This window comes from Clupea harengus, chromosome 14 (assembly GCF_900700415.2).
Source record: "Clupea harengus chromosome 14, Ch_v2.0.2, whole genome shotgun sequence".
NCBI lineage: Eukaryota > Metazoa > Chordata > Actinopteri > Clupeiformes > Clupeidae > Clupea > Clupea harengus.
Window position 1 is genome coordinate 26618449 of NC_045165.1, and position 72089 is coordinate 26690537.

General features: G+C 42.5%; 3 protein-coding genes across 4 annotated transcripts; 2 read left to right on the top strand and 1 right to left on the bottom strand.

Moving 5' to 3' along the window:
* The first annotated feature begins 27458 nt into the window (after nucleotides 1–27458).
* Nucleotides 27459–35333, top strand: LOC116223611 (calpain-1 catalytic subunit-like). The gene is made up of 20 exons (XM_031580951.1): nucleotides 27459–27695; nucleotides 27845–27914; nucleotides 28113–28237; nucleotides 28387–28520; nucleotides 28620–28794; nucleotides 29044–29118; nucleotides 30696–30781; nucleotides 31726–31800; nucleotides 31930–32090; nucleotides 32185–32351; nucleotides 32447–32458; nucleotides 33015–33220; nucleotides 33391–33424; nucleotides 33555–33623; nucleotides 33723–33780; nucleotides 34070–34125; nucleotides 34332–34400; nucleotides 34506–34584; nucleotides 34659–34775; nucleotides 35236–35333. The coding sequence occupies exons 1-20, from the start codon at nucleotides 27459–27461 to the stop codon at nucleotides 35331–35333; spliced, it is 2103 nt and encodes a 700-aa protein (XP_031436811.1).
* Nucleotides 35334–36649: 1316 nt separating this feature from the next.
* Nucleotides 36650–46077, top strand: LOC105909413 (calpain-1 catalytic subunit-like). 2 transcript variants are annotated; one of them, XM_031580796.2, is made up of 22 exons: nucleotides 36653–36832; nucleotides 36964–37224; nucleotides 37621–37693; nucleotides 37857–37975; nucleotides 38135–38268; nucleotides 38361–38535; nucleotides 38742–38816; nucleotides 38969–39054; nucleotides 39361–39435; nucleotides 39557–39717; nucleotides 39804–39970; nucleotides 40079–40090; nucleotides 40564–40772; nucleotides 40892–40925; nucleotides 44437–44505; nucleotides 44602–44659; nucleotides 44937–44992; nucleotides 45141–45209; nucleotides 45302–45380; nucleotides 45463–45579; nucleotides 45860–45912; nucleotides 46023–46077. In XM_031580796.2, the coding sequence occupies exons 2-22, from the start codon at nucleotides 36988–36990 to the stop codon at nucleotides 46047–46049; spliced, it is 2085 nt and encodes a 694-aa protein (XP_031436656.1). In that variant the 5' UTR covers nucleotides 36653–36832; nucleotides 36964–36987; the 3' UTR covers nucleotides 46050–46077. The 2 variants fall into 2 exon arrangements, with proteins under 2 accessions (XP_031436655.1, XP_031436656.1); XM_031580795.2 differs by having other exon boundaries at nucleotides 36650–36832; nucleotides 45860–46077.
* Nucleotides 46078–48997: 2920 nt separating this feature from the next.
* tmem151bb (transmembrane protein 151Bb) lies at nucleotides 48998–53585 on the bottom strand. Its single transcript, XM_012838071.3, has 2 exons — nucleotides 52729–53585; nucleotides 48998–51862 (listed from the first exon to the last, which is right to left on the bottom strand). Exons 1-2 carry the CDS (start codon nucleotides 52813–52815, stop codon nucleotides 50450–50452), a joined length of 1500 nt encoding a protein of 499 aa, XP_012693525.1. The 5' UTR covers nucleotides 52816–53585; the 3' UTR covers nucleotides 48998–50449.
* Nucleotides 53586–72089: the final 18504 nt, after the last annotated feature.

Genomic DNA, 72089 nt, shown 5'->3' on the forward strand with positions numbered 1-72089 from the left:
ATAAAATGCAGTTTTCTGGATGTTTTTGTTGATATTCTATCTCTCACTGTTAAAATAGACCTACCATTACAATTATAGATCACACATGTGGCCAAACTTGCAAAATCAGCAGGGGGTCAAATACTTATTTTCCACAGTGTATATCAGGGGTTTTCAACCAGGGGTCCGCGACGACATTGCAGAAGGTCCGCGACATGATCCTATGTTGATTTTTTTTTATTTTTATAAATTCGCTTTGATATTTCAACACATTTCCAGATTACACTGACAAGTGCTACAGGCGGAGGGAGGGGGCATGGCGACAGCGGTTAGTGATCTACCCTGATAACTGCACATATTTAAGTGTTATAGGCAGAATATCTGTACAGGGGGAGGGGGCATGGCGGCAGCTAGCGATGTACCCTGATAATTTCACATATTTAAGTGTTCTAGGCAGAATATCTGTGCAGGGGGAGGGGGTGTGGCGGTGGCGGTTACAAACATGCACGCGCGTTTAGGCACATCAGTGGGCCGCAAATTACTTTCTAGTCAGAATGGTGGTCCCTGGGACAAAACCAGTTGAAAACCCCTGCTGTATATGATGGTGCGACTGTACCCATCCACACAGCCATGGAACACCATTCTCCACCTCACCAATTTATGGTTCCCCTCAATATGCCTGTATAAAAGAAAGTAGAGCCTTGTATTAGTATATTCCTTGTATGAATCATGTGCTTATGAAAGCAGGAACATGGCTTTTCTGTGTGTATGTGTGTAACTCAGATTACTAAGTGCCACTTAGTCTGCATATGTACAAGAGCATGTTTAGCCCAGAGGTGATAAGAAGGGTCGAACTGTGCTTCTTTCGACCTTATGCAAAACTTCCATCCTTGCCTCGGACGTCAGAGATCCACCACGTGGTTATCCCTACTGAAAGCTAAACTTCTGTCTATATAAACCTTGTGCGATGTGTTTATCATTGCTTCACTTTCAGCCTTGTGCTGGGAGTGACCCCGATTGCAATTGTTGTTGTTGTTTGTCTAATATATGTACTTATATGCAGCTCCGGAGTCCTGGGGTAAGTAGGCTGAAATTTCACCTATCAGCTGGCTTCCCCAACTGATAGCCAGGCAAGATCTCCATTGAGCAATAAAACAAATATTCACAATGCCCTACTTGTTTATCTTGTTAGCTATCATGTGGCCAATCTCCCGAGTGTGTGTGATAAACACGATCACTTTTATCAACATATTTACATCTATTTGAAAATATCCCTGAGACTTTTATTGTGAAAGCAGGAACAAGGAACGGTGCAAAATATGTTGATTAAAATGATCATGTTGATCACACACACTCAGAGATTGGCCTCATGATAGATAAAGTAAAGCATTTTGAATATTGATGATATTTGGTTGTTCACCATGAGTAGACCTACATTTTATTTATCTAGGGTATAGGATCGAAGAGTTTAAATCAAAATTGTACAGGAATAAACAATACAGGGATCATAAACAGTAACGTTAGGCAAGCTATAACTTGAAAGAATAGTAGTAGTAGTCCTTTATTGTTACAGCACAAGTACACAAGTACCAGCAACATAGCCTGTCGCATAGTAAACTAGCGAAAATGGCAATCCACCCGTCCATACATATACACATACAGGGGGTAGACAGAACGGGAAGACAAGTTTGAGGGAAGAATTGCAGCATAACATGAGGAAAGGGAGGAAAGAAAAAAAGGCGACCCCCATACTATGCTCCTAGAGGAGTACAGTGTAGGAACAGGAAAAAAACACCTCAGCACATACATTTTACAACATGACAGAACTCAAGACTTGCAACAGGGAGGGGGGATGGCGGTAAGCCAGCGCAAACAAGCAGCCATCCAGTCCTGCAGCCATGGTAGGCCCTAGACATAGACCCGCCTGTCACACTGGGGTGGGGATCATGGGTTGGATCTGTAATATGTACGTGTGTATGTATGCATGTAGAAAGTTTGTGTATGAGTAGGCCTGGATTGTCACCTTCCCCTAGGCCACAATCAGACAGATTCTCAGTTCGCAAGATTGTCGTTGCCATGGAGACAGCCTTGAAAAGGTCCTGGACAGAGACAACAATCCACAGGTGTCTGTGGAAAGGGGGAATGGAATGCAAGAGAGTCTCACTGCAGCGATCTTCAGGGGAGTTGTTGTTCCAGCAATGGCCTTGGCCAAGGCCCGTGCTGGTTGAGGGAGCCGAAAGCAGATAAGATTGGGATTGTTTGGTCTTGCAAGTAGCCGCATTCCAATTTGCACGTCCACTCTTTCGACATTTTCTCCAACAGGTCTCCACATCGATCCAATTTCCTTTGCAGAGCCATGAGCTTCTTGTTATACATCTGACGGCTTAAAGCCACAGTCTGAGTGCCAACAACTCTACCCAGCGCATCAATCATGTTGGGCAGCCTTAGGGGGCTTTTGACAGCTGTCACTAGGGATGGGCATTCGATTAAATTGTCTTAATCGATCGTCGGGAGAATTAACGATCGATTTTCGATTAATCATTAATATTTTTATATTAAAATTCACTATTTATAGGCTATATTAAAATGCAGTGAAAATAGAAAAAACACAGTGTGTTTCCTCATTGAGATCTTTATTATAAGACGGTCAACTCTTGTGGCAGTTAAACGGGATCTGTCCAATGGTTACACTTGAAAATATGCAATGCTGTACTCTTAAGCAGCGGAGCCGACAGCTAGAAGCCAGTGCTCATAAACACAACTGACCCTCGGTTTTTTTTTTCTCCAAAAGAAAATCTGATTATAAATTCAAAAAAAAGAATTAATTAATCTCACATTTTGAAATTCATTAATCTGGATTCATCGCGATTAAAAGTTTGTTTTTCTTCTAAAGACTAAATCTTATAAATTAACGAGTAATCACTTCAGACAGCGTGTATTTTTTTGTGCTCTCTCGCCGTCATACAAGGAATGTATGCGAGACACAATGGTGCCCCTCGATGGTAAATCGTAAGAATTGTCCCCTGAAGCAATTCGAATCACCTCAGTTAGCCCACCGTCTTCAACTATGTTGATGGGCCGACAGTCACCAGCAACCCAAACTGCTAAAGCTTTGGTAACCTTTTTAACTAGACCAGTCCGTAAAAAGGTTACCAAAGCTTTAGCAGTTTGGGTTGCCGGTGACTGTCGGACCATCAACATAGTTAAAGACGTTGTGCTGACTGAGGTGATTCGAATTGCTTCAGGGGACAACTCTTACGATTTACCGCCGAGGGGCACCATTGTGTCTCGCATACATTCCTTGTATGACGGCGAGAGAGCAAAAATTCAGCTCCTCGAGCAAGCTGCCACCGTCTCCCTTACAGTGGGTGTCCACGGCACAAATTACATGCGTTAAATCGCTAGGCGTAAAGTCACCTGGGGGGCGTGGTCAGGAAAATCCAGTTTGGCTGTAGCAAAGTTCAAGTAGCAAGTTCGGTTGCAGTGCTACGCTAATGTTGCACATTAGCTTGTGAACTCCCCAAAAAATAATGATAGCTGTTGCGGCAGTCAGTCATGGGCTGATTAATAAAATGTATAATTTGTTAATTTATTCTATCTGATTCATATACATCAGACAGTTTAATCACGATTCCCACATATCAGAGGCGAAATGCACCAAGGTGAGGCTATATATATGTGAGTATATTTGGCTATTTGGCGCCTGTTTTCGAGTGTTGTTTTGAAAACACAGGTGGTATATAAATATGGGTTCGCAAAAGCAAGATTTTCATTGCATTCAACATGGATCAAGACAATCGAGATACCTTGGCTCTTGTCCTTCGGAGAAGACGGCAGCAGCAGCAGCGGCAGCAGCGGCAGCAGCGGCAGCAGCGGCAGCGCATTCATTGGGTCCACCCCATTCATCGATTGCACCGGACCCATGGCGAGTTCCATCACTTGGTACAGGAGTTGGGCTTAGACAACTACCAGTTCCAGCGGTATTTCAGGCTCTCAGTTGAGCAGTTTGATGATTTGCTCTCACGAGTAGGTCCCGGGATCACCAGGCAAGACACCGTGATGCGTGAAGCTATCGGACTGGCAGAACGTCTCGCCATTTGCCTTCAGTAAGTAAAGTTTTGGAGATACTTTTTTCTGAGTAAAAGTTTTTCTGTTCATGCACGGCATTTTATGACATACAGCGGCATGGTATGCAAGCTTATTTAGCATAGCATTTTGTATTAGGCTTATGTATTATACAGGGCATTGCATGTAGGCTAAAGTATACATTTTCAATTAGCTTATAATTAGAAAACATATATGTCCTCGAACGGCTATTGTTGAATTATATTTTTTGTTTCTTTGTTTTTTACAGATACCTTGCCACTGGTGATTCCTTTAGAACCATCAGTTTCAGTTACCGTGTGGGGCACTGCACAGTAGCCAGAATCGTGGGCGAGGTGTGCAAGGTCATCTGGGACTGCTTGGTGAATGAGTTCATGGCTGTGCCAAAGAAGGACGACTGGCGTGCCATTGCTGATGGATTCCTCCAAGAGTGGAATTTTCCAAATTGTGTGGGATCCATTGACGGGAAGCACGTCGTTGTCCAGGCTCCCTCCAACTCCGGATCGCTGTACTACAACTACAAGCACACATTCTCCATCGTGTTGCTTGCGGTTGTAGACGCAAACCTCGTATTCCGGATGGTGGATGTGGGTGGTTATGGGCGGAACAGTGATGGCGGAACTCTGTCCAACTCCCCATTTGGTCAGTCCCTGAGGGATGGCACGTTGGACCTGCCAGAAGACCGCGTCATTCCTGGTGCAGAAGACAGGGGCCCGATGCCATATGTCTTGGTGGCGGATGAGGCCTTCCCACTGCGCTGCAACCTCATGCGACCCTTCCCGAACCTCGCCACAGGCAGGCGGGCATTTAATTAGGCTGGTTGTGGAGTGTGCCTTTGGGCTCCTCTCCAGTCAGTGGAGGATGTATAGGAGGGTAATTTCAGTCAAAGCAGCAAAAGCAGAGGACTGTGTCAAGGCCACCTGCATCCTCCACAACTACCTGAGGATGACAGGACCGAGGAGGACCACCATAGAGCCTAACACGTCTGGGCAGGTGGAGGGATCAGCAGGTCTCGTGGTTTGTAAATGTACTGTACATTTACTATTCAGACCAAAGTAGAACTGGGGGGGGGGGGGGGGGGGTGTAAGGACTGATTATATAGTATCATAACACATATATTTCATAGTATAATAACACCGTAATGTGAACTATAGACTTCTACAGCAATGGTATGTTATTCCTTCCTTAGAATTTGAATATAAATTCCTCTAAAGGGGTAAATCACACGTAAGACAATGTGTGCTATAGAACAGTTACTGGTATTTATAATATGTAAATGATAGAGCGACAATACTTTGATTTTCTTTAACTTGTACGTCTGTTTATTACATACAAAAATGGGTGCTTAGGGGTGCTGCATTGAGCTCTTGCTTGGCCTCATAAACCCTTCTATAAAAGTCAAATTTCAGCTCTTCTTGCTTGGGCTGAGGCAAGCTTTCCAGCATAGGAATGAGGCCTTTAAAGAAATATTCGCTCTCGCTGAAAGGGGTCCTTTTCTCCATGGCTGTCAGTACCCTCTCCTCAAACAAGGAGCTGTCCTGCGCCCTTCTGCCTCTCTTTCTTTGCTTTCTCGGTGGTCCAGTGGGGGAGCTGGAGGTCCCAGGGACTTTACTCGGGGGTCTGGGGGTCACCTGGGGCGACACTTGTGCTGGCACCTCTGCCTCATCCTCCTCCTCATCCTCAGTTGCAGCTTGGCTCATGGCCACATCCTGGCTTTCCTCTAGACCTGCTGCCGGGAAATTCCCAGAAGTGGCCCTTTGCTCCACGAAGGGAGCCAGAAAGCTCATCACGGCAAAGTATTTCCATGGCTTATGGGTTACCTGCCCTGCAGGCAATTACCTGGGTGTCACAGCTCATTTTATTGACAATGTATTTGGTAATTGAGATATTTTTCATTTGAAGTAAAAAAAAAAAAAAACAGACAAACACATTTTTAATTGCGATTAATCTAGATTAATGAATTTCAAAATGTGAGATTAATTAGTCATTTTTTTATCTGTTGACAACCCTGATATAAACATATAAAAGCAGCTGGACAACCGATCAGTGGCGTAGCGGGGGTTTTGGCCGCCCTGTGCGGTAGCCAAATTTGCCGATAGCTAGTTATCTAGCTGATGTTATAGTCTCCTCGATTTAACTTATAAAATTATAGGGCGTATTCACTCACGTGCCCCCTATCCATAACAACAAGCTTTGGCGGCCATCTTGGGGTCCATGTACGGCATTGTTTTGCTGTGTTTTGTGCCGCTCTGACCATCATATTCTGAAGGAGACACAATTTCAGTGCCTTGTAATTATGGTACTGTGCCTCATTGTTGGATGTGGGACTAGGACGGGTAAAGCGCACACACACCGCGAAAAGGTTAGGTTGTTTCGCGTCCCGCGTGTGATAACTAATGTGGAGGGACTAACATCTACTCGGCGCAGACAATGGATTTCTGCCATAAGTAGAGCGGATCTGACAGCGGAGAAGTTGGAGAATGAACGTGTGTGTGGTAGCTTCAAAAGTTCTTGCTGCTCCTGAGGAACAAGACAACGCTACTACTGGTACCAAAGAAACATGGACAACTTCAAATCATCCAGAAAACCAGACTCCATCCAGTTGTACGGAACTCACAGGTACAAGCACTTCTGACAAATCTTCCCAGACATCCGAATTTAACTATCTGTTCAAGGAAAGCAAGATGCAGTCTTTTACTGAGGAGTATTTTTCAAACTGTCATGACAGTGATGACAAGGTACGATTTTACACAGGCTTGCCAAGTTTTGATACATTGAATACAGTTTTCAATTTTGTTGAGGCCCATGTGTCAAGGAGGACCAAAACCTTAACACCATTTCAAGAGTTTGTGATGGTTCTCATGAAACTGAGGCTCAATGTGCCTCAGCAAGATCTGGCATATCGATTTGATGTCAGTCAGCCTACTGTATCAAGGATTTTCTGGTCATGGATGATAGTGATGGATGCACGACTCTCACCCCTTCTAAAATGGCCTGAACGAGAGGAGATCATTCGGACAATGCCAGCATGTTTTGAGTACTCATTTGGTAGTAAGGTGACTGTAATAATTGATTGTTTTGAAGTGTTCATCGAGAGGCCTTCTAACCTGCTCGCAAGAGGGCAGACCTTCTCCAACTACAAGCACCACAACACTGTTAAAGTACTAATCGCTATCACACCACAAGGATCCATCTGTTTTGTGTCTAGGGCATGGGGGGACGTACATCTGACAAGCACCTTACAGCAAACTGCGGTCTGTTGGAAAGACTGAAACCTGGTGACTTAGTCATGGCTGATCGTGGTTTCACAATTCAAGAGAGCCTTGCCCTACGCCAAGTGAAACTGGCCATTCCTACATTCACTCGTGGTGGCAAACAGCTTGACCCAGTTGACATCGAGCACACAAGAGGAATTGCCAATGTGAGGGTACATGTTGAACGTGTGATTGGACAGTTGAAACAGAAGGTCAAGATGTTACAGGAAACCTTGGAGATTGATTATGTCAGCCTTACTGGTGGTTCCACAGAACCGATGGTAGACAGAATTATCAGAGTATGTGCTGTGTTAACAAACATGCGCCCATCAGTTGTACCCTTAACTTGAATTGCAGATGTCTCAACCATTACATGATAAGGACACTGTTTTTTATTTGATATACTGTTTTGAATTCATATTCATACTGTACAGATAAGGATAGTAATACATATACTGTTTTGAATTCATATTCATACTGTACAGATAAGGATAGTAATAAATATACTGTTTTGATTTCATATTCATACTGTACATATAAGGATAGTAATAAATATACTGTTTTTTTATTTGATATACTGTTTTGAATTCATATTCATACTGTACAGAATAGCGCTAAATCAAGTTTTAGTGCAGATACTACCATACAAATTGTGACAGTGAGAATGTAGCAATGCATCTTGAATTTATTTCCATCTTTATCCAAATTACTTAGATCATTCATTGCCCCAAATAGTGATGGAATGGGGGTGAACGGGCACATGTTGACCCTTCATTTCTGTAGAGTTTTTTGTAGTGCTCAGTCTTCAGGAACAAAACCTCACAACTCCAAGGTATGTGGGGAGGGGGGCACCTGCAGCACTGTATGACTTTATTTAGCCTTGCACTGTAAACAGGGGGAAGGACAGTAAAGGTTACTATGGTAACAAGAATTACAAACAACGACATTATCTCCAGGTTAACCTCAAATGTAAAATACAAAAACTTTCCCAACCACGACGTATTTCCCATCAAACCGTTTTCCCTTGACGCTTTGTACAAAGCCTGAGACGACGTAGTTGTAAGCCTGCAGACTTTTGTACGCCTTGAAACTTTCCTGTGTGTAAAAAATTGTCTCCAGTACTAAGTACGACGCAAGATCCATTGCCTCCACTGGCGGCAGGCGATCTGCGTCTAACTGCTCATCTTGAATCAAAAAAAGGATAGATTCCAACCGCCGAAATCTTTCTTTGGTAACGCAGAAGGACATGAGGTTGCACCCCGCGCTACTCCACTGCAACCGATATCCTTTGCATCTAGGCCAATGTGTGATTTTGCACGCATAGTATATGCATGAAACTTGTGCATAACAAATACAGTAAAAAAAATTGTGCTCCTAAATTTCTTTGTGTGCTCCTAATTTTTTTTTCCATTTAGGAGCACATGTACTCCTTGGGGAAAACATTAGCGTAGAGCCCTGTAACGGTGTGTTTTTCGCCTGGAAGCTGAGCTGCCAACTCTCCCGGATTTTGCTACTCAAATGTTGGCAGGTATGCCTGGAAGTCTCTAGAAATCTGGCACCTTACGTGCCGTTCACAGACACCAGAATGAACGCGTTCACAGTATCGTTCATCAGGCAGTAATACAGTACGTGCAGTTCACGTTCACCAAACTTTCGTTCAATGAACGCGTTCAGACGCAACACTGAGTGTCTCAGTAGTGAGTGTGAGAGTGTCTCAATTGTTAAGTCCTAAACGGCCCCTCATAATAATGTGTTGACGTAATTCTTCATATATACACCTTAGATCAGAGGATGAATTTTTACTTTCATCTATAAGCTCTTGTAGCATCTCATTAGGTAGATCTGCTGTCAATGACTCTTTTGCAGTTTGAGCTTGAAACTTCCACTTCTCATCGCAAAGTATCACTTAAATAGCAATTAATAGGCTAATTCACTTGACTTTAACCTAGCAATGCAAACGAACTTTAAAATGTCTTGTATAGCAGTTGTGGCTAAGTGCATTATTAGACTTTAACTCAGCAATGCTAATAAACTTCGTTTATCATTTACTTCTTATGTTAAAGGTGCATACACGGTCTTATCTGATAGATGAAATGATGACTCAACTTGAAGGATGCTTGCTTGAAACCATGGAGAGGTGTCTTCTCCCAAACGAGATGAATGGCTGCTAGTTGGGCTAGTCCAGCTTCATGCTAAGTAGCTAGGTGAGTCATCAATCTTCCACTTGCAACGAGACAGTCGAAGTGTTCCTGGAGGTGATGTTGTCGTTTGGTCATCTACTTCAAAGACGAGGCTCGTTCTCTCCAGTAGCGACAAACAGGCTGAACTTCAAAAGCGAGGAGAAGGTGTCGTTCTCTTCTGGCACTGCTAACAGGCGAATCCTCACCATCTACCATGTTAGCACGGAGTCCCCCTCACTCACGCTTCTTCTCTGGTTCCGAAGATTCTCTCACGAGGAGTTTCCTTGCAACTTAACTCAATCCTTGCGATGAGTTCTCACTGTAGCTCCTCCCGGTTCAATGACGACTTGAGAATTATTTTTACTGACAATTTATTGTATGTACAACACACATTAAGTCTCGCTTTGCCGTGAGAACTAAAGAGACATAAAACATACGAATGTACACACTCCACAAAGAAACATATAGCTAAACTTAATATAAACTTAAATGACATATACACCTCATTGTCCGCACAACCAAAGGGAGGAGGTGAAACTTATTTCTTTTAACCTTAAACTTTAAGTTCTTAAACGATCAATGAGCACGAATGATGCTGATGCTGCATGAGCATGCTTCACAGGAGTGCCGTTGCTGCCATAGACATATACATAGACGCCCCATTGTCTGCTTCAGAACGTTGCTGCGACGTGCCAACTCGCCGCCATCTTGGGGAGGTGATGACTGGCCAGTAAACACATGCAAGTGAATAGGGGAGCTCCTGCTTTTCTGGATAAAAAGCACTATAGCGTTATAGAAAAACGCTATACAAAATTGAATTATTATTATTACATTTCTCAACCGATTTCATTGATTCGTTTATATATTGAATGGTTTATGATCTGAGAGGAATAAAAAAAAAAGTTTTGTCTCCATGTTACTTAGAATCTTGATAGTAAGGCTATAAATCGCCACAGGCATATGTACATACATCATATATACAGTGGTGTATAAAGTACCCAAAAGCCATACTTGAGTAAAAGTAAAGATACCTTCCTGGAAAATGACTCAAGTAAAAGTAAAAGTAACCTTTTAGAATACTACTTGAGTAAAAGTCTTAAAGTATCTGATCTTTACTGTACTTAAGTATCAAAAGTAATTTTCTGATATTAAATGTACTTAAGTATTGAAAGTAAAAGTACAAGTAAATGCTGTTGGTAAAAAAGCAAAGGGTCAGAATTTTGAGAATTATGAAGTTTATTCTAACTAGAATGAGCATACTTATAAACTGGGCCTTATTTGAACACAATTTTAACACAATAGGCAATACTAAAGCAGCACTGAAAGGAACAACCCAGTCATTACTTGAAACTGAATTTTTTTTGTTCATCTTCAAACAAAACGTCCCAAAAAGCCATTATGAATTTTTTAAATTTGAATCTTTGTAACATTTTGTGAATGGGCTCCTGAGTATCCCAAGGTATGCATAAGGCACAACCTGAGAGCAATAACCTGGCGATCTGATACAAAGCCATAGCATTACATCAGGATCATCAGTTTTACAAGCAAGTTATCTGTACAGTGACTGTGAAATACTTTCAGCAACATGCACACACATCCCTTGAACAATAACGTTACTAGCAGCTAATTTGCTCCACACTGCTACGTTACTGTAGTGTAGATTGACACCATCCTAGCTAACTAGCTAGATACTTCGCCAGAGATGGAATAAAGAATAAGAATAAATAATCTTTGTAGGTTAATAGCTAGCTTGAAATATTATATACAGATCTTACCCAGCGGTGAGAGAAGTTACAAGGTTGTGCTGGTGGCATTTAATTAATTTGATGTCGTGGGGTTTCTAATTTTTTGATTGAGACCTGTGTGCTTTTGCTTCGATTATTGTTGTGTCCCCTTCGTTGTTGATCTTAATGTTTTGGATATATCCTTCCACTGCATATTGCAGTCCATTTTGCCTTGATCTGGAGCAGTGGCGATTTTAGCCTGAAATTTCTGGTGGGGCAATTTTGTATGACTTCATGTCACCGTCAAAAAACTAGAGGTAGCTGATTATTATAAGCAGTAGACCAGTAAGATATGTTATGGGCTGCATTTTGAGTGCCAGCAGGGAGCAGAAATCCTATTTCAAATACATTGCACATGCTTCAGCGCTCAGCGCAACACAACGATGTTGCCTACAATACAGCATTAAAGTAAAATGATTGCAACAAAGTAAAAGTATTAGACAGACACATAGCTCAAATAACTTGACTAATGTATTAAGCTTGTGGCACACGTTTGGCATACAATATGAAGCGAAAGGCACAACCTAAACAAATAACAGCAACAAAACTAAATGAACAAAACTTTGTAAAAAGACGATGTCCTTGCAGATTGCATTGATACATCCATCAGCTCCAAAAAAAAAAAAAAGGTTTAACTCACCAATGCAGATCACTTAAATAGGAAGTTGGTGCGGTGGTTCTTTGCTTGAGCAAACCTCTCGATGACTTTGCTGTTAAAATCCACCAGTCCATGAACAAACGGGTTTTCAATGGAAAGCATGGAGAGGGAGTTCAGTCTCTGCTGTTCCATCGTGTTTCTTGTGAATGGCTTAATCCTTTTGTGTGGCCCTAAACGTTTAATTTCTAATTTATCTTCCAACGACAATGTACTAAAGTGCGCCCTCAACAACTAGTCTACATTATTCATTGTAGGCTGAATTAAAACACTTCCCAAATACTCGAAAACTAGCGATAGCTAACTAGCAGTAACGTTACTGGCATTGATCTGTCTGATTTTCATCTGACTGTATGTTTTTTTTCTCTTAGTCACGGGGTACAGGTCTCGCGGTTTTCGCATTATTCCAGTCTAGTTGCCAGGCAGATTTCGTGGGGTGGGGCACATCTGAAAGTGCCCCACTGCTCAATGTTAACTTTGGCCTGTGTGGTTCACGCTCATTGGTGTTTCCATGGTAACGGTCAATAACGCATTAACGTTCGCTAGGACCACTGATTCGCCAAACCTGCTTGCAGTCTGTGTTCTACCACAGTCCTCGACGTTGGTCTCGTCACTCTCATGATTTTGTTTTTTTTCTAAAGATGATTTGATTTTGTAACGAGTAATGAAGGTTTCAGGGGAAATGTATCGGAGTAAAAGTATCCGTTTTCTTTGCAAAATGTAGCGAAGTAAAAGTAAACAGAAATATAGGTATTAAAGTGAAGTACAGATATCCAAATAAACGACTTAAGTACAGTAGCGTAAAGATACCTATTACCGCCCCAGCTATTAAAAAAAGTGACAAACAGTTAAAAACATTTATAGATCGAAAAATATTTAATCAATCAATCTTACATATTTCAGTAGCGGTGGGTGTCTAGATTAGGACTGGTAACTTGTTTGGATTTCAACTGAAACGTGTTTTCAGTTTTTTCCGTTGTGTAGAACGACACGCAAATTTAGCTGATACAGGAGGTGGAACCTATAAACACCCTTTCTGTATATATGTCTATGGAAAGCTCTATGACCCTCACAAATTCTCGTCGCGAAATCAAATTCGTTCAGTTGGTTCCATGAGGGTTTGTACACACAGAAATAAATCGCTGTCTAGTACACTAAATAACGCTGTACAACTGCAATTTTTTGCACACATACAAGTTAAATACCCCTTTTGGGTAGGAACGTATGGTGTTTAAAATCCGTTATCCTGGTTGATACAGAAATCAATATTAAGTAACGTTTACCCGCGTGAGGGCGATTATAGGTCTCGGGCGGTAATACGGGTCGTTGCGATAACGAAGTATTTCTACTTCGTTACTATACAACACTGCATATATGTCTATGATAATCGCTGCTAGACGCTCACATTTCTTGTGCTCCCACAGCTCATTCACTTTGAAATACTGAAACGAAATCTAAATTATCGAAATAGTGCCTCTTTAACTACTAATATTGAATTTGACCATTGTTAAAAAGGCCACCAGTTGCACCCAGCTGGGGCACCCCGCTGTGCAAGCCACCACGGGACCTGGGGTCCAGGCAGAGGTCAGCCTATCAGTTGATCCCAGGAGTCCGTGGGGCTCGTGCACAGTGGAATTTCACTGACCAGATGGTTAACCCCATGCTGGGTTTCTCAGAGCTAGCCTGGACTTGTTCTCACTCCCCCCCTCTGGCCTATATAAGCTTGGGCCACCACTGGCCAGTTGTGGGTCAAGTAAGCAGAGTTGGAGAGGAGCTTCAAGCAGTTCATCAGGTCAATTCACGATCAGAGACATTCGCGATCATTTGCCGTGCGTCAATGAAAGAGTGAGTGTTTCGTTGTTGTATGTGTAATGTAGCTGGTCTGTTTCATATCAGTGTATATAATATATGTATGTTTATGTAGCGTGGTAATTATACTGTCTTGTCATGTTTCACTCTGTTACCGTTAAGCAAGAGTTACCGTTGTTAACGGAGGAGTGGAATGTTCACCGTAACGCTGTGAACGGGACAGATCCGTATTTATATCATAGCCATCATAATCATCGTTTGTATATACTGTTTCATCTTTATCATATTTCATTGTTAATATTTGTGTATATTTGTTATATATTATTTCCATAGAAACCACGGTTCAATCACGGTCATTCAAGGATTCATGTGTGTTAGAAGTCCTTTACACGGATAATTCTAGCATTCATTACACGGATTACTTTCACCATCGTTCATGTTCATCCTGCCATTCAAGGCTTGAGTGTGTGCAATAAATACTTCATTACATCTGTCATCATTGGGACATTGACATCATTCTAGTTCTAACCGGACAGACCTGTGGCGATTGTCACCTATTTCATTTACCAGTAATACAGTCCTTTTGGGTTTCATTCAATTCACATATCACCCTATTGTAGCGATCTCAGGCACTACTCAGAGGGGTTTCTGTAAATGATTACTTTATTGTTTACATCCATGGGAACTTTAATCACTGTGACGGCTCATCACTAAACCGCGAGCACGAAGAGGCTCAACAACAAGAAACACGTTATCTTATCCAGGTGTCCCCGCCCCCCGGCTACTCTGCCAGCCCCCCGCAGCGCATAGCAACCCGCACATGAGCTGCCGCGGCTGACAGAGAGCAAGGACACAGGCACACAGGCACACAGACATCACAATGAACATTAACATTAACACATCAACACATACAGGTCGCTACATTACCCCTCCACTACAAAGTTCCTCGTCCACGAGGGAACAAACAAAGTCTGCATAACGCTGGGGCTGTCTCCTAGCCCTTTGTGGACGTGAGACGGGGGGTAACAGGCTTAACCCCGGGGCAGGGGGAGTGGGCTGAGACCCGAGGGCCACAGGGACCGAGTCAGGGTCACCCCCATCAGGCACTGGCTGTGGGGGGTGCGGTGTGTGTGTGTGTAGTGAGAAGGGGGGTAACAGGCTTAACCCAGGGGCAGGGGAAGTGGGCTGAGACCAGGGGGCCACAGGAACAGAGTCAGGGTCACCCCCATCAGGCACTGGCTGTGGGGGGTGCGGTGTTTGTGTGTGTAGTGCAGGGGGTTGGGGTTGGGTGCGTGGGGTACCTGGAACCTGGGGCAAGGCATTGCCTTGATAGGGGGCCAGTCTGTCTCTGTGCAGTGCAACCTTCCGTCCTCGTGGCGGTAGCTGCACCCAAAACACCACCTCCCCCATCCGCTCCAACACCCTGCAGGGCCCCACCCACTGACTGTCGAGCTTTGGACACCGGCCCTTTTTTCTTTGTGGGTTGTACACCCAAACAAGCTCTCCAGCCTGGAAATGCCTACCCCGTGCCCGCACGTCATAATTGCGCTTTTGCCTTGCACCAGCACTTTCCTGATGCACCCGGGCAAACGCATGGGCAGACTCAAGCCTGTCCTGGAGCCTCCTCGCATATTCAGGGCCTGGGGGAACAACAGGGGCGTCTGGAGGCCGCCCAAAGGCCAGCTCTGCTGGTGTGCGGAGCTCCCTCCCTAGCATGAGGAGTGCTGGGGAACAAGTGGTCGACTCCTGGACTGCAGACCGGCACGCCATGAGCACCAGCGGCAGATGCTCATCCCAGTCTCGCTGATGCTCCGATGTCAGTATGGCCAGCTGCTGACCCAGTGTGCGGTGAAGCCTCTCCACGAGCCCGTCACTTTGAGGCCGTAACGGGGTGGTGCGTGTCTTCTGTATGCCCAGGCGGCTGCACATGGCAGCAAATACCCGGGACTCAAAATTTCTCCCCTGGTCACTGTGCAGTGTGTCAGGCAGCCCAAACCGGCTGAGTATGCCTCCCAGCAGGGCATCTGCCACAGTCTCTGCTTCCTGGTTTGGGAGGGCATAGGCCTCTGGCCACTTTGTGAAATAGTCAATAACCGAGAGGATGTAGACATTACCCTTGTTTGTGCGGGGAAGCGGGCCCATCACATCTACAGCTACTCTCTCCATGGGGGCCCCCACTAGATGCTGCTGCAGCTGGGCATGTGACCGACCTGTTGGGCCTTTCCGTGCAGTGCATAAGTCACACCGTCTGCAGAAGTCCTCTACGTCCCGCCGAAAGTGGCCCCAATAGAAGCCTTGGCGGAGGCGGCGGAGCGTTTTGGTGACACCAAAGTGGCCTGACCCCGAGGCTCCGTGCATGCCCTGCAGTACAGCTGTCCTCAGGCCCTCTGGGACCACCAGCTGCCAACGCTCCTCCCCTGTAGCAGGCTCTTTCCACGCCCTCTGCAGCACCCCGTCGATCAGACCCAGCGAGTTCAACTTTGACCACAGCCCCTTGGTGGCCTGTGAGAGTCTCGCCACCTCTTCCCATGGCGGCCTCTGCTGTGACTCCACCCACTGATGCACAGGGTGTAGGTCGGGGTCGAGTTCCTGCTGTTGCCTCCATTCCCCCACACTCACCATCTGCAGCTCCCGGCAGTCAACCACTTCTGCCCGCCGCACTGCCTTCAGCTGCTGCTGCTGCTGCTGCTCCTCCTCACACAGTTCATGCTCCCGACTCTCCCTCCGTTCACAGTGGTGGCACCCGTCTGCAGCACACGGGCGACGGGAGAGGGCGTCTGCATTGCTGTGTTGAGCTCCTGCCCTGTGCACCACTGTGAAGTTATAAGCCTGGAGCTCCTCCAACCACCTGGCGACCTGCCCCTCCGGCTCCCTGAATGACATCAGCCACTGGAGAGCTGAATGATCAGTTCTCACAGTGAAGGGCAGACCGCACAGGTAATATTTAAAATGGCGCACGGAGAGCACCACTGCCAGGAGCTCTCGCCGGGTCACGCAGTAGCGCTTCTCAGCCTTGTTGAACACCCGGCTGAAATACGCCACTACCCTCTCCCCGTCTGCACCCCCCTGAGACAGCACTCCTCCAGCACCCACCCCACTGGCGTCAGTGTCCAACATAAACGGGAGAGAGGGGTCAGCTGGAGCCAGCACAGGTGCATCGCTGAGGGCCTGGCGCAGCTGGTCGAACGCCCCCTGGCATGCATCTGTCCAGACAAACTCTCTGTCCTTATGCAACAGCTGGAACAGAGGGGCAGCGATGCACGAAAAACCCCGTACAAACCTCCGGTAGTATGAGGCGAGGCCCAAGAAACTTTTCAAGTCCTTTTGAGTGGACGGGACGGGCCAGTCTGCCACTGCCTGCACTTTGTCCTGCACAGTGCTAATTCCCTCCCGCCCCACTCTGTGTCCCAGAAAAGTCACCTGACGCTGCATGAAATGGCACTTATCCGGGTGGAGTTTCAGCCCTGCTGCCCGGATCCTCTCCAGCACGCGCCGTAACGACAACAGAGCGGCATCGAAAGAGGGTCCATGTGCCAAGATGTCGTCCAGATAAACCAGGCACTCCTGACATGGGATGCCAGTCAACACCTGGTCCATCAGTCTGGCGAAGGAAGCAGGGGCATTGCATAAGCCAAAACTGAGGACCTTAAACTGCCAGAGCCCACGTCCAGTGCAAAAGGCAGTCTTGGTCGGGCAGATGGGGCGAGAGGCATCTGGTAATAGCCGGAGCGGAGGTCCAGTGAGGAAAACCAGGCAGAGCCTGAGACTAAGTCCAGAGACTCATCCACGCGGGGTAGTGGATATGAGTCTTTCTTAGTTACCCCATTCAGTGGCCTGTAGTCAGAGCAGAGGCGCCACTCACCATTCTTTTTGGGGACCATGACCACTGCAGCTGCCCAAGGGCTGTCTGATGGCTCGATGACGCCTGCCTGCAGCATGTTCCCGACAGCTTTGTCACACGCCTCTTGCCGTGCCAGCGGAAGCCGGCGGGGACGGCACTTTATCGGGCGGGCGTCTCCGGTGTCAATCTCATGCTCCACCAGCTGTGTTCGCCCAACGTCATCCTCCCTCAGTGCAAAGCTGTCTTTAAACTCTACTAACAGCCGCCACAACTGCTCCTGCTGTTGTGAGTCCAGGTCATCACAGTTCTCCATCCAGATTTTCGTGATGGCAGACCGCGTCGCCTCCTCCTCCGTCTGGGGCAGCAGGGACACCTCCTCCTCCGTCTGGGGCAGCAGGGCCGGAGACGAGCAGCCCATGCTGTTGGGGGCCGGCACTGCCAGCAGGGGTGGAGAGGAGTTGGGTGCTGTCACCTCTGTCTCCAGCTGAGAGGGAGGTGACTGAACAGCAATGCTGTGGGCGTGGAGTGGTGGCCTGTTAGGGAAACACACACCCTGATGTCGTGAGGGGTTTTGGGGAAAAAGGGGTGTGGCCCGCGGCTCTACCATGCCAACTTCTCGTGCCGGCAAAGTAGTGGGTGCAGCGACTGGTGGTGTCACGGCCGACAACGCGATGACAGGCCCGTCCTGAAACCTCAGCGTGCCTCTGCCCAGGTCCAGCTGACAGCCCGTGGCCTTCAAGAAATCCAGTCCCAGTATGCACGGGTCCTGCACGCTTGCCACCCACACTGGGTGGTGGACAGCTTTCCCCCCCACAGTCAGTGTCATTTCGCCCCTGCCTTTCATGGGTGCCAGCCCGCCCGTGACTGTGCGCAACTGCACAGTGGTGGGCTCTAACTGAGTCCAGCCTGGCACCACATCAGGTCTCACCAGTGTCACTGTGGACCCCGTGTCCACAAGAGCAGTGCAGGGAACCCCCTCTACGGTCACTGGGACGTGACAAAAGTCCCCAACACAAGTCCGCCCTACCACTACCACAGGCTCCGTGGGCATGTTGTCGTCTGCTTCTGGGGGGAGTGGGCCCTGACTCCCCGTCTGTGTTGTCGGGCCTTTCCTGCAGACGACGAAAAGGAAGAGGATGGGGCTGGGGTCCGCACAGCCTCCCCTATGCGGACCCCGGGTCGTTTCCCGGACCCTTGGGTGCTTTTGGGCACTGCCTGAGGAAGTGACCAGGCTGGCCACACCCCCAACACACCCTGGGGGATGTGTGCGGGGTACGGGTTGACTGGATAGACATAGCCCGTATCAGTTCCGTCAGCTCAGATGCCCATGCCGGCTTCTCCAGGTCATCGTTGGTGCCCACTGCCACTCTTGTTATGGGCATGCTCTCACTGTGGCTACCTCCAGCTGGCACACCCCACACAAACTCCCTCTCCACTGCTAACTCCAATGCAGCCTGCAGAGATCGAGGGTGCTCCAGCTGTACCTGCACCCGCAGCTCAGTGGGGGACAGAGCTCTGATGAACTGGTCTCTTGCCAGCTCGCTCTGTACATCAGGTGGCATGTGTGCATATGCCTGCCGAGTGAGGCTCTCAATGTCATTTGCTAATGCCCGCAGGGGCTCCCCTGGGAGTCTGTACCTGTTGCTGAGTTCATTTTTTAGCAGGCCAGGCTGCACACATTGTCCAAAGCGCCTCTTTAATGCAGCCACCAAAGCCCCATAATCATGCCTGTCTTCTGGGCTAACCAACAAAAGGCATTTTAATGCATCGTCTGTGAGGCACATTGCAAGCTGCAGGGCTTTCTCTCTCTCCGTCCACTCCCCTGCATGAGCCAGCAAATCAAACTGTGCATGGAAGGCCTCCCAATCTGACTTACCCCCGTACTTGGGTGTTTTCACTGAGGACCATGTGCTATGGGCGCCGCCATGATTGACGTTCTTACAGTCACAGTCCGCCCCTCCCCCACTCCTCGGATGCTCAGCGCGGGACTTTGACTTTGAACCTGCAGCCATGCCAGCCTCCGAAGCCATCCTCGCCGCCGAATCCCGTAATCGAGATCTTGCCTGTTCCATCCTCTGAAACTCCTCAGACCATCGGCCAGCACCACTGTCTCCCTCCTCCTTAACTTTCACGCCAGAAAAGTTATCCATGACGTTAAACAATGTCCTCCGCAAAAAAACTTAGCCGCTAGCTAAACTGATAATTAACTACCAAAAAAAAACGATAAAGAACTTGTCTCCCTAGCTCACTCACTTTATTTATAGTTCACTTCTGACACCAATTGTAGCGATCTCAGGCACTACTCAGAGGGGTTTCTGTAAATGATTACTTTATTGTTTACATCCATGGGAACTTTAATCACTGTGACGGCTCATCACTAAACCGCGAGCACGAAGAGGCTCAACAACAAGAAACACGTTATCTTATCCAGGTGTCCCCGCCCCCCGGCTACTCTGCCAGCCCCCCGCAGCGCATAGCAACCCGCACATGAGCTGCCGCGGCTGACAGAGAGCAAGCACACAGGCACACAGACATCACAATGAACATTAACATTAACACATCAACACATACAGGTCGCTACACTATTTTATAACCATCATTGAGAAAAACGGAACAGAATCTGCAAATAGCCTAGCATAGCATACTCAAACTACTGACAGAGAAGGCAAATGTAAACAACCATCAAACACCTGCTTTATACATTTTTATAGCAGTGAAATACACACATTCAAATATACACATTTTTGTACATATACACAATTTGATATAAGCATGACCAAGACCATGCATAGTTTTCTTTGCCCTCCGTTATCGTACCTTCGTGTGCTGCATATCAGAAATGGCCAACAGAAAAGCGAAGACGGAGACGGCTCCTATTACCATGGAAACAATAAACGAAGCTAGCTTTAGTATCTACATAGCTACTGCATATCAGAAATGGCTAACAGAAAAGTTTTGAAAAGGTACGATAACGGAGGGCAAAGAAAACTATGCATGGTCTTGGTCATGCTTATATCAAATTGTGTATATGTACAAAAATGTGTGTATCTCACTGCTATAAAAATATAGAAAGCAGGTGTTTGATGGTTGTTTACATTTGCCTTCTCTGTCAGTAGTTTGAGTATGCTATGCTAGGCTATTTGCAGATTCTGTTCCGTTTTTCTCAATGATGGTCAAATTCAATATTAGTAGTTAAAGAAGCACTATTTCGATCATTTAGATTTCGTTTCAGTATTTCAAAGTGAATGAGCTGTGGGAGCACAAGAACAATTAGCGTCTAGCAGCGATTATCATAGACATATATGATGTATGTACATATGCCTGTGGCGATTTATAGCCTTACCGTCAAGATTCTAAGTAACATGGAGACAAAACTTTTTTTTTGTATTCCTCGTAGATTATAAACCATTCAATATATAAACGAATAAATGAAATCGGTTGAGAAATGTAAGCGCTATAGTGCTTTTTATCCAGAAAAGCAGGAGCTCCCCCATTCACTTGCGTGTGTTTACTGGCCAGTCATCACCTCCCCAAGATGGCGGCGACTTGACACGCGAGCCAAGGGGCGTCTATGTATATATGTCTATGGTGGCTGCCACCTGCTTGGTCAAGTGTGTGTCACCAATATGATTCCCCAGTGCAACACATACCAATTCCTACACTTTAATATCAGTAATAACGTAATGGCAGTAATAATGGGCAAATGTACATTACCTCAACAATAAGCATAAAATATCAAAATGTGTTAATTAAAAATAAACACAAAAACTCTCTGGCAGTTACAACTGTTATCTTGTGGTCTTTGATGCTCAACCCGCCGCTGGACTTTGACTTCAACCGACTGACTTGAGCTTCTTGTTAACAAGTAGTGCTCAGTGCGGGTTCCCTACTCTTTCATTCAGGCATTTCTTCCTTCCCTGGTGGATCCTCAAGCCTTTCAGTGAAATTGCCTTCCACACGTACAAACCTGAAGAGCTTTCCCCTTATTCCCTGAACAGTCTCCGTTCATCCTCTTTCTCAGTCAAAGCCATGCCAAAGTCCAAAACAATGTGGTCTGTCTGTGAGTCATCTTCTACCTCTGCTCTCGCTGACTCTATGGGTATTCTTTTGGTTTGTTCTTCTGTAGCTTAGTTGGGTGCATCTACTTGGTCCTATCTGCCACAGATCCCAAAGCAGCAGTCTATTCCCTCCTGCCAGCTGTCTTTCCAAACCATCACTTGGTCTTTCCCTTGTTGTCAGTTGCCCTATTCACAGCAGTCACATACTCTAGACAGGTCATTTTAGTTATACACAGGAGAATATGTTAAATTTCTTGTGCTACTGGTTGGAGACTTCCCACAGTGGCCAATCCACTCACTGTAATAGTACTCATAGCCAGCAACCTAACCAATATAACAACTGCCCAACCATAGATCTTGTGCAGCAGGATACAACAACACACAACTGCCTGGAGACAGTTGCAAAATGTGCCGCATGTTGTACCCGGGATCCGTAAATGCACTCCTTTACAGTACAACATGCTCTGTCTATAGCCCACAAGTGCTAAACACAACAACATGACTGCCCAACCATAAAACCTGAGCAGCAGGTTACAACATCGTCGACAAACCTGCCTTCGTGAGCAATACATTGGGGTTTTCAGTAGGCACCTTCCTTCATCAGTGTTTCATTGAATTAAGCCCATGGCACCTCCAGAAGGCTCAACAGTGGTGTCTGGCGTCCCAGACCCATCTCCCTCCGTACTCTTGATGGGTTACAACACATGCCACTACCAGAGACAATGTGATTTCACATATCTCGGTTTTAGTGCAGGTTAATTCACGACCCCAAGTAGTCTGCAAGCGCATCAGCAGTGGTGGAATGTAACAAAGTATTTTTACTTCGTTACTTTACTTAAGTACATTTTTACGTATCTGTACTTTACTTAAGTAAAAATAATAGTGCATACTTTTTACTTTTACTCCATTACATTTTTTAGCTATTATCTATACTTTTACTCCGCTACATTTCTACAATGTGTGCTGTTACTCGTTACATTTTATGAACATAGTTTCGCCAAAATGTTGCCTACACAAAACTATGGATTGCGTTGCTGTTTTGGAAGTTTAAACCAATCAGGTGGCTCTACCAATTCCAATGATATCAGAGTGCGCGTTTGGCAGCAGCACTAGCGGTAGCTTTGCCTGTTATAGTTGAACATTCAGCCTGACTACTGGCTATTCAACATGGATCCAGAGTCGGCCTGAACTGAGCCCTCTGATATGAGCCACCCTTGGCCCTATTTAAAAGATATGTTCGAGTTCAAAGGCCCCAAGAATGACTCCTGGAGGTTTCAATGCGTTTCCTGTCTCCCTCAAAAAAAGGAGTTGCTAGCCTTCAATAATTCGCCCTCAAATTTAAAGTAGCATATCGAGGTAAGCAGAGTGATTGCTATGCTAAGTTAATGTCCCTGACTTTTGAATATTGATATATGTATTTAATTCGTTTACTGACATGATATTATAATGTTATCTAGCGAAATGCATGTTGACATACAGCAATAGCATAAAAAAAACATGATTGGACCTTCATTATATATTTAACGTAGTGGTAAGATAAAGCTGGTAGGTTAGCTATGTCAAGCTAGCGTGCCTTGTTCTGTCCAGTTTTACAATCACATTTGTTTTTCATGTTCCATGTTTCCCTTTTTTACACGTTTACAATTAAATAAAAGATTTAAAGATATCACATGGTGTCTTTATTGGTTTGGCTTAATGGTATTAACTTTGCAAATAATCCCTGGTAGATAACTTGTCATCCGCATAATTGTAAGATATAGTGTGAACAGTATTACAGATGGTAGGCACAATAAGTACACCAACCTTTCCAATTAACAAATGTTGTTGCTTATAATTATTACTAGTAGTGACATCTGTAGAGGCATTTATTACCAGTAGCTATTTCTTTATCAAAATGGCACCGCCTAGACATGAGAGACAACCCATTGCGTGTTAATACTTAAAGTAAATTTAAAAGTAAGTACTTTTTACTTAAGTAGGATTGTTGATGTAGTACTTTTACTTTTACTTTTACTTTTATCTTCCTGGGTACTTGTACTTTTACTTAAGTACTAAACTTCAGTACTTCCTCCACCACTGCGCATCAGCCACAACCAATGACTCACTTTTTCAGCAGTCTCAGACAACTCCTTTGAAGCTCCTTTGAGAGACCAAAATCCAATGTAAGTGTTGTGGTTGATTTAGCAACAAAGCCTCTAACACTGAGAATGGTTGCAATGTTTAACTGTCCAGTAAACTTAATCAGCTAATAAACACTCATTGGATAATTACAAGAAGCCTTGAAGATGCCATGTTAAAGGATACAAAAAAGCTCATGCTTATGACAAGGAAATGGAAAGGTGCAGAAAAGTGGTATTTTCTAGCGGGAGAAGAAATTAAGTTGACCTTGCTTCAACAAAACAGCAAACTTGTCTTCAAATGTAACTGGACTATGGACTAGTCTGATCATGAAGACCCCTGAACATTTTGAATTTGACTATTGAACCCCTGGACATTCAACTCTCCATTGATTAAATGATTTAAAATAATCCACTGATATACTATATTTTGTTTAGTTGATGAGATAATAAAGCAACATAAGCAGCTGTTTCAAAGTCAAACTAGTTTTGAAAGAAAGATAACATTGCATAATGCACATATACTGATGTGTAATATTACTTGTTATAACATCTTTTGGCCAGCAGATAGCAATATAGAAGCCTAATTACAAAATTAATAGGTTCTTGAAACCTCTGGATAAAATTGACCCCATGTGATCATTTTCTGATGACAAGACAACAATCAGCAATACCATTTTGATCTGGGTCTGACTCAAAAAGTGATTAGGATATTTATCCTGATTTTGAAAATGTTTGAAGAAACTTGACCTTGCAAGGAAGGGGGAGGGAGCTACATCAGCGCATTGTGAGACTTGGGACTGTTTGAGTATGGTGAGGAAAAGGTACCTCAGGTTCCAACATCAGTGACATGGAAGTGGGTTTAAAGTGTTTCTTGGGTCATATCTGCCTATCTGCACTTCATTGGTAAGCTGCATGCAGCTGTGGCTCGGAAATAGTTTTGCATTTGTTCTTTTTCTTAGAACAAAATGATGAGAGACATATTTCTTTATACTTTTTTATACTTTTTGTAGTGTTTGTCGTACTTATTGTAGTGTTTGTCGTTTACTTATTGAAGATCAGATGTACCCGCATGTCCCTTTGCAAACGTGAATCCAGATCCAGAATGGAAAATTGGAAATCTTGCTAATCAAATCCTACTTAATAATAGTTGTTGACAAAAAAAATGTGCAGGTGAAGAGAGTAATGTTTACTTTCAAAATACAAGTGGTTTTTCAACCCAATACCCTGTTTCCTGTCCAAAAGAAAGGCCAAACTACTACAGAAAAAACACCTTTTGTGTTAATCACCTTAAATGCCCTTGGCAGTCACTGGGGGCTTTCATACTGTTTACATACCTGGATAGCCTGTCATGACTTGAATGAGACCTTAAAATGAGACTCAGATGCCCGAGTCGCATTTAAGGTAGTAGCATCCTTAAATGTACTATTGTGTAAGAAGTAATAAGAAGGTAGACTTGACCGTTTTATTTTGAGATGAATAGGAATTGAAAAAGTATGTGTAGATGCTGTGGACGGCCGTCTCCTGTCCTTGCATTTTGCTCTAAAGAGGAGATTTACACATACATATAACATATAACTAATTTTTTTAGAATATGACAAATGTGCTATAATGAATGTGCTCCTACCAAATCTGTCTTTGAAGCTGAGGAATACAAAAATATGTAGCTTTCTGAATTGCTTTTCACATTCCTTATGTTCATATTTTCAGGGTCATATTTTATATTTTATTAATCAGTCTTGACTGCAGACAAAAATATTGATGCTGCTGTTTCTATCTTACATTCCAAATATATTCCATTACAATTTGTTGTGAATGCAATGTTTCTGTCTTTTTCATTGTATAGAAGTTTTTGAACATGGAATATTTTGCCACTCTGCACTAAAGACATGTAGAGTAATGTTTTGAATAAAACACATGTGAAATGAGGGTGAAGGTAAAGGTCTGGTAGATGCTAAATTGCAATAACAAAATATTGTTAACATTATTGTCCCCTTGAAATATATGGCGAGTTATTATGGCCACGGTTGGGAAGTAGCACCTACTCGTAGAATTTGCATAAAATCACACTGGTGGGTTCCTGCAAGTTATGGCAAGGTTGACATTTTAGCTGGAATGCATGCAGGACGTTCCATGTGCCAGAAACAACTACAGACACGTGTAGCATCACTGCTGCATAGTTATAGTGAAAGACAATTATTTTGAAGTGGGTCGTGTATTTGCAAACACATGATTTATTGAATTATTCCTTTGGAGTGCATAAGCTGCCAAAAACTCAAGCAATGCAAAGCAACTCAGAGAATGACACTATGGTATATTTTAAATATATCCTCGGATCTAGCTGTAAGATGTGTTGTGAGTTGTGAAAAATTAACTTAAGAATGTTTTTTTATTATCATGACTGGTAAAAGTCTGCAGTAGAATGACGGAGATGAAGAAGAACAACCGGTTTGCCTCTCCCTGTTTCTAACAATTGGGTTTTTGTTCAGGGTGTGGTCTGTGTACCCTGGCAAATTATCGGTTGAGCAAGAATAATTAGTGTGCACTTATATCAAAAGGTCAATTAATGGCTACCTCAGTGATAGTATTACCACAGGAATAAATATTTATAATAATATTTACATTATGTTTGTGTTGTTGTTTTTAACAGACATATGCTTATTTTTATAGTTTTTATATATGTGCATATCTATCCATTACACATTCCAAATGTTTCATAGTCCAGATGTTGTCAGCCAGAATCTGTGTAGTGTAAATGAGCTATAATCACAGCTCACTCAACCATTTCAATTGGCTGTTGTAACTGCTCCATCTCCGTCTGTTTAAGAAGACAAAGGTTAAGTTGATAGGCCTGGTATGAGATTGCCTTTGTTTTGGTGGTTTAATCTCTGATGACTGATGTATTTGACATTCACACTTGAAACCTAATATAATAATATATCATGAATGCGAGGGCACAATTAATGAAGTGCTTTGCAACAGATTATGGGTTTTGGGTAGTTCTGCAGAGATATTAGTGACATGCTTTTGTCCAAAGTGACTTAGAAAACAGATTAATAAGAGTAAAAACAACAATGAGAAAACTAGGCAATAAGCATAATGTGTTTAAATTCATAGAACTATTTAAAGTATCATATGAAAGTACAACCACACATATAGATCCCTGGCGGTGGTAATAAGATGGTATTCCCACAACAACAAGTTCTTAAAAGTGCTTTGGGGCAATATAGTGGGCGTGAGCATGTTCGCACAGAGGCAACACAATGAACACGTGCAACATGAACCACCCTGCCTGAACTTGCACCAGACCGAAGCAGTATTTAAGGACCATTTACAGTCGCTGGCAGTCTCACGTCTGGGACCTCTCTTCTTCAGTCGACACCATCTGCTTTGTGACAGGTAACTTAACCTTACTTGTCATAGAGAAAATATTTGAACTGCGTGTTACTTGTGCATCAGCTTCTCATCTGTTCATATGCTTGTAACAGGTTTTATAAGTAGATAATACAAGACAAGGAATTCATTATCACCTGCAAAGTTTATTTAGTGAAGGTAAGTTATTGCAGATATGGATTACATTACCTTCTATATATCATCCTTGCTGTTTTTACTGCTTTGACTTAATTGTTTGTTTTTTGTTAGTTTCACTTAAGGGTGCCACTTTCCCATCTGCCAGAATGCCTCCTCCTGGTGTGTGTCTGAATATTATGAATGAACGCAATAAGAAAAATGGCAGAGGATCTCCCACCAACCCTGACAAGTTCCTGGATCAGGACTTCGAACAGCTGCAGAAATACTGCACCATTAATCGCACGAGGTACATCGATGACATGTTTCCACCAGATCGTAGGTCCATTGGCAATGGAGTACTGGAGCCTGATGAGCTGGCCAGAGTTGTGTGGCGAAGACCTGGGGTATGTCAATTCCTTGTAAATGGTGGGTGCTGGGACTGCTGAGGTTACCAAATAAACTTGTGAATGAATGCAGACCAGCAATGAATATATAGGCCTCCTTATAATAAGGAAGTTTGACATGACATGATATAAATACATTTTTTTTGTAGAAACTGGTGGAAAACCCTTCTTTCATTTTGGACGGTTTATCAAGGTTTGACTTTGGACAAGGAGCTATTGGTAAGATTATGCTTTGAAAACACTAACAAATTACTATCCACCACGTGTTATGTGTAATGTGTTATTTATGTATTATATATGCTGACTGTGAAATAATCTTGGTTCTTTAATAATGTAGATTATGAGACAAATAAAGACATAGCAGAGCAAAAATATCATAGTTACCTCTACTTACTCTTAGTACTTATTTTGTTTCAGGAAACTGTTGGTTCCTGGCTTCTATTGGAGCGCTGACCTTTCAGAAGCACATTAGGGAGCAGATCATCCCTGTGGATCAGTCTTTTCAGGAGGGGGAGGGCTATGTAGGCTTATTTCACTTCAGGGTAAGGAAGGAAAAACGTAATCTCAATTCAAATGGCCATTTTTGTAAAACATTCTATCACAACAGTAAATTGTATCATTCATTTATTAAAGAGCCTCATCACACGTTTTTACTGTAACAGCATTTTCAGTCGTTGTTCTCTTCTTTCAGTTCTGGAGATTTGGGAAGTGGGTAGATGTGGTGATTGACGACAAGCTTCCAACAATTGATGGGAGGCTGATATTTGTGCGCTCGAAAACCCCCAATGAGTTTTGGGCTGCACTGATGGAGAAGGCCTATGCCAAGTATGTGGTCTAGCTGCCTTTATGATGCTCCTTGGTGTATTTAACAGTTCAGTTAAAGCCATTTGTCCTCTGCCCCCCCCACCCCCCCACCCACTGTAGGGTATGTGGCTCCTATGCTGACATGAATGCTGGCACTGTGTCGGAGGCCCTGAAGGACTTCACAGGGGGGATCCACATGACATTCAAGCTGGATGAAGCCCCCCCTGACCTGTGGGACATCATGTTCAGGGCTGCCCAGTCCAAATCCCTCATGGGCTGTGGCACTCCTCAAGGGGTGAGTAGTTCTCCTGAATCTGTCCTATCCTTCTCCACAAAGTGAATTGAGTTGAGTTGTGTTGAGATGATCTCACTGCACTTCATGTCTATTATGTAAATCCTTAGAGTGAAAAGGATTGAGCAGCTTTTTCTAAGAAAGCTTACTTTAAAGGACAGCATAGATGTTAACAAAGGTTTTGTCAAATGCTAAATTCACACAACTACTGTTGCCTCTCAGTTGTAATGCTTTTCTGTGTGTCACTTTAAGGCAACATCTGCCAACACTGTTTTACCAAACGGGATTGTGCAGGGCCATGCCTACACCATCACAGGAGTAACTAAGGTAATATACTAATGGAATGGGAGTGGTTGGTTGCTATCATGTGGTGGTGTGTCATAACTAGGGCTGTCAATCGATTAAAAAAAATTAACTAATTAATTGCACATTTTGAAATTAATTAATCGCGATTAATCACGATTAAAAGTTTGTTTTTCTTCTTAAATCTTATAAATTAACGAGTAATCACTTCATACAGCGTGAATTTTAGACACTGTTGTTTAATTGTATTTTTTATTTAAACACAATGGTGCCCCTCAACGGTAAATCGTAAGATCGTTAATGTGCTTTGCATTAAGGTGATAACTTAAAGACGAGCTGCTTCTGTGATAGCTAAATTCAGCTTGACAAATGCTACATACAACTTCAGTTTTGTCGATTGTTCCGTCATTTTGGCTCTTAAACAGAGACTTTCCGCCCAACAATCCCTCAGCTCTCTCCATCTTTAACTACCACAGTGGTTCTCAAACTTTTTCTCATTCCCCACTTTGAACAAGGGGGGCTTTTCAAGCCCCACCTGTCCCTCATCGCTCCCATAAAATGGTAGGCCAAGCTTAAAATGGTCAATTATTGAAATAACCTCAAGTAAAAACAAATAGCATCTTATTTAGGTCAGCAAATGTATATTGCTTGGAGTGATTTAATGTTTCATGTTGTAGTGTATTGTTGCTATGGACACGCACACATGGACGGATTATGAAACCATTGGTCAGGACGTGTAACAAAATACACCGCTTCCAACCACAAATAAGAGATACATTTAAGCCACTTCTGATATTAACAAATACAAAGTCTAAAAACAATTGACAGCAAGCAAAGTTAATAACAGCGACTTCACGCAGAGGCTCTGGTTTAGGGCCCCCCTGAGCTCAGGGGCCCTTGGGCCTGGGCCCGTTCAGCCCGTTCGGTAATCCATCCCTGCACGCACACACTATTGTATTTCTTTCTGTTGACAGACTTTTACTTTGACAACTGTGACAGTTAGTAACGCACATGTCTAGTAAGCCTCTATTAAATTATGCTTTCCCTTGCACGCTCAAAAACAATGACTAAGTTATTTAGCTGTCTCACACTGTGATAAATATGTTTAAGTGACCTATGTTTAAATTCTATGAACTGTGTTAGTTCGTTGTAACGTAAAATGTAATTATTAATAATTTAGATACGTTACGTTCTAATATGTGACCGTTAGCACACCATTCATTCATTACCCAGTTGGTGGCAGACGTTAGCACTTATTAGCCAGCTGTGTTGTAATCTGTTGTTGCTCTGATTCTTGGTGTAATGAATCTAATAGTAACTTGCTGTGTTTCGTTTCTTGTGTATTATTGTTTCACTCATAAGTTTTCACCTGACATCAATAAAGGAGCAAGGCGAGTTAACCGTTTTAAAGTTGCGTTAACTGCGTTAAAATATTTTATCGCGTTAATCGCATAGATTAACGCGTTAACGCTGACAGCCCTAGTCATAACCCATGTGACCTATTAGTATGTGTGATTTTAGTCAGTCAAGTCAGACCAGCGCAAAGAGACAATGTATTAGTGTTGAAACATAAATGTGTGATACTGTGTTGCTCCCAACAGCTAATGACCAACAATCAGTCTGTTAAACTGGTGAGATTGTTCAACCCATGGGGGCAGGGAGAGTGGAATGGCAATTGGAGTGATAAGTAAGTTCCGCTTAAATCAGAAGTTAGACGATTTTGATTTTAAAAAGTGCATCAATACTTATACATGAATAGACTTAGATGTGCTAATTACAGTGGAGATCATTCTACATTTTAAATTAGCACCAATAGTGCCACAAATCAACTTTGACATGGTGGACACGTTTCAGAACTTTTTCCTGCTTTAGATATCTTATTGATATTACCTGATGAATAGTTAGCATAAGCCAGATTCATTAATTGATTTGAACTGTAACTCAATTCAGGGGAAATGAAGTGTAGTGCAACTGATGATGAGTGAGTAGACCTCACTACTGTGGGCACTGCTCAAATCTGCATGCTACAACACTGCAGGCTGAGGAGATGAGGAGTTGAAACACACAGCATTTTAATCCTGCAGACATTTTAATCTTTGCCAGAACATGCACAAGCCTGCAACATTGACCTTAGTGTGGAATTTGCTTAAGAAAAACCTAGCCTTTGTTTATATTGTGAGGAGCCAATATGGTGTTGAAGTTTAGGGTTTGTCTGTCAAGCTGGTATGCCTGCTTTGTATGTTTATGATCTCACATTCATTGAGATTATTATTATAATTACTTTTTTCTATTCGGTGTCTTTGGCAAACTTTCCTTTCCTTGTATAACAAGAGGTGTATCATGCCCAACAGGGGAGCTTTAGAGCATTGTTGTGAAACTTTGCAGAAGGGTGAAATGTGAGAATCAAGTCCTGGATTATGTAACATAACGTGAATCAACTTGACAATATCGCATTCTCATAGACTTACCACAGCTTTTGCAAAAATCCTGCATCTCAACTTCACAGCATTATTTAATACATGGGTGTGCACTGTATGTAGAGTTTTTATGAAATGCCAACGTTTCTTCTGATCTCTGAGTTTTTCGATCAGCAGAAAGTGCGTACTGAGATGTGTTTATTTTTTATTGTAGATCAAACAGTTGGCAATCTGTGAGCCCAGAGGACAGAACAAAGTGCCTCTCAATTCGTGATGATGGCGAGTTCTGGTATGAAAATCAATCCAATAAATGTAAAAGTACCTTGCAGTATTTATTTATTTATATCTATATATTTATATATATATATGTTCCACCCACAATCCTTAATTGAGTATGTCCACTATTCTTCATCTTAAGGATGTCAATGGAAGATTTCTGTAGCAGCTATTCTGATATGGATATCTGCTGTTTGTGCCCTGATTTCCTTGATGGATCCTCTGAGTGCCACTGGACCTCCAAATTCCACGACGGCCGATGGGTCGCTGGAACCACTGCTGGCGGCTGCATGAATTACAGAGGTGCGTTCAATAACACAACAGAGATGTAATACATAAGAACCTTTTACTAGTTGGATGTTTCAACACCAGTGCATGTGTGTTTATTGCATGTCAGAGAGTTTCTGGACAAATCCTCAATATCACATCAAGCTGGATGCCGTGGATGATGAGTGTGCTTCAGAGCAGGGACCAAACAACATGCTGGTGTCTCTCATGCAGAAGCCTGACAAGAGGAACAGGCGGCTGGTTTCCAACCTTCACATTGGCTTCTCAGTTTTCAGCGTGCGTCTCTCAAGATACATTTTATGTGTCTAAGGCCCATGGTATTTCCCTCTGAAGCTCATTTAATTGTTGTTTTTTTCTTCATCTCTAAACAGGTGCCTCCTGAGGTATGTACTCTGCCCTTTTGCGTTGTTAACATGAACATGGAGGTTGAACAGACTTGACAAAGAGGCATGTGAATACTTGTGAAACTACCTGTTTAATCGGTGTGCAGGTTTAATGAGTCTCATAAAGAGAGAATTTTGGTCTTGAAGTTAAAGAGCCAGTGCCATAAATATGACATGATTGTTTAAACAGTCCACTTGGGCTGACACAGCTTGTGGCACCACTTCTATTACCTCTAGAAACAAAAAGAGAAAGTTGCTTTGATCAACTGTATGTATGAAATAACTGATAAGTTAGTAAGAACACCTCAACCTCGTTTTATTGACAGGATCAAAGTTCTAATTAGTAATATGATTGAATCACACACTTGTGGTTTAATGGTGTGCCTTTAAGGCTTGTGTGTCAGCTGAAGAGACTTGCATGTTTTCTATGAGTTGCACTGGAGGACATTTTAAATACAAGTGGAGCCAAATGGCTTTAGATAGTTCCTTCAAGGCTGTCATTCTGTGATTTTCAAATGAATAAATGTGAGCTTAAGGTGGTTTCATTCTACTTTAGTACAAAGGGAAACGAGGGAAGTTACCTGCAGAGTTCTTCATGAGGAACCCTGTGGCTTCATCCAAAAACTACATGAATGCTCGAGAAGTCATGGAGTTCTTCAGACTGGTCCCGGGCGAGTACATCATTGTCCCCTCTACTTTCAAGCCCAATGAGACGGCTTCCTTCATCCTGGCCATACTCTCCAAGTCAGACAGCCACCTTGAGTAAGAGCTCATTTCTAAAACTGGTCATCAGTTTGCCTTCTGACTGACTGAAATCTGTAATACTGTTTCACTCAGATGGAGTTGTTCTGTCTATGTGTGCAGACTATACACAGTGTTGCTGACTGAATCTTGAGGGGTTTTATTTATTTTGTAATATATTGATTTTTCAGGGAAAGTTCCTCTCATCATGTGGAGATTACTAAGGTTAGATTTCTCTTTTAATTGTGTTAGGTTTTTTGCTCTTTATTGATGTAACTCAAACTCTGTGTAAACTTCGAACAATGAAGAGAGATTTAGGTGCCTTCTAAAATTCACTTCTGTAAAATACTTTTAGCCCACTCCAGCTGAAAACGGAGGTGATACTGACTCCAAAGCAACCTTGTTCCGACAGTACTCTGATCAGGTATTATTCATTTATTTATTGTGTGCCTTACAGCTTTTGTTAGTGTTCATATTGAAACTGCAAGTAAAACTGATATGCTGTTGTTTTTCATTGGTGAAGTACGAGGAGGTAGATGCTGAGCAACTCCAGAACCTTCTGAATGAGAACCTTCTCCAAGGTGAGTTTCACACTTACACCACCCACGTTTCATCACACACACACACACCACTCTTTCCCACTTAAAATACTCAAAACCACTAATGGTTTTGTCCCCTACGGCCATATTTACACATGGCATGCCCAGACATTGTTCATCATAAAACAGGTTTCTGAATACTCAATGTCTGTTTCTTTTTGTGTTTTCAAAACAATACGACAGAGCTGTTATGTAAGCCTGCTGTGCTCTAAAGGTATTCTGTTTTGTGTGAGATAGAATCCCAATCTTGCTTCTTTCTCTGCTCTTGCAGGCAAGTCACCGGGCTTTGGCCTAGATACCTGCCGCAGTATGGTTGCCTTGATGGATGTATCCTGTCACTTACATATTTGATTCTGAGCCTTAGTCTTATAATATCACAATATATTATATTCAACACAATAAAATTTATGTCTGTTTATTATGCTTCCTGCTGTACTGAACTTTGCATTCAAATGACAAGAGTGTCATGTGTACACATGAATAACTGGACATTACATAGCTTCACATACTTTCTTAACCCACAAACCCTTTAGCTCACGGTCACAGGCCGTCTGGATGGCCGTGAGTTCCTTCGACTGTGGGACCGAGTCGTCTCCTACAAAGTAAGTGAGGTGGTCTTCTCACTGGAGTTTAAAAGTATTAAAACTTTTGAGCCATGTTTTTTAATGATAACATTGTTTTTTTCCTTCTCAAATGTGTCTTGACAGGAACTTTTTAATCGTGCTGATATGACAAAAAATGGTGTCCTCTCCCTGGGTGAACTGCAGAATGCTATGATTGCCACAGGTATGTTTAGAAACACTGCTCAGGATATCAGGGTCTGCTGAGTGAGTTGTCACAGTGTGTGTCTCTGTCTGCAGGTATACAGATGAGCGATGGCATGCAAAACCTCATGGCTCTCCGCTACGGTGGCTCAACGGGAAGCCTGACGCTGGAGACCTTTGTGTCACTCATCCTGCGCTTGGACTGCATGTCCAGTAAGTAGCAGCCTGTCATCCGTCCGCTTCCTCCTAGTAATACCTGGGAGGCAAACTCGTATCATTGCATGTGTACATTAGTATAGGGTTAGTTATGTAGATGACATGATAAGATGGTCAGACATTCCATAGATGTACGTTCCCAAAGGCTGTACTGTCTTTACTGCATAACTGAATTCTGAACAAGTATTTCGGTTTAGTTTAATATGACTTCACTTCATTTTAGCAAGATGTTGAGAGTTTGTTCAAAAAAAAGCTGTACTATAACGTAATTATGTCATTATGCCATGAATATTGGTAAAAAAACTAGCCGATATTCTCTCTATTCTTCCTGCTGTATTTCTGTAGTGTACTCCTACACTGTGTTTCATATTCAGGCAGTGCAGTATGTGCAGATTATGATAAATGTAACACCCGCTTTTTATGACTACATGCTCATATCTTATCTTGTGCTCATCAGAGATATTCAAAAAAATGTCCGATGGGGTCGGCATTTACCTTCAAGAGAGTGAGGTAATGGAAAGTCTTGACAATGACAAACAAAAAAGATTTATATGAGCGATATGATATCATGTCAACTAAAACTGGAATATCAACTGAACAGTCACATATTCTGTTATGCTCTCAACCTGGACACACACAGACAGACAGACAGACAGACACACACACACACACACACACACACTGTATATGTACATTTTTCATAACATTTTGATGGAACCATTTCTTTAGTTACTGCAGTCATCTAATGATGTTCTTTTTATTTCAGTGGCTGTATCTCAGTATGTATTCCTGAATGGGGAGCCAATGTCATGGACTAACTGGTGGGATAAAGCATTTTGAAGAGCGATGCATATACAAATTGAAAAAAAAAAATGCTACTGGTCTGTCTAAATATACAACATGTATTTACACACTCTCTGGGTTGGTATGTGTTTATATCTGTGTGTGCTTTTAGTTAGTATGGCCAACTGTATAGGAACAGTGCATACACTGGATTAGACTGAGGCATAATGTAGAGATGCAGCACATCAACACATACATGTTTTTGCTCTTTTCTGCATTCAGTAACAATCTTTTTAGAATGACTTTTAACACGTGTCTCCATTTGTTATGTTACTCTTTTATTAACATTTATTTCCATTCTGTAGAAATCACGTATTCTTTGAACACTTGTTTCTTTCTCTGGCACAACTAGTCTTAAGTGTAACGGTAGTTTGGCCTTAATTGTATTTCCTTTAAGGGAGTGGGCATTACCATAGGTCATGCATAGGATTTCTGAAAATACTTTACAAAGGCATATTGTGGAGAGTGAAAGTAATCCATTCTATCATGATCGTCTCTCTAATAATTGAATGATACTTGATAGTTTTTGTATTATTTGTTGTATCACTTTGCCTCAAATAGTACTTGTTATAGTATTGTCATGTTGTCATTGTACATTTCTTCTGTAAACAGCTTTCTGATATACTCTTGTAGGACTTCTAGCAGTCACCAGTTGTCCTACTTTGTATGGCTTTGGGCACGCAATATGATGAATGACTTCAACTACTGTACACCTGTAAAAAAAAAAAAAAAAAGATACCTTTGCCTGTCTCTGGTTGTGCCAACCACATTTAGTTACCCTTTGGACTCATAAAATATGTTTGTGTAATGTCGATTATGGAGTCACTTGTTTATGGAAATGTTCCCACGCTTGCAGGGAATTTGATATAAATGGACTAAATTAATAAATACATTCACTCAATCCAACACACTCCTAAGTGGCTTTATTTGCATTCATATTTGCACACACTCACACACACTGTTGCATTGCTGCTCCCTATTGGACAAAGACCAGGTGTGTTTGAGGAAACAAAAAGTGCTTCTGTGTAGGCTGGACCCTTGCACCTTGGCCCACCCACTAAAGCGGCAGGTAATATGTTTACACATAACATTACACATCAGTGTGTACTTAAAGCACCTACCACTAGCACTGCCATCGGAGTTTATTACAAGATGATCTGCATGTCTCGCATCTAAAGGATTTGCAGTTTACTTCCACAACTTTGTGACAGGTAACAAGTACATCTTTTTATAGATTATACACTGCATTATACACTGCAAAATCACAGTCTTAAATAAACTTAACTTAGCTTTACAATTGCAGTTTCTTGACTGTGTATTTTTGCTCTTCATATCTTGCCAGAGAAACACTTCCTCGTCTGCCAGAATGCCTCCTCCTGGTGTGTGTTTGAGTATTAGGAATGAACGCAATAGGCGAAGTGGCCGAGGATCTGCAACCAACCCTGACAAGTTCCTGGACCAGGACTTCGATCAATTGCATCAAGGATACTACCTCAAGAATGATTTGTTTATAGACAGGATGTTTCCTCCCGAATGGAGGTCCATTGGTGATGGACTTCTCCATCCAAATGACTTGGCAAGAATTGTGTGGCGAAGACCAGGGGTATGTTAACCAGATTTAAGACCGTGCTAACCATTGGTGTAGATAGATAGATAGATAGATAGATAGATAGATAGATAGATGGATACTTTATTAACCCAGAGGGAAATTTGTGCCGCACTGATTGTAGATGGTCCTTTGAGGAAATAAAGGATAGGTGATAGATATTTAGAGACATGTTAAAAAAGGCACACAAAGGTCAAATTATGATGTCTAATTCAAAACATGAACATTGGTAGTCTTCGTGACAACATAACTTCAAATTTGACTCACTCATATTTTCTATCTCCCAAGAGCCTTGTGTTGTTCTTAGTGCACATCAAGCTGGGCTTGCTCAGACATCTTAGTTGTCTTGTCTGCTTTGTGTTGAGTTAACAGCTGCACTGTGTTGTTTCACAGACAATGGTGAAAGATCCTTATTTTATTCTTGATGGAGTCTCACGGTTTGACGTAAGGCAAGGTGGAATTATTGGTAAGTTGATGCATATACTAGGTACAAGATTGTTAATTGACCATCACCCAGGTATCCATAATAATGAAATATATGATAAAGGTATATGAAATGCTATAGAAATACTGTACACCTAATAACTATGCAGAAGAAAAGCTTCCCTTTCCCCTGCTAATGTTTGCAGGAAACTGTTGGTTTCTTGCGTCTATTGGAGCACTGACATTTCAAGAGGACATCAAGAAACAAATTATACCAGAAGGACAATCTTTCAAAAAAGACTATGCAGGAATCTTTCACTTTAGGGTAAGAAGGATTCAGATATGTCTATTTGAATATCATGCATGCTTCAAAACAAAATCAATACTTGACGACAAACGGACTTCAATCAGAATGTCTGATATTATAAGGCATTAATATTCATACAGACATACAGTCCAAACTAAACTGCGACTTCTTTTTCAGTTCTGGAGATTTGGGAAGTGGGTAGATGTGGTGATTGACGACACGCTTCCAACAATTGATGGGAGGCTGATATTTGTGTACTCAAAAACCCCCAATGAGTTTTGGGCTGCACTGATGGAGAAGGCCTATGCCAAGTATGTGGTCTAGCTGCCTTTATGATGCTCCTTGGTGTATTCAACAGGTCAGTAAAAAACATTTGTCCTCTGCCCTGCCCCCCACCCTGTAGGGTATGTGGCTCCTATGCTGACATGAATGCTGGCAGTGTGTCAGAGGCCCTGATGGACTTGTCAGGGGGGATCCACATGACATTCAAGCTGGATGAAGCCCCCCCTGACCTGTGGGACATCATGGACAGAGCTGCCAAGTCCGCGTCCCTCATGGCTTGTGGCACTCCACCAGGGGTCAGTACTGACTTTACTTTAGTAATTAGTACTTTGTCATGACTTTGAATTGACCTCCAAACATTTTGCTGTTCAGATCTTCTGTTCAAATATTGAACGGCAAGGATGAATCAAATTTTTATCGAAAGATTATATCATACATTTTTATAGAAGGCAGTAAACAATCAAAGTGTAAATGCTTTGCATGTGTCATTTCCATGTTTTAGCTGTCACCAGCCAACACTGTTCTGCCTAATGGGATTGTTCATGGCCATGCCTACACGATTACAGGATTAATGCAGGTAATAATTCATGTGTGTGTGTGTGTGTGTGTGTGTGTGTGTGTGTGTGTGTGTGTGTGTGTGTGTAACTAATGTTATGCATTTCACTGAGTTCATTTGAATGCGTAGAACATGAAGCAATCTGGTTTCATGCTTTTGTTTCCTGGTCAAAGGTCATGAGCAATAGTCACCTTGTTAGACTAGTGAGGTTGTTAAATCCTTGGGGGCATGGAGAATGGAAGGAAGACTGGAGTGATAAGTAAGTCATCTTGTTCAAAGAGAAGAAACCATGCTTACACAGTCAAATGAAAGAGTATTAACAGCATTACTGATTATGTGCCTTTATGATTGCCTGTAGTTCATATGCATTGGCAATCATTTTGGCAGAACTTTACTTTTCCTTCACATCTGTAGTCATTGTGCAGAAACTTGGTTCATTAGTTCCATTACACCACTCTAGTTCCACTGATATGTTTTTCGTCAAGAATGTCCAAGCTGAATATAGAAGTCAATGCATTACAATGGGGATTGTGATATACTGTGTTTCTTTTTTTTTAATCTGCAGATCATCCAAATGGAAAACTGTCAGTCTAGAGGACCGAACAACTTGCCTCACCATTGCTGATGATGGTGAATTTTGGTATTAAAATCAAGTTCCTTCTCCATTTACTCTGCCCTCTGCCCCCTGCCCTCTGCCCTCTGCCCTCTGCCCACTTGCGTGTTTCACTGTTATTCAAGGTGCTTTTCATTTTCCTCTTCAGGATGTCGATGGAGGATTTCTGCAAGAACTATTCTGACATGGATATCTGCTCTTTGAGCCATGATTTCCTTGATGGATCCACAGATTGTCACTGGCCATACCAGTTCCATAAAGGAAGATGGGTCACTGGTGCTACTGCTGGTGGTTGCAGTAATTATAAAGGTTAATTTTATTCCTAACAAACATTGAGAAACTAGAGTACAGGAACTATACATTCTAAGTTGGAAGTGTTTCTAATTGTCTCTCAGAGAGTTTTTGGACAAACCCTCAGTATCACATCCAGGTGGAAACCATTAAGGGTGAATGTGCTAAGGACAAGGGGCTAAAGAACCTTCTGGTGTCCCTGATGCAGAAGTCTGACAAGAGGAACAGGCGCTTGGCCTCCAACTTCCACATTGGTTTCTCAGTTTTCAGTGTGCGTTGATGTTTCTCATCGACACAACTCTTCTACATGACTTTCATTTTACAATGTCCATGTGATCCTCTTTGCTTTTTCTAATTGTTCGTTTTGGTATTTCAACAGGTGCCACCTGAGGTAGGTGTTCTACCTCACTTTAGGGACAAGTATGGTTGTAGTCAGGTTAACCCATTCAGTGCCGTTGTCAAGTAGAGTTGCCCAGGTAATTAATGTTCTAGAGTGCCAAGGGCCACTTTAGTCGACAGAAAAGCATCAAATGGAGCAGTAATGAATGATGTACTTTTATCCAAGAAAGCAGAAGACTATTTATACCTCATTTGAAAGAAATCCTTACAGCACTGAAATGACAATGATAATATGTCAGGAACTATACAAATGATGGCAGATAAATATTAAACCATCAAGTGGTTTGAATCTTTAATGCTTGTCATATCAACAATCTTGAGGTTTAGAAGAAGTTGTAGTCCACCCACCTAAAGCAGAATTCTCATTGTTCATCATGCTGCCTTCACATGCTGATACAAAGTCATGGATGATCACCCTGGCTCTGATCAATGTCTCTCTGTCTGATCAATACCATTTTGCATCAGTACAAAGGAAGAGAGGGGAAATTCCCTGCAGAGTTCTTCATGAGGAACCCTGTGGCTTCAACCAAAAAGTACCTCAATGCTCGAGAAGTCATGGAGTTCTTCAGACTGGTCCCGGGCGAGTACATCATTGTCCCCTCTACTTTCAAGCCCAATGAGACGGCTTCCTTCATCCTGGCCATACACTCCAAGACAGACAGCCACCTCCTTGAGTAAGAGCTCTGCTGCACAGAGGCATCTGTGAGGCTGTATCACTTAATCTGATATTTGTCAATTGTCGCACTTGTGTTTGATCTACTTTGAAATGTATTTTTTTTTTTTTTACTTTCAGTGAAAATTCCATCGACAGTTTGAAGATTACAGAGGTAAACTAATCTATACTAATTGTTGGATAATGCTAATATATACTTATCGTTGGGGTAACACTTTACTTTGGGGAACAAAGGTGCCATTAACACATTACTAATTGGTGTCTATTCGTGCCCAATAAGGTCTGCATTAAACACCATTAATCATTTATTAGGCCAGTATTCACCAATTTCTTACTGTTATTTAATAGGTAACTTATTCTTGGTACATCATTAATAACCAGCTAATTGGTCTTAACCTGTTACGAATGGTGGGTGATGTGAAGGACTCAAATGCACAGGGGTAGGTTGAAAGGGTTAAACGTTTTACTAGCCCGGTTCGGTACACAGGTAGGCAGTCCAAGAGTAGCAAACAATCCAAACAGGGAAAAGGCAGGAGAATAGTCGTAGTACAGGCAGAGGTCAGAAGCACGAGTGATCACATTAACAAGGAGGAAGCGCTAATCACTAGAAACACAAGGAACATACCAGGTAACATAAACTTACAAAGACGCAACGAGAAACAAACACACACACACACACACACACACACACACACACGATAACGAGGGACAGGTGGGAACAATCAAGGCAGGGCAGACAAAAGACACAGGTGGACTAAACAAGGGGAATTAACAGGACACAGGTGAAACCAATTATACAAACAAACCGGGAGATTGGGAACAGGTGAGGGGTGGAGACACGGACAACAACAAGAGGGCACATGGCAGACAAACAAACATAGGAAAGCACATGGCGGGAACAAGGAAGCACGAGGACAAGACAAGGGAACAAACATGTGACAACACAAGGGAGACAAACTCAGAAATTAAACACGGACAGAACACAGACCTTACAGTACCCCCCCTCTAAGGGCCGGATTCCAGACGGCCCAAAAAAACAAACAAACAGATCAAATCCACCTAGGGTGGGTGGAGGGGGTCCAGAGCAAGGCAGGCGGGCAGGCGGGCAGGCCGGGCCAGACAGAAGGCTGGAAAGAACCCAAGGGTCTGGTGGCCGACCGGGTGGACGGCCAAGCAAGGGCAGAATGTCTGGTGGCTGGCCGTGTGGGTGGCCTAACAGGTGCAGAGTCTTTGGCGGCCGGCCGGGTGGGTGGCCAAACAGGGGCAGAGTCTTTGGCGGCCGGCCGGGTGGGTGCAAATAATTGCCAGCGATACCGATTGGTGTTTGGGGTTGCAGGGCCAGTGGCTGGGGTAGTCGTGGCACCTGGACTCGCTGGTTCATTAGGGCTGGCGGCACCGGGCCCTGGGTCTGTTGCAGCTGGGACAGGGAACCCAGGAACACTGGAGACAGGGGCCGGAGCAGGAGCGCCTGGGGCCAGCGCAGGGACGCCTGGGACCGGCGCAGGAACACCTTGGATGCTTGGGACAGGAACGCCTGGGACGCTCGGGACAGGGGCGCCTGGGACGCTCGGGACAGGGGCGCTCGGGACAGGGGCAGCAGAGCCCTCAGCAGCGACGCCATCAGGAGGTGCTGCTGGACCGGTGTCGGCAGAGGGTGCTGCTGGGCCTGCATCGGAAACGGATGCTGGAGGATCTTGGTCGGCAGCTGTGGCAGCAGGGTCCGGGTCAGCTGCGGGGTGTGGGTTGGCAGCAGTGGCTGCGGGGTCCGGGTCGGCAGCGGTGGCTGCGGGGTCCGGGTCGGCAGTGGTGGCTGCGGGGTCCGGGTCGGCAGTGGTGGCTGCGGGGTCCGGGTCGGCAGTGGTGGCTGCGGGGTCCGGGTCGGCAGTGGTGGCTGTGGGGTCCGGGTCGGCAGTGCTGGCTGTGGGGTACGCATTGGCTGGGTGAGCGTCGGCTGGGTCTGCTGGGTCAGCGACGGCCGGGTCTGCAGGGTCAGCGACGGCCGGGTCTGCAGGGTGAGCGACGGCTTGATCTGCGGCGGCTGGTTCTGCTGTGGCGTAGGCCTCAGTGGCGTCACCATCAGCAATTTCGTCAGAGGCTGCTTCGGGGTTGGTCGCAACAGAGGCTACGTCGGGGGCAGCAGTGGGTGCTTCGGGAGCGGTAGCGACGGAGGCTACGTCAGTGGCATCAGAGGCTGCTTCGGAAGCAGCAGCGTCAGAGGCTGCTTCTGGGGAGGTAGCGACGGAGGCTACGTCAGGGGGGGGCAGCGTCAGAGGCTGCTTCGGGGGCAGTAGCATCAGAGGCTGCTTCGGGGGAGGCAGCATCAGCGGCTGCTTCCGGGGAGGCAGAGGCTGCTTTGGGAGTGGTAGCGACAGAGGCTACGTCGGGGGCGGCAGCGTCAGAGGCTGCTTCTGGGGTGGCAGCATCAGAGGCTGCTTTGGGAGTGGTAGCGACAGAGGCTACGTCGGGGGCGGCAGCGTCAGAGGCTGCTTCTGGGGTGGCAGCGTCAGAGGCTACCTCTGGGGCAGGGGCATCAACAAGGAACATACCAGGTAACATAAACTTACGAAGACACAACAAGAAACAAGAAAACAAGGACTATATATACACACAGGCAACAGATAACGAGGGACAGGTGAGAACAATCAAGGCGGGGCAGACAAAAGACACAGGTGGACTAAACTAGGGGAATTAACAGGACACAGGTGAAACCAATTATACAAACAAACCGGGAGATTGGGAACAGGTGAGGGGTGGAGACACGGACAACATCAAGAGGGCACATGGCATAGACAAACAAACATAGGAAAGCACATGGCGGGAACAAGGAAGCACGAGGACAAGACAAGGGAACAAACATGTGACAACACAAGGGAGACAAACTCAGAAATTAAACACGGACAGAACACAGACCTTACATAACCTAAGGTTACTGATCAAAAAAGAAGGTTCATAGCCTTTTAATATACTGTCTGAATATGTCACTTATAGTGGCAGAATAGTTGTAGAACAGGTATTCCTACCTGCAAACTTTACTTTACCAACAAACAAACTTTACCAACAAGTCCATGTTGTAGTCTTACAAGACAGAGACATCTGCCAGAGCCTGATGGCCGAGGCTTCAGGCTTCGGAAAAGGACTCTGTCTTTGGTTACTTTGGAGAGATGTGGTAGGGTACTTTGGGTGCATGTCGTATGTTCTGAAGGATTGTCTAGCAATTTCTTTTACTAAATAGACAAGAATTTAGTTTTTTCAGCCTTCACTTCAGAACAAGGAACCTGTTGAAACATTCTTATTCAGTAGGAATACTTATTCTCCAATTATTCTGTCCCTAGAAGTAACATATTCAGACAGTGTATTATGAGGCTACAAACTTTCTATTTTTATTCTTATTATACATCAGTAAGCTTAGGTTGAGATCAATAAGTTGGTTATTAAGGATATACCAAGAATAAATTACATATTCAGTGAGAGTAAGAACTTGGCGAATACAGGCCCAATCAATAATGGAGACCTTAATGGGCATTTATACAGACACATATTAGTTATGTGTCAATGGTTAACATATGTTCCCTAAACTAAAGTGTAATCATCGTTGGATAAACAAGTTGGATAATTTACACTGCTCACTGCCAACCATCTGTTCCATGTGCTTCTTGTGTACTTAGCCCATCCCTACTGAAAACATGAATGACAATGACTCCAGAGTTACCATATTTCAGAAGTACACTGACCAGGTAATTTATCTAAAATCATAAATAAATACAAACTTTAACTTTGTAAATGTAGCAATATATTGAATATTAAATGTTGCTATTCACGGTCATAAAAAGTATGAAGAGGTGGATGCGGAGCAGCTACAGAGGCTTCTGAATGAGAACCTTCTCCAAGGTCCGTGTGACACTTTTAATATCTCACTTCACTTTCAAACACGCACACAGACACACACACACACACACACACACACACACACACACACCCACACACCCACACACACACACACGCACACACACACACACACACTTCCAATCAAAGGCCATTTCTGTCTGTGCCATTCATACAGAGCAGCAGGAGAGTTATGGCAGTGATATTGCTTGTTCTACCTCTAGTGTCGGTTTTATTTTGTCGAATATATATTCTCTATCTTTCTCTTTCTCTGCTCTTGCAGGAAAGTCACCGGGCTTTGGCTTAGATACCTGCCGTAGTATGGTTACCTTGATGGATGTATCCTGTGGCCTACATTACCCTTCCAAGACAAATGCTATGAATGACTTATAATAGAGAAATAATGATATGTAAATGCTCAATAGTTTATATAATCACATAATGAGGTAATGATATGATATCAAATATTTTCTTAATGCACATAAAGCTCTCTGTCACGGGCCATCTCAATCACAATGAATTTCTTCGACTCTGGGACCGAGTTGTCAGATACAGGGTAAATTATCCTCTCTGCTTTCTGTAGTCTTGAAATATCAAGCCTTTTGAGGCATGCACTGTATTTCAAAGGAAACTCATTTTCATTGATAGGAAATCTTTTACCGCACTGACACCTCGAGGACTGGCGATCTGTCCCTTAGTGAACTACGGAATGCTGTGATTGCCGCAGGTATGAAAACAAGTCTTTATAAACCTCCCTTGACTAGGTATGGTGCTGAGTGAGTTGTCATAGTGTGTGTCTCTGTCTGCAGGTATACAGATGAGCGATGACTTGCTTAACCTCATGGCTCTCCGCTACGGTGGCTCAACGGGAAGCCTGACGCTGGAGAGCTTTGTGTCACTCATCCTGCGCTTGGAGTGCATGTCCAGTAAGTAGCAGCCTGTCATCCGTCAGCTTCCTCACTGCGCTCCTTTTCCACACACGGTCTGCTGTGTTTCAGACAAAAGATATGAGGGGTGGAGCCTTGAGTACATGGCTCAAGCAAACACTCATCATTAAGCTCAAAGAAACACCAAGAAATCAAGAAACACTGCTTTTCTAATTTTTCTATGTCTGTTGATTGGATTTTCACTGAAAGCCATCCATAAAATCAAACTGACACTGTTATAATGTGATGATGATGATGATGATGATAATCTGCCCATTAGAGATCTTCAGAAATCTGTCAGATGGGAAAGGAATCTATCTCCAGGAGAAGGAGGTAACTAATGTTGTAAAACAGATGTTATTATCTCTTTATTTACTTTTTATTGCCAGAAATATTTATCAAAATAATGAACAATGATACAAAATTATGTTTTTCTGTTGCAGTGGATGTATCTCAGCATGTATTCCTGAATTAAACATTGTTAAATGATGAAGACAACAATGCAGCTCTGTAATTATTAAAAGAAGATTGTATTACATCATTAGAAGTATTTTGTAAAAATAGTAAAATACACAATGCTGTGTGTGTTTTGGTTGCTATAAAATACATTGATTTCAGCCTTCTGCCTGTGTTATGTAAAGGACTGGAAGTCCTACACAATGGCTACTGTTCTCACTGCCTACCAAGCAATCCATTTCAAACTTTTGCCATTAATTAACATAGTCCTCTGAGTTTCAACTTCGGCTCTTGCGAAATGCCAAAATAAAAGATATCAGATACAAGATTCAATGCTGCAGTTTTATCGTTCAGAGCTTAATTATGCCAGAGGTGAGCTTGTCTAATTCAGTTATTTATCCATTATGTGCTGCTTTACCTCACCTAGTCAAACAGTCATTCTGTCATTTATACCAGCATGAAGTTAAATAGCATTTTATTGCTTTGCCTGAATCTGGTTTATACATGAAGAATTTCGGACACTGTTCCGCCCCCTGGTGGCTCGGAGTAGAAGGACGTAACATAAGGCAACAGGTTGGGCAAGTGAGGGTGTAGTAGTCACACAAAACCAGGACCCAATATGAGATAAAGAAAGTATTTATTTACAGAAAATCTAAATATGATAATGATTCTGTTTTAGTACATCTTTATCAAAGGATATTCAGAATATACAAGTAACAAACTACTAATGTAATTACATCACTGCCCTTATCTGTGTAAGCAATCTGTGTGTGCAAAAGACTTACTATGAACTTGGAATCAGTAACACTAGTCAGTAACACTAAGACAAAGGTGGCAAGAGTCAAGGAGGTTACTGACAGCAAATGCAGGTAAAAGAAGTTATATCTTCAGCCAGTGGTTATCATTTCTAGATTTCCATATTTTTTGCACTTTACAATGTCACCAATCTCAGGAACACTATATGAACACAATTCCTGTTATTAATTCTTTACACTTCTTATCCCACCATGGCACTGCTCTTTTACTTTGTGTTACATTTACAGATACTTTGCGGTGTGGCTTAAATGTTAAGGTCAGGTGCACCTCTAGATTAGGTCATCTCTCTTACTGCTAGTCATTGCATTTATCGGTTCATTAAGACTCTCTACACAGAGTTTGTCCATTCTGAAAGCATATTAATGATCAATTAATGAGCAACCAAGATGACAGAGCAAAATGTGCAATGTGCATCACACTGGTCACTGCTTACAGCACAAGGAAGAAGGGCTTGTGCCAAAGACAACCAGCAGCTGATATCATATTGCCTTGTGCACAATAGATGGCTTTGTGGTCTGGCTCCTCCATGCCAGCCTGTGGTGCCGGGACTGATAATCTGGGCCATGCACTGTCTGAGATGAGAAGGGTAGAGCATCCATTCTGTTTCTGTTCATTATCAGCCCCATGTGATACACTCTGGAATAGATCCCTAGTCAATGGGTCATTGGGCACAGGCTACTTAAGGCTCCAACTGTACTTATTTCCTTCATGTCATGTGTGGCCCCTAGGGGTGGGAATCTCTTGGCACCTCACGATTCGATTCGATTCCAATTCAGAGGTCAACGATTCGATTCTAAACCGATTATCGATTCTAAACCGATTATCGATTGTAACCTGATTATCGATTATCAATTCTAAACCGATTAAACGATTATCGATGCATCGCAATTTTTAAAACATTTGAGTTCGCTACTCAGAGTCTCAAATCACTTCCTACTTTGTGTTTGATAATTAAAGAAGATCAACAGAGGAATTACCTTCTCTATTTTCTTATTAGAGAAAAAGTTTTTCCTTGTCACAATTATGACTTTCTATGAACAATGCAATAATCGATGCAGCTTGCATTTCAACACAAAATGGAAGTGTAAAAAAAAAAAAAAAAAAAAATGTATTATAATTATAATTTATTTATTTTTTTATTAAAAAATCGATTATGAACTTTTCTGAATCGAGACAGAATCGTTCTAGAGAGAATCGAGAGAAATCGAAGAATCGATTTTTTCCCCACCCCTACACATTGTAAGTGGCCCCTTAACCTGCAATACTGACCATAGTTGACAATTGCAGGTTAAGTGTTTGAGTAAGTTAATGAAGTAAGTGGGCTTTGTGGAGACCCTGCTGAAGTTGTTTCATTCAAAACAATGGAGTGATCATGAAGCACATAGACCTCTCCTCTCCTCCCACCACTGCTAAGAGCCAATCAGACACATGGTGCCAAGGAGATGAGGAGTGAGGACATGATCACAGTAGTTACAGTGAGCTGCAGCCCTCAGCCAACTAGGTGACATTTAACAGAATTAAAATCCAGAGTATTGATGTGATGAATGATTCAAAAGCAATTTGGTAATGAAGGGAGTCGCCCATGCTGATAGACTTGACTCACTCTGTCATTTGTCATCCTGCTGATAAGGCAGGTCTTTTTACACACAGTAAGTACACATCTACTTTATGCGCGAAACTTCCCTTATGCAGTTCCTATTAACCTTTAGACTATCAAACATAAAGGACTTCATATTATCAGACTGCAGTGACATCACCTTGCAGACTCACTCTCGCGCTCCTCCTTAGGACATAGATGCGCACATTCTGCCATCTACTGGTCAAGCACCACACTGGAACGAAAGATATGTATATCTCTGGACTGATATGTATGCCTGGTTTTCAAGTTAGATAAGGCAAATGGCAGTATTCCATGATGACATTGTGTTGTATCATCCTGCTGTGCCTCAAGCCTTAAATACACATGTGTGCAAGCGGTGGACATTGAATCACAGTACTCTTATTTAAGTAGCGTACATAGGTTTATTCTTTTAAATGTTAAATGATATAATCCGTTATGGAACGATACCAATAATTGCTTTTCCTTTTAATAAGTTCATATTACTCACAATACTGCACCTTCAAACAAGGAAAACTTAAACTTCCTCATCCCGTCTTCTGTATATTCTGCCACATTTGTACTGTGTGTGCTACAGAAAGGCAACAGTGTGATGGTGGAAACCTTTTTTTGCTGAGTTGTGATCTTCAGTGTATAGGCTGTATAAAAAGTGGTTTACATGATAAAAGCAGTATTTTCAACAACCTTCCACACTGAGCAGGCAGATGATGACGCTAAATGTCTTTGGACTGCCCACAACCATATGTGGACTATTTATCTCATTCACAGCTCCTCAAAATATTTCACAATTTGCTCAGAAAGTACAGATAGCGGTTCAGTCTACATTCGGCTTGTGCACTTCACCACATCCCTTGACAATGCCTCTTGTCATTAAACATCCTATTGCTCTTCGGTTACCATAGCACTTGCAGCATAAGCCATTTACAAAAGATACAGCAGTCTGACATTCCTTTTTAAAATCGTATATACACTTGTATCATAGGTGTTAGCAGAGGTTAATCGTTGCATAGCCAGAGTTGCAGAGATATAGAGGGTACATGGTGGTTCCATAAGTTATGATAAACAATACTAGTACAAGTGTATTACCAATTTACCACACATTGTAAAATACACACAATACATTTATGGTACATCTTTCTTATCACTGGCATCCTCCATGCCATTGTAACCAAACACTATTTTTAGTCATTTGGTGTCACAGTTATTAGGAAATAAATTTGTACATCCATTTCTTTCAGATGGTGATTTATCCAACCTCTCCTTTTTTGCCTATATTCTTGTTGCAAGATGGCAAGTACTGTACATTTTGATTACTGAGTCAAGCATTCCCAGTGTCTACATAGAATATGACAGATCACAATAAATCTTGGAAAGCTGCTAACAGTGAAAGTCTTATAAAACACAGTCGGCAATCACTCATATTTGACATTCAAGTGCAAAATATTTGTGTGACCACCACTTGTCCATTAAAAACATTAACCCCAAGGTTAAAAACCTGGAGTATGCACCAATGAGGAACTAATTGTAGACATAATATTTTGAGTCCAGTCCATAAGTGTGACTGTTTAGACAAATAAACATGCCTCTGAACTATCTGGGGGACATGTCTTTTGATAGCTCAGATTCTACGTATTACTTCTGCGTGATGACAGTGACTGCTGTGCTCACATTATTGCTGTGAATGAGAATAAAAAGATGATGACATAATTGCTGGGCTATGTACAAAACAGAAACACTTTCCCACACCAAAGTAGAGTGTGATATTCCAGCGGCGTATCCATTCCCATGCACTGTGGGCTTGGGAAAACATAGCATGGTGACCAACACAGAGATATTTGGGATGTCTGGATTCCTGAGGGACAGGAGATTGAGATGGAAACTCCATGATGCTGAGGTGAAGTGTGTTTGTTCTGAGTACATGTATAGAGCTCTGCTCCACCTCCACCTTCTCTAGCCAGAACAGCCCCTCCTCCAGCCCCTTCAGAGTGATGTCTCCACACAGGAGCCATTGCGGTGGAGGGAGTGGTGGTTGGTGCAGCTCTCGCTGCAGTGCACAATCAGCACCGGGAAGTACAACGCGTCCTGGTAGGGCGGTGGGTCCTCCTCGTCGGGCGGCAGCCGTGAGCCGGCCAGGCAGCGGGTGTTCTCGCTGGGGCTCTCCTGGTCGTCCAGGCTGGCACTGCCACTGCGCCACAGGCAGCTACGCCGCGAGCCGTACAGGCGGCCCAGTGAGAAGCGGCTGCCGCTGAATGGGAGTCGGGAGCTGCCACCGTTGCAGATGCTGAGTGCACTCCGCGAGAACACAGAAGAGCTGCTGATGGCGCGGTGGCAGCGCTCGCAGTTCTGCCGGCCAAAGCCGCCCGCTCGCTGTGCCAGGTCCATCAACCCAGCCTCGGAGTAGCTGGGCACCAGCTGCTGGTTAGAACGAATGTGCCACTCCAGTTCGGTGCTGTCAATCGTGTTGACTCGCGGAATGCCGCGGCTGTATGGCTGGTCTTCACACGGCGTGACAGGCAGATAGTCCGCGCCGAATAATTTCTCTACTCGGTAGTGCGCACACGCAGTGCGATACTCCGTCAGCACACGCAGCGGCCAGGACAGAGTCAAGAAAGCTGCTGTCCAGAAGACGTAGTTGGAGATGTACCAGGGGTGGTGGTCTGGATCTGAGAAAGTGATAACAAACTCTTTGAACTCCACATTCTTCAGGTGCATGCCCTCACGGGCTTCCATGTAGTCATCCAGCCCTTCGTTGTCAGTGAAGAAACGAGCCCGCTGGGTCAGATAGGAGTTCTCCGACTCCACATTGGCGAAACTGAAGCATTTGGTGAACCGCAGCTTGGTCAGGGCAGTCTTCTCCAGGCCTGCTAGCTGCTTGGAGATGTCCTTCACCCCGCAGTGGCCAAAGTCAAACTCAGCCTCAGCCACGTGTGTGTTGACGCGCTCGTGGTACACCTGTGTGGAGGTATAGGCATCCCCGTTGCGGTAACGTGTCACCTGGCGGGTGCGACGCACATAGTGATAGCTGATGGCTTTCCACCAGATGCAGGGCTTGGCCTGCTGCATGCGCTGAACCCGCTCATACACACCCTCCACGTCCACCTTATATTGCATGTCATTACGGGCATGGCAGTGCCAGCACTCCACCAGGTAGACCACATAGAGCATGAGCAAGAAGACCAGAGGGATGTAGATGTACCCATCTGAACAGGGGCTGTCATGGTACATCATGGACTTCCCTTTGAAGGCACTGTCGAAGGTGAGGCGCGTCACCTTGGTGACGTGGCACCACACCATAGCCCCCATGCAGCCATACATGAGCAGGGAGAGGAGCAGGCATTTCCAGAACATCTCCCGACACAGCGACTTGCTCAGGGACTGCTTCAGAGGCCTCTGCTGTAAAGGTGGAATAATGGGGTAGAGGGGACATGACAGATTAGATTGTGTCATGAAACAAGAAAGCCAGGTGTGGTCCTTGGGGTCTTTGTAGTGGTGTTTGAAATGTGGTAGTCTTTTGAAGTACATCTAGCGAAGGTGCACACGTCCAAAGGTTGTGTTCATTTGTTAATCTAATAACCTGCCAACACCAGAGATTTTGTGTGATTTGTACAATAGTGAACTCCCCATAATTTCCCCATGACAATTCTATGCTTCTCCAACTCAGTAAACTACATTCAAATGTAGTTTTAAAACGACTTACATTGCAAATGAGAAATGTGTCTTTCTTGTGATAAAATTAGGGGTGGGCCACAGATATCTGATTCAAAACACATTTCAACTAATCGGTACACAATACAAATGTTTAACTAATCTATACACATCTTTTAGTGCTTTACATACTTTGGAGGCAAAATTGTTTTAGGCACACTACTATGGAAAGGGCAGTTCCACTGTACCTAACCTATATGTTCACACGTGGCATGTTCACTTGCAAAACACTGTATGATATAGTAGCCTAATAAATAATTGTGAGGTCAAAGCGAGGCAATCCAGTTCCCTACGCTGAATAATTTGGTTTGCCTTTTTACTCCCACCTGTAATAATGCCATAATTCATGTTGTTGGCTACCCAAGCAATACACTTGAAATACACGGCAACGTTTGTCTGCCACCACCCTCTCTCTCTGTATCGTTTGTCAAAACACACACACACCCCTCTGAATATAGGCTAATGGCTGCTCGCTTCTTTTACACAACAGTGCATGCGTCCTTGATTCTGAAGAAGAATATGTGTTATATTATGATGGTGGCCTGTTTTAATACCTCCTCTCTGGGGGTTTCCGTCTCATCCTCGAAAACAGTAGTGGTACTGCTTTCACTGGCAGTCGCAGCCGATGCTGGAGGGGACATGGTCGTGTTGGTGGTATAATGAGGCGTGGATCACTTCACAGATAAAAACCGCTTATCGCCCTCGTACCACTGGCCACCGTAACGGAGATTACAGAGCTATCCGGGCAATTAGTGAATTTAAGATTTCATCAGAATGCCACAGACGTTTCGCTTCACACCCGCAAAGAGAAGAAGCAACCAATGACAGTATCCATAGGGATGGGTGGAACTGCCATCCTCTTCTAGCCTGGTGCTAAATATCCTTAGGACGAACAGTCGCGATGGAGATGACAGGTGCAGATCAAACCAAGAATTCAAACTAATTCCATTATAAAAACAAATTATCAGTACGGACTATGTATCGACAAGGGTGTCGTTGAGGATAGGTATGCGAGTATTAGACTACATAAAATCGCCGATGTAAAATCTAATTGAGGCGCCATGTCCCTCTGAGGAAAACAATTACAGAGTTATTGACGCCATTAAGGTAACCGTATATGCTACGTAGGCTACCGACTACGTAGACAAATTAATCGCAACTCCTAGTCGTCAGAAAATTAGAAATAACTTTCAGTTAATCAAACGGCATTCTTAGACCCAAGAGCCAAGTGTACTTCCTTTGACGGCCGCCTGCTCGGGGTGGAGAACATGACCTTGGTGGTGCATTTTGTAGTAGCCAACAAGCTGTCCTCCGACGGCAGATGTCGTCAATTTAACAAATTCAGCATAAGAGAATATTGGCTACTATAGTCTACCATGATTGTGCAATCTTTTAACAATTTAAAACACAAGGGAATAGTTCAGGAAAAAGTCAATTTAATTTGGATTTGCTCTGTAGTTGGTGACATTATCCAGAAAAATGGGTTTTCATCAGGTAGATGAATTAGAAACATCATGCATCTTAAATGAAAATGTCTGCAGTGTGATAGTATAGTACCAAATCCTTGATATCTGACCTCAATGTAAATTAGATTAAGAGATGCTATACAAACATCACATGGGCATTGTGTAGCCAATGGTGACCCTCAGACTTGTTCCTCAGTCATAAGCACCCTAATTGATGCTATGGTAAATTGTGAGTGTGCAGCGCTCCATTTCATATACTTTCGGCAAAAATGAACCATTAAGAAAACCAATAAACTCATAGACACATAAAAATACACACACACACACACACACACACACACACACACACACACACACACACACACACACACATTAGTTTGTTACTTTACTGGTCAACTTTACTGGCTCTGCTAATCTATGATGTCTGGGTTGTTTTACAATTAAATACTAAACACTCCATAACATGAGATGGAACTTTAAATGTACTTTATAAATATTTGTACCTGTTTCATTCAGTTCCATGGCTTTCACGTGGCATGGTCTACATGTCACCGGCCTGGTAGAAATAAACAAATGGATAAAATAGATTTGAAACTTAAAATGTGTTACTGCTTTTTTTCAGCAGATCAGGGGCAACCGTCCAGAAGGATGTAATCTCCAAGAAGTGTATTGGTCCGAATCAGCTTCAAAAAGCCACAGTACAGCTTGTCCTTAACTAGCCTAATAGCCACAAGTGGTGCTGTTTCCTTGCTAGGGTTATTTAAGGGCTCCGCAAATGTAAAGGGTCAGTCAGAAATCTAAACAAGGTGTGGGAGACTGAATAAATCTCTACTAGAGAGAAACACTTCTTGAATTTGTAAGGAGTTACCTGTGAAATCTAGGACAATCGGTACATACCTCACTGAGTTTAAGTTAAGCAGGACTTTCACTGGATGGGCTCTATGAAACTGAAATATTGACATCCTTATTGACTGTTATTATGCTGAATAAATGAAGGAAAAAATACATCTTGGATCTACTTCCTTTGTGTAGGTCAGAGAGGCATTAAGCTAGCCGTTTACCTTTACAATGCATTCCTGAGTGTCAATCATACTTGGTTGCCACTCCCGATTATGCCATGGACGGACGGACGGTTACTCTTGTACCCAAATGTTTCCCTTTTGATTGCAGGTTCATTGATGACCACTAGATGGCAGCATTGGCTGTTAGTTACTATTTCAATAGCATACCCACTAGAAGAGACGCTTGTGTTGTCCTTACAGTATACCTTGATGAGAAAACCTTGAAGATTCTTTGTAGAGTCCTTCTATGTCCAATACAAAACTATGTGTGTAGAGGTTATCTTTACATTTATCAATGTACTGATGAATTAATGAAGAGTTCATATTGCAGATGTGAAATAGGCGCATGTGACTTTTTTAAGTCTCTCCTCGTGGTATTGCTATTTGAAAATGCATGGCTTGCTTTGTGACTATTGGCAAACGTCTTGAAAGCATGAACCAAGGATTTACTATCAGAAGTGAATGCAGACTTGGCTTGAATTTTTTTTTTCATTGTCTCCAAAATATCATATTTAAGGTGTATTCTGAATGCAATATGCTTTCATTCATGCAAGCCTTATTTCCCACTTACACGCATGAGTTTCACAGGTGTACCAAAGGCATCCTTAAAACCAAGAATTCGATAAACACGAAAATCGAATTATTTACTTTGAACCTCTCATCGTAAGCGTGCCAATTAGGGTTCTAAAAAATGAATCCTCAATATGCCGCCCACACTACTTAGCTCTGTAGCTTGTTGAGCTGCACATGGGTCGATGAGAACTACTGAATGTGCATGTTGTTGCTATTCATTATCACTGCTCTGTATGAAACACTCAGAAAACGAGAGACAGGGATTGTAAAGGCACTCTGGATGTTTCAAAAGATAGTCTTGCATCTTACTCTTCTGCATCTTAGATCTACCAAGTAGGAGTAGAGTTCGTCAGAACTCCTCCTGGCAAAACGAGGAAATATCTGGGGGAGATGAGAAATGGAGGGGAATCTGGAGGCAGGAGGCAGACTATGTAGCATCTACAGATGGGTTAAGGTCATGGATGAGTCCACTTCACGGTTGGTGGAAACAAGGAGTTCTGGCCTCTGTTTTGCTCTTGATTTTTCTTCTGAGTGGATTAGAAAGAGCAGCTCTCCAATGTCACTGTCTGTTTGCAGAGGCAGTGAAAGCTGTTTTGCTGCTTAGTGACAGCTTAAGCGCTGTTACTCTTTCCACTTGTGTCTCCTCATGTCAAACAACTGAGAATGTACAGTAAACAAAGACAGGAGTTTGGATTCAATTCACCATCTTGCTCCAGTCTGCCCCCTGCCATAAGACAGATCAATGGATCTGGTGGACTTCCGTTAGGCGAATTCCACAGTTGAAGGTTTTTTTCTTTAAATATTTATGCAAATGTACAAAAGCTTTGATTTCATTTTTGACTCAAGCCTTCAAGATGATCTCAAAGGGGAGGAAATGGTACAGAGACTTATATGTATGAAATGTACACAGAAGAGTAAAGATTACCCCAGAGAAGCCACCTTTTAACATTCCAGGATAGTAATCTCTGAAAGTCAATTATCATGTAGAAGTGACCCATTAATGCCTTCCCGAAGAATTATCACATTTACCGGTTCTCAAATCACCTTCTTGAAAAGGGAAAAATAATGGAATGTATTATATTGAACTGAGAACACCCTAGCATTTAAATACTTTTTGCATGTATTGACATATCTGTATGTCCTCGCAAATAAGCAACAACTGATTTGTAGTTTTACACAGCTCTGGATATGTTCTCTATTAAGGTTCATCTTTTAGGCCCGATTAGCTTGCTCTAACTCCATCACCACATTTCTGTGATAAATGGAGAGACGGATGAAATATAGTCACACATCACTCAGGACTAGTGATGATCTCCACATCCTGAAACGGATACGCATGTGTATTGTATGACTGATGTACTTGTCCTTCTCCATGACCAAAATGTTTATCTATTCCCTAAGAGTTTCATTTGCTGTCAGCAGACCAATTGCTTTTCGCCCCCTTCTTTCATTAGAAAGCCAAACTCACTCAATCTCTCCAACATTATTCAAATAGAATTCATACATTAACATACAAATTAAATAATGTTTTGAGTCCTGCACTAGTGATGAGTTGGTGCCAAGAACCCAATTTGAGTTTCTCTTTGAAATACCGCTAACGACTGTGAGATATTGATCTACAGTCAGGTGGAGAACACGCCACCCTGTCACTCTGCCTTCACACTCCTAAACTGAAAGTAAGAGACAGATATCAGGCCTCAGCCTCAGATTAAAGGGCTGGGCTCTGATGGACTCTTTCCAGTGCTTTCAGATCCCTGTGTTCAAGCTCTCATAATGCTACTCTTTGTGCCATGATGAAATGCATATTTATGAAACTGCAAATCACTATTTAGGTAACACACCCATCCTTTCCTTGCAGCATCAGTGACACTGTGAGCCTCTTGAATTATTCAGTGGCTTTAATCTTGGGTATTATGGCTTGTTTGCAGCCTTTTAAAAAACCTCTCTGACATGCAGCTTGATCCATGATTCTTACAGTGGTGTGCACAAATAATCCTAATTGATTCCCAGCAGCGGGTTCCCTGGGCTTGCAGGTAGGTCAATACCTTCTCTGCTCATGCTTACAATCTGACTGATGAGAATTTATATAGTTTTGACTTTTGCCTTCCCAAAACCTTTGTTACCATTGTTATCAACATTCACAGACTTAAAAGTGAAATCCTCTGTCCTCCAGTATGACCCAAAAACTCTGGATTGGCTTGTTTGTCAGTAGGAGCTGTTGTTTTATAATGATAAGATTGAATTGTAGGTTTTCCTTATTGTTGTCATTGTTGTCATATCATCAAGGTAGATGGCTTGATATACATACCTCTGCATCATTGAAAATGAGGGCTACCCTCAATGTTTTCCTGATAATATGAATGTTGAGTGAGTAAATGAATAAAAACATTTTCAATGCACATGGAAATAGCCATAAAGACAATTTAACAGCGCTTTCCAAAATGGAGTAATTTACCTTTGGTAGTGTAAACACTACTTAGGTCATGCTCCTGCACAAGGGATATATCCCATGAAGCTATTTCACAGCAGTCGCAACACAGTGGGCAAACATGAATGTTAATAAGGTTTTAGAGTCTACAACTCAGTATTTAAATCACCTGCTTATGTTTACATACTAACCTCTGGGGGAATCAGTTCTTGGCAGAAGAGCTTCACTTGTAAATTATGGAGAACAGTTTAGAAAATCCTGCATGCTTTAGTAGATTTTCTGTTCGAAAAAAAATGATTACTGAATTTAATGAATACATGACAAGGCAATGGATCCCTAGGATGAAAACTTGAGATTTTGAGAGACAACATCTGAAAAAGTTCACCTGTGTGCAACTCTTGCCTTCATGGTATCCAAGTATGCAAGACAAGAGCTAGAAGCAAGGAGAGCCAGATATGAGTGTTGAAAGTGATTACCTATCAAGAACCTTACTACAGGTCAGCAGTCTGCAGGTGCTATGAGCTCTTTTTAGTTGCAAGACGGTGGCTCAGTGACAGGGAATTAATGCAGATCTTTCGTGGTTCTGTGCAAACGTATGCCTGAGGCCGGTCTAAACTGCTCAGAGAGTGAAGCAGAGGCAAACAGCTTGTCTGTGTAGATAAATGGAGGGTCACTATGAAAGGGAGACAGTGAACAGTAAAAGCTGATGGGGAGTCTTCTATTTGACCGTGTCCTGTGGGAGGTTCTGTGGAAGACTGAGAGTAAGCTTGTCTGCAGATTGTTCCAAGTGCTGCATGAGCTACCTTGCAGCCACCAGACAACATGTCCAACCCTGGATGCAGGCAGTCCACCAGACAACATGTCCAACCCTGGATGCAGGCGGTCCCCTAAGCTGCAAAGGTTGGGCCAAACACCTGGTCACCTCCCTCACCAGCAGCCCTGCTCTGCCAGCTAGCATGCTTCAGCTCAACCAGCACACATACTTTCTCTCTGTCTCTCTCTCTCCCTCTCTCTCTCTCACACACACACACACACACACACACACACACACACACACACACACACACACACACACACACACACACACACACACACACACACACACATACCCACACACACATGCAGGTTTACAAACCCACGCACACATACTCAAATACACACATACAATAATGCTTGGATCTCACATGGCAGTGAGAATATTAAGGATTCTCTTCACGATAGGTTGTCATAAACAGTTGCACATTCATCCCTCTCTAGCTCTCTTACCCGTAGAAAACAACAGCAGCAAAAATCCTCTGACTTGTTTGAGGAATACGTCTTTGGTTGACAATATAGATTTTCTCCAAAAGGTCTGTTTATGAATACATCCTGCACTTGTGTTAGTGTGTGACTGTGACTGTGTGTGTGTGTGTGTGTGTGTGTGTGTGTGCGTGCGTGCGTGCGTGCGTGCGTGCGTTTGTGTGTGTGTGTGTGTGTGTGTGTGAGTGCGTCTGTGTGTGTTTGCTTGCAGGCTGTGTGTTCTGCTTCTGTGTGGCTGCTAACCTCACTAAAAGTCATCTGGGATACAAGCTGTTTCATAAAATCCAGATCTAAAATGAAATGCTTTCTTAATCCCTGGAATGACCCAGAGCTGAAATCATGCATGAATGAGGGCATTATGAAAATGAAGAAATTATGATAATCAGGGTTGGGCCAGGTTTGTGAGCAATGTGAATTGGGGAGGTAGAAAACCATCTCAAATAGGTACACTTTTTTGGTTTGTACTCTTTCCAGTATCTTGCTTTGTGATCCTGATGTTCAGGCTTTACAAACTCAACCATGTGTAACAATTATGATAGGATTTCAAGCCGCTGATCATGGGTTGCCCAATAAGACACACTTACTGAAACATTCAATACCATTATGTACTGTATACAATAACATGCTGTCTAAACTATCAGTAGGTGATATTGTATAGAACCCAGGTTCCAAATGATTGGGGGAAAACGGAGTGTCAATTACTATTACCTAAACAGGAGCAAATCAGATGACTTGCAAACAGATGAGTGAGTCAAACCCTGAAGCCAAACTGGTCTGATGATGCAGTGAGGGGAAATCTGAAATGCACAGTATATAGCTTTTACTGACACATGCTTTAAGGACTTCAAACATGGATGTATTCCATTGACATACTATGCATGCCTCTATTGTCTCTGTTTAAAGTGTTTGGCATTTCTAGGCCTTGAAAGTGGTTGCTATTGTACAAACACACAAAATGACACACTTAGAAACAAGACTCCTCCTGTATTGAAACGTATATACATATACCTACACCAAGAGCAAAGAACAGTTCTCTGTGACCGAAGTGGATGAAGCACTTAAGTCTGTAGAGGGAAATGGAAAATAACTGACGTTCTTACTGAGGACAGTGAATGGATGCTGTTACAAGAGCTAAACACTATGACTAGACCTCTTCTTCTATCTTACTCTCTATGTAGCTTTATTGAAAAAAAGGATTTATAATAGTGATGCTGGGAAAAGAAAAAAACTAAATCCTCTCCTGCTCAAGCAAAAGAGGAAACTACTAAACGAATAAAGACCGGTTCAGCAAAGTTCTTTTTCAGGCTTTCAGAGAGACCTACCTGTGAGGTCCAAATGGGGTTTGATACTCTGAACAATGAATCATGTGATGCCCGGGAGGGATTGGCACTCAGAGGCCTGTGATTAGAGCTGGTGGTCCTGAGAAAAGTGCTTAGCCTCCTCAGCCCCACACAACCAGAGCACAGATAAATGCACGGCTGACAGGAAGTGCAACATGTGGAATCCTAGGAGAAAAGAATATGTTGGCATAATCAAGAGGAAGTCGATGGTGCACTGGTGATTATGCCACTCTTCAAATGTATTTTATGCTCTACTTGAAAGTCGGCATGATGGAAGAATTCCATCCTCCTTTAGGAGGAATATTTGCATCAACGCTCATCCCACGCCTCCAGGTACATATGATTTACTGACTTCAAATGACTTGCCAGTCGTTTTAATCAGAGGGCCTGTCATATTTATTGACTGTACTTGCTGAAATCCCAGCACTGCTCAGGTCTGTCACACTCTGACTGACAAAGCCAATGACAAGAAAAGAGCCTACATATGTGAGCAGTTTTATTTTTCATCACAGACTTTCTCACAGTTCATATCAGTGTCTTGTTTTTGGCTAGTAGTGTAAGAGTTAGCTACCTATAACTTACCGATGATTTAATTGATTATTTTAATTGATGATTCATTTTTTTCTCATGAAGTTGTTCCTGTGTGACAAACTGTTTTTCGTTGTGTACTGGTTAATGACACTCCGCTGTGTAGAAATGGCACTCAGCAGAAGCCATCCTAACCTGGGAATGATGTAGAAAATCATCCTGCCACATGGTAGTTACAGCTTTACTAACCTTTACCTTAATTAACCTAATTATCACTTTATACTTTAACCACAGTAATTCGAATAAAATGTGGAAATCACAATTGTACATGTAAATAATTCTCACCTGTTAATATGAACTGAGCTGAATCATTCTCTTGAATTACTTTGAGTTAGTGCATGAACATGGTGGCTTTGCCATTTTGTTTCCGCAAGCTGTGTTGAGAGCTTTGCATAGCTATTCCTCTCATCTCAACAGTTTAATGCATGAATCACTGCAAGCTTACAATGTAGATGTGGGAGCTGGTATGTGTTCTCTCCTGCTGTCTCCCCGCGCCTCCTCAGTCCCTGGTGCCCCCTCCTCACACGTGTTCAGTAAGTGCACGGAGCCGGGGCACTCTGGATACAGGAAGCATGCAGTGAGAGCCACAGATGTCTTTTTCATCCAGTGTTGCTCACACACGCGGAACAGAGGTGCCATGGGGACATGCAACTCAAGCAAGTTCAGAACATTATGTGTTTTTAAAATCTGAACACTGTGCAAAGCCAGTGAAATGAGTTATAATTGCCAGGGAATGGCACTAATCTGAACTCTACACAGACCAATAGGGGGTAGCACCATGACGGCAGATAATGCGTCTCCCAGCTACCTGATAACGGATGGTGGCAGGTGCAGGGAATTATGAAATCAGTGGGAAGTTCTGGGAACCATTTTTCATTCCATCAGAACACTACAGACTGCACTTTGACTGAACATATTCTTAATCAGTCCCTCCAGGCGAGGGTTTGCCGTGAAGCGGCCAAAAGTGACTGAATTTGTTGCAGGAATTCTTAAGAATTGCAAGTAAAATTGCTGTGATTTTGAGGTTAAATAAAAAACAATCTCAAAAAATGCAGAAATTCCATGAATTTGCATGAATTTTTGAAATCACAAGATTGCAAAATTGAGGTGGGACTGCTTAGTAGATGCTGATACACCACCTCTCCTGGGACTTCTGATATCCCTTTTAAGGTAGTGGAATAAGATTACTAGATTATTAGATAATTTTGTACTTTCAGACCAATACAAGACAACTCCAATCTTGATTTAGTACAGTTTCATACACTTTAATTGGCTGGGAGTTGGTGAAAAACCAAGTGCAAGAAAGAAAATGAAGAACACTCTATCCATGAGCATCTACTGAAGAAATGTGAGAGTATATGTTTTTTATATACAGTAATATATTTTTGTTGTGCAATATACCTTCCCAAGGTAATATTTCTGGGGCTCTGCTTGACAGTGTGCTTGTTCTAATATTCATGGAAGCCCACCTATTCAACTCTCTATATTCTTTCTTAAATAACACAATTGGAGTTGTACAGTGACAAAATGAATTAGGCTAGAAATGTTTACATTTTATCGCATAGTCAAGCAAATCCCATACAAAAGAATGATTACATGTTCTCAGTCTATTAAATTGATTGATTAAATTGACATTTTGTTCATAATGTACCTGCACAGTTAATTGAGTCCATATGAGTATTGTAGGCTAATGCTTATTTTATATTTAATGGATGATACTTTATAAATAAGAATGTAATGGTGCTTTGCCATTCCGGGTTTTTTAAATATACTCTTTTAAATGTCAGATGAAGAATTTTCTTCATAAAATAGCCAGAAACACTTCATTTAAATGTGACAGCTCAGGCTAACCACATTACTGGGCGCATGGCATTCCAGTCCTTGTTCACTGACCTGATCCTGTAGCAATCAGGTGGGGGACGCTGTATCCAGGCAGCGCACTCATGTGCAGTGGCACAAAAAATAACTTGTCGCTCCTTGTGAATGAACAAACATGCTTCCATGTCTACTAATGTAAACTTGGATTACTGTCCCTGGAGTGCATGTCAAGTGGGCAGAAAGGTCTCTTCATACAGTGCTTGGGCGGAAATATAGTGTAAACGTACACAGCAAATGCACATTTTCTCTAAAGTTTCCACACAAAATGTTATTGAATCTTTTTCAATACCACTCAAAAGAATGTGTGTTCCCTGTATAGCACTCATGTATCACTCAGTGCAAATCTTGACTTTTCTCAATTGGAGGATCACCGTTCTTTGTTTATTTCACCTGATTCAAAAAACAATCATTAGCCATGTGTGGCAGTGGGTCTCTCCCTGCGTTCAGTAAATGTTCTTCCAAAATAATCTAAGGGCATTAGACTCCCCCCCCCCCCCCACACACACACAAACACACAAAATTCCCATGAGATCCACAAGCTGTTACTGAAATATGAAATTGGCTTCTGGGGTAAGTTTAGAGGCTGCCTGGTGGGGCTCTCTTGGGAGAGAACAGTGGATGGTATTGCTTTCTGGAGGACCTGTGATTTCAATGATTATAGGACATGGGGGGTTATACAGTCTCACTCCTGTGGAGTGTGTTGTTTACCAGTTGTGCTTTACTAGAAATATAGCCACAGTAAACTAAATCTCATTCAAAAGGAGGATCTGCTGCAGATGTAGAATAAATCCTAGACCAATATCCATGAATGCAAAGGCCTCAATGGTAATGTGTGATGTTTGATGGTGCTATTAAAGTAATAAACACTGGGAGGGGACTGTCTATAACTGGTGAGATACTGAGAGAATGCATTCAACAGAACTAAAGAGGCATGGCCTCACAGTTCAATTCTGTTGTCTTTCGCTGATAACATCGCAAAAGAAATATTTTCCGTGGACTAGCCAGCTGTTTTCCTGCTTGTTCCATTTTACAGTTCCTCATGACAACCCCTGCGGGCTGCCATTGTGGTTTGATGTCATGTAACAATACTTATAGTAACAGAGATTTGGTCCTCATTCCCTTACATTCAGACTGCACAAGTAGCTACACTGACAAGTCTGCTAACCAGATAGCAGGTTTGTTCTTTTTATCAACAACTAAATGAATGCAAAACCCTCCCCAGAAAACAACCCCAACCTCCCTGGGCTAAATCAGACTTTTTTGCTGAGTTTCTGCTTCCAAACCAGTTGGAGGCAGTTGATTGGTGCTGGTGACAGGTGTGGAACAAGTGTGTTCAGGAGTAATGAACGAATGAATGAATGACGTAGTAGTCAAGTCTTTCTGGCTTGACTTGTGCTAAAGCTTCCATAATCATTACTTGACATGGCATATTGGTGGACTACAGTCATCACCAGCACTTATGAGTCTGTCCCTGCCTGTCAAATGTGTTGTCACAGTCACCAGATGTTGCCATGTTGGCTTCCATCAACTTGGGATTATGATCTGAAAGATGCACTGTCTCTATTATGTAGTTAGCTCACAGAGACAGGAGTGACTGAAATTATATTGTATCCTCTTGACAAGTGTAAGAACATAACCATATAGTCCAAGTATACCTATTAACCCCCATTTCAATGTTCATAGAATTGTGGTTACACGCGTAACCCTTCTTGTATGGGCTGACTGAATTATTGACAGTTCCAACAGCAATCATTTCCTAAATGACAAATGGAAGTGACAATAGAAGTGACAAGGGGGAACTTTATGGTTGAAAGGACTTTGCTTGATTTTAGTGCTTTCTGGGGGAACTCTCTGGTTGTAAGGACTTTGCTTGATATTAGTGCCTTCCAGGTCAAAGCCTCCAGGCTAATAAGCTCAGCCCAAACTGGGGCGCATTCAGTAACTGCTATGATGCTGTCAGGAGATGCTCCCTAATGCTGTGGCGGCAGCAAATGCCAGGTTGATGCACTGTGGTTTCCCATGGATTACCAGCCACAGGATCCCCCTCTATACATAATGAATTATACTTGGATCTAAAATTCTGCACTTTGAAACCTTTTTCTACCTCCACTGGTGTTTGATGATGCTCTGTGTTGAAGGTAGCACCACAAGTGTCTGCCTCATATGTACAGTAAAATCCTCTTTTCTGAGGGAGAATGCTAATTAACAAGTTTGGGTCCTTGTGGATTTGCATCCTCCTTTATTCTTCTCAGTTGTAGAAAGATAATTGGTATTCTTACCACAGAGCTATCCTCGAATAAATAATCCAGTTTGCTTCTAAGGCATTATATGTCAGATTTTTGCAACTTCTTTCGCCAAGGTTTTCTATTGTGTTCATTTTGTTACATAAATTGTACTCTCATTGTTTGCATTGGCAGAAAAGAAGCTATTTTTGACACGTTATCCAGGTCAACAGAAACTTTAGCAATTTTTTTTTAATAGCTACTGATACTGCCACGTATTTGCCATCTTGAAATGCCATAATAACAATGGTTATGATAGCAGGAGAAACTGGAGTTACACAACAACTATGGCAGACATATTTACTGAAAAGGTGGGGTATATGAATTCTACTATTCATATTTACATTCACATGCTGTATAATGTAATATGTATAGAAAGTAAGCTGGTCTTCATGTGGGTTTATTCTTTCTGAAACAGTGTGTGTGTGCACCTCAGAAACTCTCAGTAACCTGGTAGCTTATATAACAGTATTGTAATAGCATCACTATGAAAATGTATATTGAAACCCCTAAGTGTTAGAAATTATTTATTTATGTACATCATTTTTGTCAGTGTTCAGCTGGTGTATCTACAAGTAGTGGACAAAATGACCAGCTAATTCTTCTCTTGCAAAACGTTATTAGAATCACTAAGAAATATCTAAGACATCAGAAGGCTATCTGCGTGAATATTACACATCAGCTTATCAATAATCATGGTCCAGGTGAATAACTATAATCAACAAACCTTACCTCACAAAGTATTGTATTGACACCACAAAGATTGTAGGAACCAGCTGTTCTTCCTTCACCACTAAGATAATCAGTGTGAACAAACATTAGCATTACAGAATGTGTTGAGTAGGCCACATCGGTGAATAAATGCAGTAGATGCGCAGAAGACATCAGCACAGTCTAGCAGAGAAGTGTACATTTCCTAAGAAAACAACGAAAATATAATGGCGGCAAGGTAATTATAACATTGTCCATTGAACAAACATGTTATGTATATTGTGTCATTCTTATACACATGCTATATGCAAAGGCAACTTAACAGTTATTTGTCGAACAACATTTGTGCAATAAAAGAGAGATTTGGATCAACGCTAAATGAATGAACGTGAAGTGAAATGTTTGGCGTCGTGTTAGCGATAAGTGACCCATATGCTTCCACACGCCAGCCAAGATGAACTAGTTCAGAGAGTTATGTGGGGATATACAATAAGGACTGTAGAAGTCTCCATTGACGGTTAAAAGTATAACAAAAGTCCGTTGCGTCCGCCATTAGGACGCGCCTAGGAAATGCAGCATCACACCAAGAGTGTCACATTTTTGCAAAAGTGGCTAGCCTATTTCAATTTCAATATAGCTAGCTTGGTGTTGGTGTCCTCCAATTGTGTTATGCGTGCTACAATTGCCGACCTCTCCTAAAATTTGATAATATAATTAGTATAGAACACATTATGTGCAGCTAATAATTATACTAGCATCTACATTGGAAAGCACAGATCACACCCACCTGTTAGGCTACTTGTATTCCTTTCAAAAAGCATCAATTGTGCAGTTAAAAAAGACCAATATGTAATACATTCACTGTACTAAATCATAAAATGACCATTGAACATGAAATGAGATTAAGAAAACAGGCTAAACTGAAAAACTGGTTTCTCTGACAACAATGCTATATTCTCCTTGTCCATTCTGAAGCGGAAGGTCTGTTTGTGTTTTGGCCTATTTATGAAAAGCCTCACAAATGTAACAATATGCTTGAACATGTTGTCTTGTGTGTATGTGTGGGTGGTAGGGATGGCTCACGGATTTCCACGGATCACTGACCTCACAGATTTCAGTCATGTTAATGTGACAGGGATGCAGGACCTGCACTCTTTCTTCTCTCTGTTGCTCTTCCTCTAGATCCTCTGCGTCTTGTACCACTAAGACCTGCACTCTCTTCTCCTCCTCTTCTATCTAGCTCATCCTCTCTGCCCCTCTGCCTCTGGTACCAGTAGCACCTGACCAGCCCATCCTGGCTTCACTTGACACTGGTAAGAGCACTTCATAACTGAGATCTGCATCGGGCTGAAACAAGGAAGAACAGTTGGCTACTACTCCCAAATACATGTGAAATGATTTATACGTTATCAATTAAATTGAGCAATTAGTTATCATTATCGGGGCCTGGAAAGAAGTAAGTCCAATCCAGTGTGTAGCCCATTTTCAGAACAGTGGGCTTGTTTTCGGGATAACAGGCTTAGTTATGGCTAGCGTACATAGCCAGGCATGCATCTGGCTAACACTGACAGAGAATAAAAAAAAAAATACGAACTGGTTTATAATTTGCAAACAATAGAAAACACTGCAAATGTATACAGTACAGCTGGCCTACTTATAGTCTAGGACTCGTCATCGCTTGTCAAAGTTTAATATTGCGCTCGTTCGTGTAGGTTCAGTGTCCTCCACCTGGCAACTGGGGAGAAGAGGGAGGGGGACACAATGCTCTCCAATATTTTGAGTTTGGAATGCAAAAACGATTGTAAACGCTTGGTGGACTACAGATATCTCCTTTAAAAGTTACAGGTTTGCACCACAAAAACAACTTCTGTCTATAACTTTTGACAGGGATTGAGATTCAAACTGAAATTTGTTGTGTTTTTGTGTCTGTGAGTTTCATCACATGACATTAGACATGAGCAGTGAAATTACACATGTTACAACTGTATCCAGTCTTCCATACAAAATATGAATACCTGTATTCAGATACAGTTACAATTGAATTGGTGGTAATCAGAATACAGTTACATTGATCACTTGAAGGGATTACTTTTTAAAGTCATGTGTTGTTTATTTGATCTCAAATTAAAATGTTCCCATAAGCCAGAGTTTCATACCATTGTATTCCTACTACCTGAGTTATTATGAGTGCCACTGTGCCAGCACTTGCAGTCATATAGTGTTTGTCAACGCTTTTCTTCTTCTGCTGCTTTTTTCCCCCCGTCAATTTTTTGTCAGCGATATCATTTAATGAAACTTCACCAATCCACAAACTCAGTAATGGTTGGTGTCTCTAGCTGTGCATTTCCCTTTGTGTTACCACCCTCTGAAGTGGGTAGGCTCAAAGCACTTTTTGTCAATAACTTGGCCAAAAATGTTTGTGGAAAGTTTGCCTCTAGGAGGCACATCACCTTAGCTCATTACGATTCATTTGTGGAATGGCACAACCTTGTGCCTTCAAAGCAAACATCTAGCGCTTCATTAGCCAATATCTTGCTATTTAAAGGTTCACACTTCAGAAAATTTGACACCCTGACATCATGACCACATTCCTTGGACACAGACCAAATTCCGTAAAATGTCATTCATAGGGGGTGCTGCAACTGACACATTTTAAGGTAAACAGACATGCCATTATTTGTCTCTGTATCTGTTCAACCAACAAAATTAACTGTATTTGTATTTGTATTTCGGGAAAAAAAATCAGAAGTGGGCATGGTTTTAGCGTTCTCAATAACCAAACTAGTCCAATCATCCATTCTTTGTTGGCATGGAAACGGAATCTGAGGTAAACTAAACCACAAAACACGGGTACAGCCGCATTTTTATTCATCAAGCACATTTTAACCACAAGTAGCGTAAGAACATATGCCCTGTCACAACAAAAGTACAATATAATGCTGTCACAGCACTAGCTGGGTTTCCATCCAACTCTTTAATGCAAATCGCTTAAACCGCAATGAGGAGTGTATACATTTCTAAATCTGCAGTCACAGCTGATGGAAATGCACAGAGACATGATGATGCTGCCTAGGCTACATGATGAGTCAGAGACGACAAGGCATGGCATTGAAAATTGTAATTATTTCATCATTGTTTGTCTAACCAAATTGTATGCAGCCAGTTCATACACAAGCCACCTGCTGCTGCCAACATGCGTCTGATGGTGCAGGGGCTGCACGCGTGTCCTCTCTCTCAACTCGCATACATTAAGAAAGCAGACACTAAATAACAAATCTAATCTCAATTAAGCATGCACCCATGTCAAGGACATGTTCTCAAATGCAGATTTTTGTAAATGCAGTTGTATTTAGCTTCAAATAATTTTTTTAGAGCTAAAAATAGCTGCTAATGTGCATGGCTGTCACTTGAGCTGTTGTTTGTTGAAATACTTGGTAGGGTGTTAGTTGATGCTATGTCAAAATGCCATGAAGCTTATGGCTGATATATACAGCATGTTATTGAAATGCAGGGTAGATTGTAGAATGCAGGGTAGATTTCCCCATATTTCAACGGTTTGTAATGGAGGAAATTAACACACATTTAAAAATGTCAGGTGGTGTAGAGGTTGCCGGGGTTTGAACGAAATCCAGTTGCTTCACCAGGCTTTTGGTTTTGTTAGCTATCCCTAATTATGTGGGGGAGAATACAGAATATAGCGATCACTTTTCAATAATGTGTTGTAAATGAAACAACTAGTTAGTGAAATCAATGTGTAAATCATGAACCTGATTTTTTTCTGAATAATAAAGAGCAAATTCAGGTAAAACTAATATTTGTTTCCATTGCATTAATTGTGCTTTCCTCAATAACTTATTTGTATTCTGGTACATCCCTACTGCTTATGCTAAAATTTAGAAATTTGGTATGCTTACACTTGGCTACATTTGCTAAAATCTTTGCTCAACAAAAATGGCCACCAATGGCCAATCAAAACTCAGCAGCCAGTGGCCTACAAGCCTGTGTGAATGGCCAATCTTAATGAAATTAAGGCATATAGAAGCTATTTACCCAATTGCAAACAAATCAGCCATATAGCTTTTTCCAGTGATGGCTTCAGATAGGCATTTGCCAATCCATGCTGATCAATGAAGCAACCATTGAAATGGAAACTTTGAGAATCAAGACAACAAAACAAGTAAAAGGGGATGAATTGGTTGAGAACTTCCAAAAACGTCATGTTATTTCCCACCATATTTCAAAATACAGGAAAAGATGGTCTCAGAAAACACTTTGAGAGGGCATGTCATAATGTCTTCATCATTAATCAATTGCGAGAAAACAGGTGCACCTATGGCATTAGAATGACCTCTTTATTGCCTTATTTCCTGCCAAAGCATGTTTTGAAATAAAGGTTAGAGGTCAGCCTACATTGTGCAGCAGTTCAGGTTCATGTGCATCTCTCGGGTGCATCCTTTCTCTTTCTCTCGCAGGTTACAATAGCCTAGAAAACCTCTCAAATTTGTGTTGGGATATCATTGTATATCAGGCCAGCACGTTTTAGGTCATGCATGGGTCAAGGTTTCTTGAAACTGATCTGCAAAAAGGCATGTAACTACCCTTTCTTATAGGTGTTGGTAATGTTCATATACTGTATATATATTAAAAGAAAAAAAGTGAGACATGTGCAGACAAAACATTGGTGTTGTAGGTTCTTTGACACAAATGATGTTGATGGTGTTTCCTGGGCACATACAGTCTGTTATAATTGACAAAGAATGATAATAATAATATATATCTATCAATCTGTCTATCAATTCTGTAAAGGGGGTCTTGGGTTGTTATTGTTGTTGGAGGTGGAGGGGGGGTGGTTGGTGTTAGTGGTGGGCCTTGGAACCCTGCCATAACTTGTCTGCCATGTGTCTGCCATAACCTTCATCCGCAGCTAATAAAATGTAAGACAATGCTGATGTAATTCTAAGTATTTACAATACGTTACTCACCTTAACTAAACACATTTACTCCTACTTGTGGTACTTTGAATGCAAGAAAAGGAAGCAAAGCAATTTCAACCGTTTCTTTGATTTCTTCTCAAAGTTCTTGAAACATCCATCTTTTACAACTTTTGACCTTTGACCTTTAAAAGAGACTTCCAAAACACAATTGATATCACCTAACCTACAAATACTACAAAAAGGTTACTCAAATATCTACTCCTAAAGGTATCGTTTAAGAAGTTCCATTAACTTTCTTCCATTAGCAGTGTACAGCAGTGCCATAGGCAATTCGATAAACCTTTGACTCAGGCTGTATAATCAGTAGCATAACTACAGTCTGACATTCAACAGATCTCGGCCTAACAGCCTCCATGAGACTCATTATAACTGTAATGGTCCAAACCACTCTGGCCATAACACCACGACCTTTCTCTCGTTCTTCTTTTAAATTGCTTAAACACTAATAAGACTGGCAGCTTCACATGCAATATCATCTATGGGGGTCAGTCTCTTTTAAGATCTTCATCTGAATGCCTACTATGTATTGAGCTCAACTATCTGTGCAAATATCTCCTCTATCTTTCTACCATATTCTAATTCTAACACTAATATCTAATATCATGATGGAAAATGAGCTAAGTCCTTGAATAAATATGGCATTTCATGAGAAAAAAAATATCATTCCATTTTATTTTAGCAGTGTTTTTTTTTAGAAACTTTCAATATCCTTTTTCCCCATATATCCTGGTATCTGCTTTAAAAAAAAGAAAAATATGGCCAGCCATAATGGCTAGTGCTCTTTCTGAAATTCCTGTATCTCAGATTTGCTTATTCATTTTGGTCAAAGCACATATTTTATACCATTGTCTGTATATTGCAATTCATGTCACCCACACCCCCACCCGCATTGCTCAAATGGAGATGCCCTGTAGCCTTTAATTGATAAATACAACATGAAGTGCATCAGGAAACGTTGGCCACAGCTTATCCACTGACCTACAAAACTCTAATAGCTTACCACACTTGTGCACTAGAGAAACTACCAAAACCAGTGAACATGATTTTAAACTGCTTCTCTCTCTCTCTCTGCTCTCTTGTCTCTCTACAAGGCACATATGTCCAAAGGGCCATTAACCGAGTCTTCTTTCACACACATGCACTCAAAGACCACACAGGAGTGAGCACATTTGTCATTATTTGGAAGAGTGGGGTTGAGTCGGAAAAAGACTAAAAACCCAAACTCTGATAAAAATGTGTTTGCTGCTTTTCATTGCACATCTGTTAGACGCACTACCTATGAGGGAAATGACAAA

Excerpts from the sequence above, each read along its gene's own strand:
- LOC105909413 (XM_031580795.2), top strand. The coding sequence starts at position 36,988 with ATGCCTCCTCCTGGTGTGTGTTTGAGTATTAGGAATGAACGCAATAGG. Across the intron at positions 37,225-37,620 it reads TTGTGTGGCGAAGACCAGGG|ACAATGGTGAAAGATCCTTA; the intron begins GTATGTTAACCA and ends GTTGTTTCACAG. Across the intron at positions 40,773-40,891 it reads ACAGACAGCCACCTCCTTGA|TGAAAATTCCATCGACAGTT; the intron begins GTAAGAGCTCTG and ends TTTTACTTTCAG.
- LOC116223611 (XM_031580951.1), top strand. The coding sequence starts at position 27,459 with ATGCCTCCTCCTGGTGTGTGTCTGAATATTATGAATGAACGCAATAAG. Across the intron at positions 28,521-28,619 it reads ATGGAGAAGGCCTATGCCAA|GGTATGTGGCTCCTATGCTG; the intron begins GTATGTGGTCTA and ends CACCCACTGTAG. Across the intron at positions 34,585-34,658 it reads GAATGCTATGATTGCCACAG|GTATACAGATGAGCGATGGC; the intron begins GTATGTTTAGAA and ends CTCTGTCTGCAG.
- tmem151bb (XM_012838071.3), bottom strand. The coding sequence starts at position 52,815 with ATGTCCCCTCCAGCATCGGCTGCGACTGCCAGTGAAAGCAGTACCACT. Across the intron at positions 51,863-52,728 it reads CGGAAACCCCCAGAGAGGAG|CAGAGGCCTCTGAAGCAGTC; the intron begins GTATTAAAACAG and ends CCACCTTTACAG.